Genomic DNA, 72,089 nt, shown 5'->3' on the forward strand with positions numbered 1-72,089 from the left:
TTTCAACTCTGCAACTGATAGATCTCCATTTTGTTTAGTTCTTATTCTGGAGTTTTGATCTTTTCTTTCATTTGGGCCATGTGTCTTCATCTCCTCATTTTGGCAGCCTCCCTGTGTTTGTTTCTGTGTATTAGTAGAGCTGCTTTGGCTCCCTGTCTTAGTAGCATGAGCTACTACAGAAAAGTGCACTGTTAAGTTAGTTGGGGCAGAGTCTTAGGTAATCTCCAGGGTAGAGAAGCCCATGTGAACCAGGTTGATGGAGTCTCCAGTGTGGTGTCACCACTCCATGGCTCTGTGGGGAGAGGAGGGGAGGCTCAGAAAGGGGACAGTGCTGCTGCCTGGCCTCTGGAGTTTTGTACAGGAGGAAGCTGTCCCTGGCACTTGCCCTGATGCCAGACGGTTCAGTGTCTCCCCATGTGCCTCTGAGGCCCTTCAAGCTGCTGCCACAGTGCTGGAGCCCAGAGGGAGTGAGTCTGCATAAGTCCTAACTCTGTTGTGGGCCCTTTAAGAGAAGACACCTGAGACTCTGCCCACAGTTTCTTCCACTGCCCCAGTCCTCACTGGTTTTTACAACCACAAGTTATAGGGACTTATCTTCCTGGCACTGCGACACTGGGCTGAGTGGTCTGGTGTGGGGCTGAGACCCCTCGCTCCCAAGGTATCCCTCCCAATTTTTATTCACCAACCATGGGTGCAGGACTGCCTATTCCACATCTCTGTGTTCTGCCCCTTCTTCTTGTCTGGATGAAGGACTTCTTTAATTCCTTGGTTGTTGGACTTCCATACAACTCGAGTTTCTGATGGTTCTGGGTGAGAGTTGTTTTGTAGTTTACTTGTAATTTTTGCTATGGTTGTACAAGGAGGTGAGCCGTGTTTATCTACACCTCCATCTTGACTGGAAGTCCCAAGAATAACATTTTAGTAGTTCTAACAGATGACCGTGAATACTGTCTTCCCTTATGAAAGGAAGCCAACCTTCTCCCACATTTTGGAATGTTAATATAGAGCTATTTTTTTTGTTTTTTAATTTTGACAGACGTGTGTGTTCTTCAGCGTTGAACTGTTCTACCTGCTCTTCAACACCTTCCATCCATTAAAGAAGTCAAAGTATTCAACTCAATCCTTGTCATCTTTGAGGTAAGATCAGCTGGGATCCTATTACTGGGCTAGTTTTGATAAACTATCACATCCTATTTTTAATACCTCAGTACTGACTGTTTTAAAGTAGTTTTCAACTTTTCTTTTTATACAATTGGGAATACTAAGAATTTGGAATGAGAGTGAGGAAGTGGAAGTTACTGTGACAATCAGTGAAATAATATTTGTGAAATGTCTTTGAAAATGTGATGTATTATTCTTTGATGTATAAAGAAGTTTTCCCGGAGGTCCCATTTTGTGCCCAGCGCCGTCATAGGCTCTGGGAATGGAACAGTGAGCAAGACAAAGCACAGGCACACCTCAGAAATATTGTGGTTTGGTTCCAGACCACCATAGTAAAGTGCATCCCATAACTTTTTGTTGGTGGGAAGGTCTTGCCTTCAGTTGTAAAAAATGCAACACCTTTGAAATACAATAAAGGGATGTGCAATACAGCAAGGTATACTTGGATCTTTCCTCAGAGCTTACATTTTAGCAGAGATGAATAAATCAGTAGATTTACTATTGTTTTTATTTTTATTATATTATTATCATTATTAAATAGAGCAACTTTGATTACTTGTGCCATGCATAACATTTGAATTGCGAACATAAAAAGTTTAAAGTTGGAAGGTGAAGACTTTGGTTTGTGTCCTGGCTCCGACTGCATAGTGCCTGAATACATCCACAAGCAAATCCTTTCATTTTAGCAAGAGCAGTTTCTCATTTGTGAATACGGAACAATTATAATACTTAAATCACAGGAGTATTTTAAATATCTTTAAAATCATGAGAGTATATTTTGTGCATCTTTAGTGCTGCCTAATAATTCACATATTTAGTCCTATCATTGTTAATATGCTGTCTTTTTATAGAGAAGCACTACGCACTACTGTCCTTGCTGAAGCTAATTAAAGATACCTCTTTTTTTCCTAGAAATATGTTTTTAAAAATGAATTAAATTAGAAACAGAATTGCCCACTGTTCCAAATAACATAGATTGTGTTGATGTGACAACATTTAAGCTATACGCATAGCCAGAGTAAAGACTAACTATTCACAGAACAGTTCTCCATTGTTCTGATTACAAGCTTACACATGGGGGTGATTCATGGTTTACTTGCTTTCCAAGTCACAGTTTCAAGCAGCATCGTTTGTCTTCCATCAGCAATTCTGCATAGCCCAAGAATCCGTGGGCCGATCTCTTGTATTTCACAGTTTTAGTCTTGCACAGTGCCATTCAGACTGTGGCAACTCCAATGGAAAGGACGCAAACAGCCTTAAGAATTAAAAAAAAAAAATTTTCATTTACACCTATTTCATTCTCACCGTTATCCAGCCCAGTGTGAGTCTTGCTCAGTACTGGGTACAGAGTAGCTTCCTCTATAAATTCTGTTCACTCAGTATTGTAGCACATGCGTGTTTATATTTTACACATCAAAAACCAATCCAATTCCAGGAGAACCCATGGAAATGTATTTTTATTACTCCCCAGTAAAAATAGACATAGAGAAATTAGAAGGCATTTTAGGAAATAAAATCCTCAGAATTTGGTGATGGATTAGATGTCCTGAGGAGGGACATAGCAAAAAATAGCTTCTGTCTTATGGCTTATGTGAATGAATTATTGAATTAAGGGATGTTGAAAGAGCAGTTTTGTGGGGAATGGAATGAGAGATCATAATTTCAGTGTTATACAGGTTGAATTTGAGCTGCTTTTGATATATATTTAGGGTTTACATAAAGGATCCAAAGCTCACTTGTGAGTTTATGTATAGGAAATAGTTGAAATTATGGGTATGGATAAGATCTCTTAGTGAGAGAGTATACAGTAAGATGAGGGAAGAGATACAGGAGCAAACTATTCTGTTGTATGGATATACCGCAATTTATTTACTCATCCATCAGTTAATAGACATTGGGTTCTTTCCACCTCCTGGCTTTTAAGAATAATGATGCTGTAAATATTTATGTTTTCTTTGGAGATATGTTTTTATTTCCCTTGAGTATGTAACTAGGAGTGTAGTTGCTAGACCATATGATAATTCTGGGGTTAACTTACTGCCCAGGTTCTTCCAGTGGGTTCTAATTTCTCTCTGAGTAAAGCCAAAATACTTGCAGTAATTCTAAGCTCCCACGTAATACGGTCTCATATGACCCCCTTGGTTTTACCTCTTACTCTAACTCCTCCCCTTGCTCCGTCCCTACTCATCTCTCTGTGGCTCCATGAAGATACCAGTCACACTCCGTCTACTTATCGGTTTCCGTTTCCTAGAACAGGCTTCCCAGTATATCAGTAAGGTTTGCTTCTTACCCCCTCATGTCTTTATTCCAATGTCTCCTCATTGAGGTAGTCAACACTCCCTGGCTCCCTTTCCCGCTTTTTCAGTGTCTATTTGTTTTTTTTGTCCATCACACTTATAACTGTTGAATGTACTGTGCAATTCGTTTTATATCTGTTTCCTCGACTAGAAAGCTCGCTCCGTGGAGCAGGGCTTTTTGGATTTCACTCAATGCTGTATCCTTGGGCCTAGTCCACATGGTAGGATTAAAGTACCATTCAGTGAACGAATGATTCAATGAGTGTGTGTGTGCAGCCTGGCAGCCACGTTAGAATAGGTAGAGGAGTGAGTGGGTGTGAGGACGAGTCACTGTGAGCAGATGACAGTTGCGGTAAGTTTGAGAACAAGAGAGGGGCTGGATACACATAAGTAAGTCTCTCTGTCTTCCCTCCTGTTACTGTGGATAAAGGGTTCATGCTCCTAACTAAGGCCAAGTCTCCACATGCACCCAGGGTCCTGTGGAGAGAAAAAGGTTTTCCCCTACCAACTTAGGTCCAAGTAGTAAGAGGCCTGAAAAGTGACTGATAATAGAGTAACGAGAGATAAGGCAAGATTTATTTTACCCACATACCTGGGAGTTGCTTAGTGAAGAATAACTCACTGAATAGCTAGAGCTAAAGGTTCAGGTCAGCATAACAGAGGCTGGGTTAGGGCTTCAAATGGGAGGCTATGGAAGCTTCTGTTGGGCTCTTTGATGCTAATGGAAATGGGCAGTCTATCTCCTCCCTGGCTGGATAATTCCCCACTTTGCTGGAGGGCTAGTGCGGCCACTGAATTCTTCCCGCTGCTAAGGGTCAGTACCCTTTCAAACAGGCAATTCCTTCAGAGGTAGGGTCAATGGCGCTGTATTTCCAGTTCTGCTTGTTTAGATAATGTTTCTTTTGCAGCTGCTGTCTGTTCAGGTGTTTTCGGTTTAAAATAATTGCCAGCCCACTTTGCTGGGCTGCTAATTTCTTCAGGCCCTTCCCCTCAACGTGATGCACAGAGCAAGGCACCACTCACCCAGAAGGTGTGTGATGTTCCCTTGGAGCGGGCAGAGCATGGCTGGCTCAGGGCCCTGCACCCGTCTCCACTCCATCCTGCATCGTCCTGTTACATACAAACATGCTAATTCTCCAGTTTTAAATAGAATAAACCCTCCCTGACCAGTGTGGCTGAGTTGGTTGGGTGTCATCCCCCAAAGCAAAAGGTCACAGGTCGATTCCCAGTTGGGGTACATGGATGGGTCACTGGTTTGGTCCCCGGATGGGGTGCCTCTCTGAAAGGTAGCCGATTGATGTTTCTCTCTTGTATCAATCTTTCTCTCCCTCTTTCTCCCACTCTCTCTAAATATAAATGAATATTTTTTTAATTAAAAAAATACATGTAAATAAATAAAATTAACCCTTACTTTTGATAAGAAATTTAAAGTGTGTACTGACTATTGGATGGTACCTAGGAATTACTGTGAATGCAGTCACAGGAGACCCTGGGCCACAGGCAAGGACAGCAGACCACACAGAGGCAGTAAACACAGAGGCTCTCTGCTCATCCCAGTTATGAAAAGTCCCAGCTTCTCCTGCAAGCCAGGATCAAGCCCACTCAGAGAGTAAGAGGAAAAGTGAGGGTTTAGACCAGGAACAGAAAACTCATTTCCATCAGGGGCCACATCAGCCTCGAGGTTGCCTTCAAAGGGCCGGATATAATTTTAGGGCTGTATAAATGTAACTACTCTTTAACTATGGGCAAGGAGCTCAGAGCGGCCAGTGGGGAGAAACAAGGTGTGGGCCCAGATAAAACAAGGTAGAGGGCTGGGATCGGCCCGTGGGCCTTGTGTTTGCCTCCTGTGGTTTAGACCAATGAAGGACCTGAAGAAGCTGAGGCAAAGGCCCAGAGAACCTGCCCTAAGACTCCCAGGGAGGCATCTCTGTGCACCCAGATGTAAAACCCAGCAAATCATGGCATTTCAGGAACTTCACTCTTGTACTTAGATAAAACATTTAAAACTGGGCTACATACACAAAAATACATTAAAAATATTTTGTCTCAAGAAAACTTTGACTTAATTTTGAACTCTCTAAGCAGTAGTTGTAGATTTAATCTATTGTAGTAACTCGTGGAATAGAAATGATCAGAGACTTGAAGAACTAGGTTAAATATTCAATCCTCAGTATTGACTATATGATATACCAGAAGCAAATAGCTTTTGGAATAAAAGAGTAAGCATAAATATAATCAACTAATTTGTCAGATTCATCAAATACCATATTGATGTTCTAAAATCCAATCCCCAGGGCAGCCTCAGATTGAGAACAAAAATGAGAACACCAGTACTTAACTTCTATAACCTACTTAATATCGACAGGCTTAGACTCTCGTAAACACAGCCATGAGATTGTCAATCCTGCACCTTTATTTGTCTTTGCTTGCACAAAGCTAATTTTCGATTAATTTTCTACTTAGTTCAAAATTAGCAAATGTGTTTCCATAAATGGATCTCACCCAGGCAAATTGAAAAGTTGATAAAAGATAAAACTCTGTTATGATTGTTGCTATTATGTTACTGTTCTTCTTGGTGATGGATTGCATTATAAAAGCCCCTAAATGTCAGTGCATTACTAATTCCCAGATATGTGACTGTCATAGAAAGGCAAAGTAACAAAAAAAGTGTCAAGTTGGAGTTCACAGACAATGAGAAGTTGCTCTAACTCACTAAGGCACCTTGGCCAAGTTTTCTAAACTGCCAGACTGACTGAAATAAAAATACCTGCTGGGGCAAATATGGGCAATCCAGGCATGGACCCTCTCTGTTGGAGACTGTGGCCTAGGGGTGAGACAGATACAGTCATGTGATAAATTTGGCTGCCTATTGTCCCTGGATCCTGGAAGAGAGCCTCTAAATCCTTGAGAAAGGAGTATCTTTGTTATTTATACCAATGAGGTGACTCCTGGTGACCCCCTACATGACTTCAGGATCAGGGCTGCCATGCTGGAAAGACCAACAGTGTGATTAGAGGGTTGACACTTTGAACCATGAGTTATAAGCCCACCTTTCTAACCTCTGAGAAAGGGAGCGTAGGGGGAGGCTTGAGACTGAGTTTGATCACATGGCCAAAGATACAATCAATCAACCCCATGGAATGAAGCCCCAGTAAAAACCCTGGACATCCGAAGCTCAAGTGAGCTCCCAGGTTTGTGTGCACAGCAGTGTGCCTGAAGGTTGGTGCAGCCTGCCGACAGTGAGCATTTTGGTTTGGGGCCCTCTCAGACCTCACTTGTGTGTCTGTTCATTTGTCTAATCCCACTTTGTATCTGTAATAATAAATTCTCATACACACACACACACACACACACACACATATATATATACATATACATATACATATATATGCTTTGCAAATTTAGTGAGTCTTTGTAGTAAGTTATAGACCCTAAGGAGGTGGTGAGAACACCCAGATTTGTAGGCAGTTGGTCAGAAGTGCCTGTAGCCTGGGATCCCTGGAGCTTGCAGCTGGTCTGAAGTAGTGAGGGAAGCCTTGTAGGGGAAGGACTATGCCCTCATCCTGGGCTCTCTGACCTCACTCTGGAGAGTTAGTGTCAGGAATGTGTGGCAGACACAAAAAGACTTGAGCACCGTGCAACGAGTGCGAGGAGGGGGCGGGCTCCGAGAGTGCGCAGTGGGCACGCAGAGAGGGGCAGGCAGCTCAGCCCCTTCTCTAAGCACAAAGGGAAACTCGTAGCGATTGTCACTGCAGATGACTCCGAGAGGGCTTATTTTGTAAAATTGGAAAGTAAAATGAAGAAAATGAAATCACCCAACCCAGGTTAAATCAAAGTTTATATTTTTGGCAAATTTTCTTCTACACATTTTTATATATTTGAGGTAATATATGTAATTGTTTTTATTTTGTTTACCATAAGCATTATCTCTTGACATTAAAGGCTTATCACATATTTTATGACACATTTTAATTTTAATGGCTGTATTCCACCCTGCCACACAGGTATAATGCAGTTTCTGTACAGTAGTCCCCAGTATTCACTGGGGTGGTGGGGGGAATACATTCCATGACCTTGGTGAATACCTGAAATGGTACATAGGCCCAAACTCTATATATACTGTTTTTTCCTATATATACATTCCTACTGATAGCATTTAATTTAAAAAGTTGGTCCAGTAATAGATTAACAATAATAAGTAGTAAAATAGAATAGTTACAACAAGTTTATACTGGAATAAAAGTTATGTGAATGTGCTCTCTCACTGTTTATGTTGTACTCACCTTTCCATTTTAAGGAAGCACTTCTTGGCCTTCTTGGCACATCTTCATTGCCAGCATCGTTCCTCTTGAGCTTTGGGGCCATTATTAAGTAAAAGAAGTCCCTTGAGCACAAGCACTGTGATACTGAGACCGTCGAGCGGATCACCAGGGCACCCACTCAGTGATTGGTGGGTGGGTCGAGCATGCAGCATGGAGATTCTGGACAAAGGGATGATTCAGTCCTGGGTGGGACAGAGTGGGACGATGTGAGAGCTCATCATCACACTCAGAACAGTGTGCAACTGCAAATGCGTGCATTGTTTATTTCTGACATTTTCCATTCAGTATTTTTGGACCACGGTTGACCATGGTAACTGACACCGTGGAAAGCAGAACTGTGGATACGGAGTACTGCTCTTCCTGGCTTTGGACACTCAGGTTGCTTCTGGTTTTTGATATGACAGATATTGCCAAGATGAATATCTTTATGTATAGATCTTTGTCCACACTTCTCATTATTTTCTTTGGAGAATTTTTTTTTGAAGTCTGATATTTACTTGTAACTCTTAGAAACTCCTCTCAATGACTGGACTCAGACAGGAAGTAGAAGTCCTCAGAGAGGACTGCCTCCATCTCTTGGCGATCTGTTCTGGTGTTTTCTTTGCCTCCCCTCCCCCAGTTCCTTTAACCGGAAGTTTAGCATACTCTGCAACCACTTCCTTATTTTCCTTAGAAGGCCTTTCTTCGGAGCAATACCCTGACATTGTTGCAAGAAGTGTGGTGTAGCACAACTCTGAACCATGGGCACCCATCCTCCTTACCTTCTTTGCTCAAGGCCTTTCTTGCAGCGTACTGGTGGACATCATCCTCTTTGGAGAGACTGAACAGTCTGTGAATTCTGCAAGTTCTTTGGGTTGCAGGTGATGAGGGACAGTAGTATCAGTGAATTCAGGAATAGCTTTCTCCCTTCTTTTTCAACCCTCCTGTTTTAAACTGCAAACCACCTTCCCATCCTCAGTACTCCCCTTGCTCGCCTTTCCCATTTCCTTTATTAAATGGCAGGTTTCACTTTTTAATACACTGTGGAAATGTTCCTTGATGCTGTTTCTTACTTGCATCTCCTCATCATAACCCCAAGAGAATGTAAGTTCCATGAGTGCAGAAACTTAGTTCTGTTTACTGCTTTATCCCACTCTGAGAACAGTGTCTGGCAATAATAGTCTCACAGTAAACGCTTGTTAAGTCAGTGCATGAATGAATCAAGAAAAACCATTATAAGCCTCTTATTTTTTTTAGAGTTCAGAAGGTAATTCCCAGAAGACCTAAAAAACTAAAAGGGGTAAAAATTGTTGTTGGAAATGGGCCTGAACATGAAGAAGGTATTGTGAAAAAGGGGTGCTTTTCTTTTATTTCTTCTAAGTATATTTTATTGATTATACTATTACAGTTGTCCCATTTTTTTCTCCCTTTATCCTGCTCTTCCATGTACCCCCTCCCCCCACATCCTCACCCTTAGTTCATGTCCATGGGTCATGCATGTAAGTTCTTTGACCTCTCCATTTCCTATACTATTCTTAACCGTTCCTGTCAATTTTGTACCTAGCAATTATGCTTCTTATTCCCTGTACATTTCCCTATATCTTCCCCCTTCCCCCTCCCCACAGGTAACACTCTACACAATCTCCATTTCTGTGATTCTGTTCCTGTTCTAGTTGTTGCTTAGTTTCTTTTTGTTTTTTTAGTTTCAGCTATGGATAGTTGTGAGTTTGTTGTCATTTTACTATTCATAGTTTTTATCTTTTTCTTTTTCTTAAACAAGTAAGTCCCTTTAACATTTCATATTATAAGGGCTTGATGATGATGAACTCCTTGACCTTATCTGGGAAGCACTTTATCTGCCCTTCCATTCTAAATGGAAGCTGTGATGGATAGAATCATCTTGGATGTAGGTCTTTGCCTTTCATGACTTGGAATACTTCTTTCCAGCCCCTTCTTGCCTGTAAGGTTTCTTTTGAGAAATCAGCTGATAGCCATATGGGAACTCTTTTGTAGGTAACTGTCTCCTTTTCTCTTGCTGCTTTTAAGACTCTCTCCTTATCTTTAATCTTGGCTAATGTAGTTATGGTGTGCCTTGGTGTGTTTCTCTTTGGATCCAATTTCTTTGGGACTCTGTGAGCTTCCTGTACTTCTTGGGTGTCTATTTCCTCTGCTGTATTGGGGAAGTTCTCCTTTATTATTTGTTCAAATAAGTTTTCAATGTCTTGCTCTTCCTCTTCTCCTTTGGTACCCCTATGATTCAGATGTTGGAATGTTTAAAGTTGTCCCAGAGGTTCCTCAGACAATCCTCAATTTTTTGAATTCTTGTTTCTTCCTTTTGTTCCAGCTGAATATTTATTTTCTCCTTTTGTTCCAGATCATCAATTTGAGTCCTAGTTTCCTTCCCTTCACTGTTGGTTCCCTGTATATTTTCCTTTATTTTTCTTTATATAGCATTCATTTCTTCCTTCATTTTGTGTCCAAACTCAGTCATTTCTGTGAGCATCCTGATTACCAATGTCTTGAATTCTGTATCTGATAAGTTGGCTCTCTCCTCATTGCTTAGTCCTTTTTCTGGAGTTTTGATCTGTTTTTTTTTTCATTTGGGCCATATTTCTTTGTCTCGGCACACCTGTTACGTTGTAAGGGGCAGAGTGTTAGGTATTTGCCAGAGCAGGGCAGCACAGTTTGCTGTATTGTGGCACTGTTTGTGGGAGAGGGGTCAGAGAGAGAACGTTGCCATTCTCACCCCACTTTCAGTCACTTTCCCTGCTGCCCACAAGCAAATTGGGCCCTTCTGGTGCTGATGCCCAAGTGGTGATTTTGTGTACATTCTAGGACCCTGTGGGTCATGCCAACAAACTCTCCTGAGAGGCTGGAAGTTTCTCGCGTCCCTGCAACCCCCATAGATTTTTAGAATCAGGGGTTTTGAAGCTTTAGCTTTCTAAGCTAGAACCCTGAGTTGCATGGTCTATCTTGCTCCCATTTTTCCTCCTGGCTTGTGGGCATGCAAATGTGGAACTGCCTGGTCCCACAGCTGCCACCTTGCCCCCCTCCAGGTCTTCCAGCTGCCACCTTGCCATGTGTCCTCTCTGCCCTGGCTTCCTGCCTCCACCAGTCCTATCAGTCTGAATGAATGTTCCTTCTTTAATTCCTTGGTCATCAGACTTCCATGTAGTTCTGGCAGTTCTGGTTGGTTTTGTTTTTAAATTTGTTGTTGTCCTTCTTTGGGTTGTGCAAGGAAGCAAAGCATATCTACTTATGCCTCCATCTTGACAATAAACCCTCTTAGGCTATTTGATTGCTTTTACCTTGTGCATGTATTGTTATGATAAAAATTTAAAAACTTCTAAATAAGCCAATGTAGCTGGAAAATTATAGAATGATAAAAATGTGGGAAGGCTAGCCAACGACAATTTACTTTATAGCAAATTGCTCAAAATCTGTCTGGAGAGCAAACTATTTTGAATTTGCTCATGGTACATACAGATGGTGCAAAACAATAAGCTTCATTTTGTTGTTGAGTATAATTTTAAATAGAATATCTTTTATCATGCTTTAAAGTGACTTCAATCTACTTACATGATTAAGCTTTATATTAATTATTACATTAAGCTCCTTATGTTTCACAGTAGGTAAAAAATGTAGAGGGATGTCATCATTCAAGGCTTCTATAAAATGAGATTTCTTGATTCATGAATGTGGGTGGAGACATAAGAGAAATAATTTTTCATACACAGATAACTGACAGATGTGAACACTTGCTAATTGAGGAGGGAGATAGGGATGAAAGTAACAAAAATAATTTTGTCTAATGCTACAAGTAACATAGACTCAAACAATTGCTTTTTCAGAGTCCTCAGGCTTGTTTCTCTCCAGTGTTTGCTGAGCTTTCAAGAAGGCTGAATCCAACCATGGCAAACTGCCATCTTTGTCAGAGCAAGAGCTGTTTACATGCAAGGCACATAATAAGTGCAATGTGAAGTAAAAAACAGTGTGAGTTCTATTACGGCTGATTAGTCCATTGTACGCTGTTACAACTAACATCTTCCTTGTGCTAAAAATAGTGGGAAGTCACGGGACCTCAAGCAGCAGGACCCATCAGGACTGTACCCTTTCACAAGATCACCAACAAAAGCTGCCTCTAACTCCCCAGAAAAATAAAAGGGCCTCTTATTCACTTCAGTGTCCTCCGAAACACGTAGTTTATCTGAGCTGTTGGGCAAACTGAACAGCAGAGAACACACAGCTCCTAAAAGATCTGTCCTCTCTGTAGCTTCCTTTCCTTGATCGGATGCTCCATGTGAACTTCATTGAAACAGTTGGCTGATGTTAAACTTGCACCCTTTACTGCTTCTTTATCATAGTAACAGCAGAATTAGTGCACATATCCATGCACTGGCCTCCAGGAGCCTAAATAAATAAATGGAATAAAGCTCTCTGTTTGAAGGGACAGAAGCAGAAGGGAGTGGTATGAATAAAGTCTGAGTCCCAGGTCATTTCATCATGAAGTCAATAGCTCTTCTGGTTGCAGGGGAGAAAACAAACTGTTTTCTATTCTATTGAAAGCGAATTTGCGTGGCAGTAATCCTAACTCCAGCGGCAATCTATTAAGAACTCAGCATTACCGATTCTGAGACTCAACTGATAAGCACATTCTGCTCCCTCCCTCCTCCATTAATCCTCTTAAAGACTGTGAGAAGTAATGAAAGGGGGCCATGGAAGAGCCCCCCCCCCCCATCCTTTCACTACAGCCACATAAACTGCTTGTGTAAATGTTTCATTAACAAACCGCTGGACCAGCATTTAATATCCTTTGCTTCTCTCCCCCTGCCCCCCCTTAGTCCAGTGCTTCTGCATACAGCATGACTAAATGTGTGATTTACACATGTTGAAGAGAAACATTCCCACACTTGAAAGCTGTTCTGCGACAAAGGGAGGGGAAGGGCTGAGAGAGAGGTGTTGAGCCTATTGTAGACGTTTTAATTTACAATTCTCCCTTTTTATGGGCTTTAAGAGATGAATGACTTCCACCCACTTATCAGTTTGTTTCATTTCTCAGCATTCTTTCTAAGTGCTGGTCGCTGTGTAAGTGCCCTTGGCCAGACCACGTGAGGCTGGTGCTTCTGAAGACAGATGCTCGAACATTCTAAGAGAAGCAAGAGGAATGTGTGTTCACTGTGCAGAGAACCCTCTTCTGAACAACAGAGAGGACAAAATAGATGATTTGCCGTGACTTCATACTCATATGTCAAAGGATGCCAGATATTTTGTGGAAATTGCATCCTGTATTTCTTTCTTTGTAGTCATCTAATTACAGTCTGATTTGCTGGGTTCTTCAGCTAATCTGGTAAATCCTAACAGGATGCCTGCATCATCTGATTTTTTAAAAATATGGCATTTTGCCATAAAAATAAACTTCCCTTTCAGACAAGCAAGTAGCTTATTTCCCTTTAGTATCCTATGGCACCTAGTAAATTAGTTAATATGCAGTAATAGGATATAATGTTGTAATTTGAAGATACAGGATCAATCATTTAAAAGCTTAGTTTAAGTTAAATCATGATACAATAAAACAGGTTATCACACCCAGAACAGTGCTACTGGGCCAAACCCCTAGAAAATATATACGCATTGTAGTCCAAGAGACTCCAAACTTTGAAAAATTAATACATAAGGAAACCAAATACAAACACAGCCCCTATTTTTATCTTTGCTCCAGGTGTCATTGATTTCATTTCAATTTACTGTGAGCACCCAGGCACAGCTGGGGTCACTGGTGTGGGAAAGAACTGCATTTGGGTCAGTGTGTGTAGTTGCGTCTCTAGCCACAACCACGGTCTGGTTTCAAAGTGAATAGATTCATTTAGATCAACAGTGCCTTGGGGGATAAATGCTTAAATGTATTCAACCTGAGAAGAACTGAAAACATCAATACCTTCATAAAGCCACTTTGATTTGTATTGACTATGGTTGTGCTGCTAATTCATACACATCATCGTTTACTTCGCCAAGCTTTTAACACGATTTTTGATTTATAGAAATCGTGATTCAGTTTCTACCAAGAAGTGGAAAGCTCAGACCTCCCCCAGAGCCTTACTTTCTCTCTGACATGACAAAATTGAAAGAGGAACTATCTTGTCACAGCAAACCCAAATTGCTGTTTAACTGTTGATGTGCATATTTTAACTGTTCATAGTAATGGGTAATAACAGCAAAAAAGATTGTCCAAATAAGGGCAATCCATTACCTAAGCACATTATTAATGTGTTCACAGGGAAATCATTGATGTACGCTGGGGCCAGGTCTACCAGCTAGATGCATTTCCCACTCAGAAAATCTGCATTAGGCAACAAGGACAGACAACTTCTCAGACATGGCCGTGCCCTGAGAAGTTTTATTTACAGGAACCATTCAGACACATTGCAAAGCTCCGTAAATAACATAATGAGTTCCCTGCACATAAGGCAACCAATATTTGGTAAATGTTACTTTTATTTGTTTGATGCTGCATCAGTTGGAGACTCTAAAAATTCTTTCTAACAATTCATTTATTTCTAAGCCACAAAAATCAATGGCTTTAAACCAAGTTTAATGGGCCGAAGTGACCAGAACTGGATCTTTCTTTTTTTTGTTGGGTAGTTCCCAAACTTAAATAAGGATGGAAGTATTTCGGATTTTCTTGGGCTAGTCTTATCCAAGACTAGCATGCAGGAGAATAAAAGTGTAGATTTTAAAAAGGAAGATACTTACTGCTCAAGAAGTTGCATGCAAATAATATTTACGCAGACACAGAATTCAAACTATAAAAAGACGAAATGCTAATGGGAGAGCTGGTGATACATTTTCTCCTGGATAAGGATGGACCTGAACACAGCCCATCTATGGCTCAAGAAAAATTCACAGTTCTGACGGAGATAAACTTAGAAAGCCTCGAGACAGCCCAGGCGCGTCAGCACCTCACAGTTAATTAAAGAATTGAGTGAAGGCATCAAGGCTTGCTCCCTTCTGCCTGAATAATTCACCGCCTGTATCCATTATTAAAACCTGTTACTTCGCCACAATGATTCCCAGCTCGAGATGGATTGGTCTCAGAACTAAGAGATAAATTGTAACAAGGCCTACAGCTATATTAATAAATTGAAATGAACATTTATTTGCTCATCTAATTAGAACTGCAGTTTTTCCAAATAGTGTAGTAATGCATTACCTTGACAGGCAGCTCTACCCACCTTTTGTGAGATAAAATGAGCGGGAGGGCTTTGCCCCAGATTTGGGGCTTCTCTGCATAAAAAGTTCTCTAGTTGCTGCTGTTCTTTTAAGCCTTTCATTCCACCAGTATGCTGTGCAGATCCTATCGCTCCAGGATTGATGGGAGCTTAGCTTTTGAGGTAGTTCGTCAGAGGACTGCAAAGAATGTGCATATAGGACGCGCATTCTTCTTTTGTCCTGTCTCTCTTTTTAAAGTGTTGCGAGAGAAAAGAAATAAAAAGAATTTAAAGCTTTTCCCCATCCTCTCCCCATCTCCATTTCAAAGCTCAGAGGCTCAAAGAAACTGTGCTTGTAGTTTGATTGCTGACTCCATCGCTAACTTGTGTACAGCCTCAGTTTCTTCCTCTGACAAAGAAAAATAGGGGTATCCAGTTTTGCAGGATCCCTAGGAGGTTTAGGGAGAATGTCTGTAAAACATTGAACCCATGCTAGGTGCCTAATTAATAAGTGTTATTATTATTCAGCAATCCTTGTCCTCTGTTTGCAAATTAGATTTAAAAATCATTGTATCACATTCACATGAAAGGGTCTTCATATAACACAGCTAGCTCTCAATTTCTGAAGAATACAAATAAGTATTGTGGTATTGTTTTGACATACATTGTTTTCATTAGGAATGGTTTGCATAGCCAAAGTCCTGTTTCCCCCGATAAGATTATAAAATCTCAGAAAGGAAGTCATGAATTCTTCCTTTCCTGGCAAAGGGTCTAGGACATAATAGATGCTCAGTAATTGTTTTTGAGTTGTTTGTTTGTTTGTTTTTTACCATATGTAAGTGTGGTTATTTTGTAAGTTCCTAAAAATGAGCACTTCTCTGTTGACCCCCAGGACACTGTAAAGCATCTCGAGGCTTGCAAAGTGGGGACTACCTCTGGGTTTTATACAGCAGTCAAATTCAAATTCATGCTGCCTCAGACTGTAACCACATGATCCTGTAAGAGGACGATACTCTTTCTTCTTAAAATTAGCAGAAGTGGTACTCACCACATTCTCCTTTTTAAGACCAATCCACCTCAAGCATTTTTTATTTCATAAAATGAAAAATTAAAAAATAAATAAATGTATGAGTTGCCAAAAAGAGCATCAGGTTCCTTAGTCTGCTCTTCACCTTGCAGATAATGTAGGACATTACTCATGGTTGGTTGGGATATGTGTGTGTGTGAGTGTGAGTGTGTGTGTGAGTGTGTGTGTGTGTGTGTGTGTGCGAGTGTGAGTGTGTGTTTCCTAGCAGGCTCTGGCAAGACTGTACCATGGTAACAGTGTCAACTTAGTCTGAGAGGAAAAGCACTTAATGTTTTTTTCTTTAATGTAGTCCAAAATTGCTGACTAGGAGAATCTTAACTAAGTTCAGAAATCCTTTCTGAAAGTAAAATTTAGGAAAAAGGGAAATAATTTGTAGGTTATTAAATATATTACTAAGAGATTTTATGGCTCCTGTGAAATGGCTTTGCTTCTAGGGCAAGAGTATACATTTTAAAAATTAGTATTAAGTTTTATATTATCTTCACAAATATTTTGTATTATCCTGTAGCAGGCTCTTAATCAATATAAAGCAAAGGGAAGCAGGATTCACTTTAGACAGGTCTTCAATAATTTCTTATGCTATGCACTTCATGCAGTGTTTAAAGACGATATACATTGGAACAAAGTTATTTTTATAGGTTTTAGTAACTTTTTTTCTATTTAAAACTAATGTCAATTTAAGGTTAAAAAAAGTCCAACAAATATAGATTCTAAAGTAAAAGGTAAAAAGACTCCTTCATTTTGTGTACTGGGACAACAAACCCACTATCTGGTGGTGAACATTATTGGTAGCTGCTTGTGTGTGCTTCCAGCATGTCCATGTGTGTGTTTGTGTTTCCTGATTTGCTCTGGATTGCATAGATTTTGTTTGTTTTTAGTATCAGTATACTGTATTTTATTTAACTCTTCCCCCATTGATGAATATTTGTGTTGCTTGCAAATTTTGGTATCATAAATAATGCTTTAATGGACATCTTTGTGGCAACATATTCGTTCACATAATGTTTGAATCAACTGACTCATAGAGCGTGAGATTTTTAAAGCAGATATTGCCATGTTTTCCAAAATGATTTTTAAAAGGTGTCTTTCACTAATGAATGGGGTGCTTCTATAGATAAAGGAAGACGATTAAAGTCTAGTCAAGTCCCAGTAAATTATTCCTTTTTAACAATTAGCTACAAACCACATTCATTTAATGTCAGTTGTGCTGTTTGGCAGATGCGGTATTCACTCACTGGTTAGAGAACTAGCAATGTGCCCTACTCAGACAGAGCGAACTGTGCTGGAGAGGGTCTCAGCTCAACCCATGCAGTAAGGCCTCCAGGAACGGAATTTCAGATGCCAATCAGAACTGATCCTTGAGACATTTCCACCTCCTAGATTTCTTCAAAAGATTTTATTTTAGGTTTCTTTTTCCTGACTGAAATTGCCAAAGAACACCCCAACACCATCACCCTTCGCTGTATTAGGAGAGCAGAACACAAACACAATCTATTGCCATCTTTTTAAAATTAGTTTCTTTTGACAATGAAAAGCCATGAAGAGTTTATGATTGGTATATGGAGTCTGTCGAGGCTGGAGAACAGAAGAGGAAAGCAAATGTTTGCTCCTGGGCTTCTAACATGTCACTTGGTGTGGAGGAGAAGCTGGATTTTCCCACCCTCCAGGGGAGCCAGTTTCAGCGCCTCCCACATCCCGTACTGATAGAACCAGGGGCTTTTAGCACGGGGCAGCCCAGATGAAAGACTTGGTTGTAGGGGGTGGCCACATAACTGAATTCTAATAAATTACGTGCAAAAATAACATGTGGAACATCTGGGTTACGCCTTTAACGGGAAGAGAGTGCCCTGTCCTTTTTCCTTCCCCTCCTGCCAGCCCGCATAGCGCTGCGGTTGAGTCATCTCGGATCCCTTGGACAAAGGCAACACTCTGGAGATTCAGAAGCAGAAAAACAGAAAGCGTGGAGCCAGGTCCCCAATGGCTTATCCTGCTAACACTCAGACGATACCAGGAGAGAGGACTGAGTTCCTGTCTCTATTTCACCCTGTTTTGGGGGTTTCTGTTNCGTGCAAAAATAACATGTGGAACATCTGGGTTACGCCTTTAACGGGAAGAGAGTGCCCTGTCCTTTTTCCTTCCCCTCCTGCCAGCCCGCATAGCGCTGCGGTTGAGTCATCTCGGATCCCTTGGACAAAGGCAACACTCTGGAGATTCAGAAGCAGAAAAACAGAAAGCGTGGAGCCAGGTCCCTAATGGCTTATCCTGCTAACACTCAGACGATACCAGGAGAGAGGACTGAGTTCCTGTCTCCATTTCACCCTGTTTTGGGGGTTTCTGTTCCAGCAGCCCAACATATACCCTACTGAATAAAAGGCTCCAAATGTCGGACGTCTCAAACAACTTACTGTATTTTGCCGTGTATAATACACACTTTCATTTGCCCATATTTTTGAGGGAAAGATAAGGATGTGCGTTAGACAAGGATAGCACCTGAAATACCTTGTATCTGTTCTTGTGTTTTGTAATTATTTGTTACATGAAATTTCTTGTACCATAATATGTTCAGAAATAAATGCTATTTTTTTTGATAATACAAAAGCAAGTATCTAAATATAATTAATTAATTAATTGAGTTAAAAAAATAAAATGAAAGATTTTTTTTTCTGAAAGCTTGGGTCAAAAATGTGGGTGTATAGTACACCCGGCAAAATACAGTAGATTGCACGTCTTCGTCAAAAACACTTCTCTAAAGCAACACTGACTCTCTTTCCACATCTATTTGTAGACAGTGTGTCTCCTGAATTAGTTCATTTCTCCCTTAGGGCTTTGCTGAAAGCAACAAGAAGTGTCTAGCACATGCCGACCCTCTTAGGAGGGTCAGTACTTTACTTAGGAGTCAGTAGACTGCCTTCCTAGAATCTGGAAAAAATGTTTTGCCCCACTTAGTATGGACCAACTAGCTTTAGCCACATGTGATATTGCCCTCCCTATCCCACCTGTTCCATTAAGCAAATTAAACATTTTAGGTTCTATTGCTTGAAGCATCCTCTCTTTCCCCACGGAATCACATTTGAATGTGCAAAGCAAAGACCTAAAAATAAGTGGCGTAAACTTAAATGTGGAAAAGGGGGGAGGAGTGCCTCACACAGAGAGAAGTTCAGAGGACCATCACTGTGGACTGCATGGTTCTCTTCACTTTTCCCTCATGGCTTACTGACAATGGCCAGTTGGTCCCAGCTATCACAGGAGAACGCACAAGAGCAAAGTGTGTGTCTCTCGGCTGCTTCCATCCCATTTTAAGTAGCTTTAAGTAACTTCCTCTTATATATCATTGGCCAGATGTGTGTTCTATAGCCATCTCTCACTGCAAAGAAGGCTGGGGCTGTGGCCGTTTCATCTGGGCACAGAGCCACTTCCAACAAATCAGGATTTGGGGTTCTTAAGAAAGTCAAAACAGAAGACAGTTTTATTTTACACAGGTCATGATCCATTCAAAAATTTTTACATTTTGATGGTTTATTTCAATGGGAGATTTTGTAGTGTTCCAATCCAAAAAAAGAACATATCCCCTTTGTACTTCCCTAAATAGAGATTAAGCTATTAAAAGACACCTAAATTAAGTACTTTCATCAAATCCTACATTTGGGCATCTTTACTAAGAAATACTAAAAATGAATATATTACCTAGATAGTATAACTTGTGATCATGTTTCGGAAATAACAGTGTCACATATGAAAGAGCCATTGATGTTCAACACTCTCTTTTCCAGGAGGCTTCTTCCCAGCCTGAAAGCAGGGGATTTTGTGTGCTTACAGAAGCACGTTGGAACTGCTTTCTGAAAAGAGAGAGGGGGAGAGGGAGAAAGGAAAGGAAAACATCAAACTAAGTGACTCAGCTGAGTTAGGGAGGTGAGATCATCACACTCTTTCTCCCTGAAACCTTAGGAGTTTTAGTGAAAATTTGAATAAATCATGCTGTGGCTGCTCTTAGGGATGTTCTATGGTCACTATCATTTTTCTCCCTCCAGGAATTCAATTTGTCCCTATTATTCCAAGGTCATGAATTGAGGAATCTCAGTGGCCATCAAGGCTCTGCCTTTGAAGCAAAGGGTCAGCGCCTTAGTACAAAAGGGAATCAATCCAGTGTGCTGGCTCACCAAAGGGTGGTTAATTCATTCAAAAAGGATGACCAGGGTTCTTATTCTAGATTCCCATCTGGACAATCAGAAGCCTCCCTTCTCCCAAACATGAACTTCATTAATGAATATTCAAGGGAAAGTATTACTTCATTGTCAGCTCTAATTGCTAGTTTTACCTTATTAGTAGAAGTTTTTCTGTGGTTGAGCCTGACATACATTTGTTTGCACACTGTTATTAGCCAAGACTCAGTGAAGTCTTGTAATTAACACCTCCACATTATCTCATGCAGTGAAAGCAAAGACAAAACCAGATGACTCACTTTGTTTTAGCTTTGCTCTTGTTTTCTGAGGTAGAAGCACGTAAGAAGTGTAAGCTCATCAGAATGCCACCTGGAGCCAACAGAAACCATAAAAGGCTTTTCAGGAAGCAGTGCATAGAAGTTCATTAAGTGAACAACAGTGCAATCAACACACTGATTTAAAACTCTACCTGGCACTAATAAATTGCACAGGCACATCTCCTGCATCGCACTTGGCAACAACGCCAGGTCACTGGGACGGATCCTTCGTTCCCAAGAAGCGAGGGAGATAACAGATTCTCTGTAAACGTAATGAAGTTAATGATTCACCGGACAATTAAATAGCTTTCAGGAAATCTTATCAGTTTACAGATAGAGACGACCCAGGTAATGACTGTATTTTAATCATTGGTATCATTTAAAACACAGTGTCTAAAAGCTGTCTCCCAGCAGCCTTTCACTGATATTGCCATGGAAAATGGGTGTGGAGGACAAGGAGACTTTGGAGAGTTCATATTTCAGTTTTATATTTGGAAAGAGATCTTTTTCTAACTGCCTCCATTAAAATTTTTCCTGACAAAAGAGATTTGAAAAACCAAGAAAGCAAGTTTTTTTTTCTTGAATTTATGAACTAAGCCTAATTGTTTTATTTTTATTTTTTAAATGCAAAAATAAAACACCAAACCTTAACAGACAGGTGCAGTCACCTGAAATTTTGCAAGTTAACTCTGCAACTTCTGCCACAGATTAAAAGAAAATTGCTTATTTCCAGTTTACCATTACTTCTTTTCTATAATAATATGAACAAAATGAAAAGCAGTTTCCATAGGAAAGAGGAATAATATATATATATGTCATAGCATAGCAACCTTTCAATTAGCAACTGTTCCTACAGCAGTGAAAAATCTGGCTATTAAATTAAAATTGCTATTTTACACAACTTTCCCTAGCTGAATTGTCAGACAGCAAATCTTATTTACAAATGGAAACAAGCTAAAACTTTTAATGGACTCCTGTCTAGATCAAATTTTCAATATTACAACAGCATACATCAGAAAGTGATCACAAACACCACGACGTTCGTGCTACTTGAAGCAATCTACAGATTGGCTGCAATCCCAGTTAGAATTCCAATGGCAGTCTTCACAGAAATAGAAAACATCATACCATTTGTGTGGAACTACAAAAGACCCTAAAATAGCTAAAGCAATCTTCAGAAAGAGCAAAGCTGCAAGCATCATATTTCCTGATTTAAAACTATATATTAGGGAGTTATAATAATCAAGACAGTATGGTTTGGGCATGAAAAGAGACAAAGAGATCAATGGAGGAGAATAGATGGCCCACCTACAAACCCACACATGTATGGTTAATTAATTTAGGATAAAAGAGCTAAGAAAATGCAATGGGGGGACAGTTGCTTCTAAAAATGATCTGGGGAGACTTCCAGTCAAGATGGTGGCATAGGCAAATATGACAAAAATGACAAACTATAGAACAGCCATCACTCAGGACCATCAGAAATCTAGTTGAATGGAAGTCTCACAAGTATAGAATTAAAGAAACTATGTCCATCCAGACTGGTAGGAGGGGGTGCAGATGTGGAACAGGCTGGTCCACACCCATGTGTAGTGGATAAAAAAGTTCAGGACAGATAAGTCAGACACGAGGAGTCCCAGCCCCACAACAGGCTCCCCAAACCAGGGTTCCAGCGCCAGGAAGATAAGTCCCCACAACTTCTGGCTGCAAAAGCAAGTGGGGGTTGAGTCAGTGGAAGAAACTGCTGCATCTGCAAGCATTTCCTCTGAAAGAACCCACACACTAACTCACACACGCAGACTCACTCGCTCTGAGCCCCAGCACCCCAGTAGCAGCTTAAAGGCACCAGTGGCATACAGTGAGGAACTGAGGTGTCTTGCATCAAGGTGGGCAGAGGCTATTGTCCCTTTTCTAAACTTTCCCTCCACTGAGCCAAGAACTAGCAAGCTGGTGCCATATCTGAGACCCCCTCAACCTGGCTAACACTGTTTGACCTGCCTTGGAGATTCCCAGAGACTTTGCCTCACCCATCTTAGGAATCCATTAAAGCTGGGCCCACCCAAGCTGCTTTCCATATGAATGGCTGGTCTTGGCTCATGCTGCACAAATTCCTAAATCCTCTCATACAAGCAACAGTTGGCCTCAGTGTGTCCCAGGGATGGCACTAGAAGCAGCCAGCCTGGATGCACAGCTTGGCTTAGCCTATGAATCTCCAAACCCAGCACAAGGAGCAGCCATCTCAGGTTGCGTTATAGCTCAGGCAGGTGGCCCCAGGCAAAACAGAGGTGGGGGCTGAGCTTGGCCTACATGACTCCAGAAATACCAGTGGACAGCTACAGACCACATCAGAGCACCACCACCTTGACCCCACAAAGCTGATCCACCATGGAGGGTGGAAGTTGGTGAGAAGAGTCACAGTCAATCTTTGTAGCTGATGGGCCTAGATAAATCCTTCCCATTGACCTGCCGACAACAACCAAATCTCCACCACGTGAAGAGGGTGTACACAGCCCACACAAAGGGCACAACTCAAGTAACCCAGCTTGGTGATAGAGGAGTCTATTCCACTGGACCCTACAGGACACCTACCACATTAGTCCACACTACCGAGACAAGGAGTCAAAGCAGCTCTACCTAATACATAGAAACAAACATAGGGAGGCTGCCAAAATGAGGAGACAAAGAAACATGGCCCAAATGAAAGAACAGACCAAAACTCCAGAATAAGAACTAAACAAAGTGGAGATAAGCAATCTATCATTGCAGAGTTCAAAACACTGCTTATAAGGATGCTCAAGGAACTTAGTGAGGACCTCAACAGCATAAAAAGGATCCACTCAGAAAGGAGGTATACACTATTTGAAATGAGGAACAATTTGTAGGGAAACAACAGTAGAGAGGATGAAGCCAAGAATCATATCAATAATTTGGAACATAGGAAGCAAAAAACAATGAATCAGAACAACAAGAAGAAAAAAGAATCTGAAAAAATAAGGATTGTGTCAGTAGCCTCTAGGACAACTTCAAGAGTTCCAACATTTACATCATATGGGTACCAGAAACAGAAGAAAAAGAGCGAGAAATTGGAAATCTCTTTGAAAAAAATAATATAAGAAAACTTCCCTAATTTAGTGAAAGAAATAGATGTGCAAGTCTAGGAAGCAGAAACCCAAACAAGATGGATGCAAAGAGGCCCACTCCAAGACACATCATCTTTAAAATGCCAAAGGTTAAAGATAAAGAAAGAATCTTAAAAACAGCAAGAGAAAAGAAGTTAGTTACCTACAAGGGAGTTCCCATAAGACTGTCAGCTGATTTCTCAAAAGAAACTTTGCAGCCTGGAGGGGATTGGCAAGAAATATTCAAAATTAGGAAAAGCAGAGACCTACAGCCAAGATTGCTCTACCCAGCAAAGCTATCATTTAGAATGGGCAGATGAAGAGCTTCCCAGACAAAAAAAAAAAAAAAAAAAATTAAAGGACTTCATCATCACCAAACCATTATTACATATAATGTTAAAGGGGCTTTTTAAAGAAAAAAGATGAAAACTATGAACAATGAAATGGCAAATATACATATCTATCAACAATTGAATCTAAAAAACAAACTAAGCAACAAGAACATAGGCAGGATACAGAGAACGTTTTGATAATTACCAATGGTAGGAGGTATAAGGGATAGGGTGAAAAGGTGAGAGGATTAATAAGTACAATAGGGCCTTGGCTGGTGTGGCTCAGTGGATTGAGTGCCAGCCTGTGAACCAAATGGGCTGCTGGTTCAATTCTCAGTCAGGACACCTGCCTGGGTTGCAGGCCAGGTCCCCAGTAGGGAGCACGCTAGAGGCAACCCCACACTGATATTTCTCTCCCTCTCTTTCTCCTTCCTTTCCCATCTCTCTACCTGCCCCTAAAAATAAATAAAATGTTTAAAAAAGAAAATAAGTACAAATAGGTAGTTACAAAATAGCCATGGCGATGGGAAGTACAGTATAGGAACTGAAGTAGCTGAAGAACTTATAGGGATAACCCATGGACATGAACAATGTTGTAGAGATTGCCCGAGGGAGTAAGGGATGCTGGGTGGAACAGGTAAAAGAAAGAAAAATCAGGACAACCGTAATAGCATAATTAAAGAAAATAAAACCAGATGATTAAATTTAAAAAAAGATCTTGTGCAAACAACCACCACATGCAAAAGAATGACACTAGACCACTGTCTTATACCACATACAAAATTTAATTCAAAAATGGATTAAAGAGTTGAATGTAAAACCTTGAACCAGATGAAACTCAGAAGAAAACATGGGTGGTGATTTTCTTGGCATCAGTCCTAGTGATGATTTTTTGGGGATGTGACACCAAAAACGAAGGAAACAAAACTCAAATGAACGGAGGGACTACATTTAACTAAAATCTTCTGCACAACAAGGAAAACCATCCACGAAATGAAAAGGCAACTTACTGAATAGGAGAAAATATTTGCAAATCATAGATCTGATCAGGAATTAATATTCAAAATATGTACATTCACAACTCATTAGCAAAAGCAAACAAGCAACAAACCAATGTTTACAATGGGCAGAGGGCCTGAATACACATTTTTCCAAATCCGACACGCAGGTGGCCAATAGGTACACAAACAGATGCTTAGTAGCACTAATCATCAACGAAATACAAATCAAACCCACTATGACCTAACAACTTACACCTGCTTGAGTGGTTATTCTCAAGAAACAGCAAGTGTCGGCAAGGATGTGAAGTGGCGAGGATGTGCGCTGCTGGGGATGTGAATTGGTGCAGCCACGCTGGAAAACAGTACGGAAGTTCCCCATAAAACTAAAAATAGAACTAGTGTGTGATCCAGCAATTGCATTGCTGGGTATTTATTTGAAGAAAATAAAAATAATCACTTTAAAATATATATGTATCCCCATGTTCATTGCAGCAGTAATTATCATAGCCAAGATATGGAAACAACTCACGTTTTTGTGGATGAACAGTTGATGAAACTGTGATCCACGGTGAAATATTATTCACCCATAGAAAGGAATGAAATCTTGCCATTTGTGACAACATAGATGGACTGTGAAGGTATTATAGTAAGTGAAACAAATCAGAGAGAGAAAGACAAATAGGTTATAATCTGCCTTATATGTGGAATCTTTTTTTTTAAAAGTCTTTTAGATGCAGAGAACAGATTAGTGGTTGCCATAGGTGGGTGGTGTGGGAGGTGAGCAAAGTGGGCAAATGAAGTCAAGAGGTACGAACTTCTAGTTATAAAAGAAATAAGGTGCAGGGAGGTAATAATACCACATTGCGTATTTACAAGTCACTAAGAGAATACATCTTTTTTTAAAGAGTATGCTTTTTTAAAAATGGTTTTATTTATATATCTTTAGAGGGAAGGAGAGAAGGAGAGAAATATTAATGCATTAGTGGCTTCTCATGAGTCCCTTGCTGGGAACTGACCTGCAACCCAGGCATGTGCCCTGACTGGGAATCGAACCACCATCATGTGGTTCGCAGGCCCGCACTCCATCCACTGAGCTACACCAGCTAGGGTGAGAATACATCTTAAAAGTCCTCATAAGGAAAAAAATTTAACTATGCATGTGGATGGATGTCAACTAGACTGATAGTGGTGACCCTTTTATAACACATACAAATATAGAGTCATTACGCTGCACACCTAATAATATTATCTGCAAACTATACCTCAGTTAGAAAAAATACCAGCTGTTGCCTGGCTCCTCTGGAAACTTCAGTGCTGGGCTTCTAACTGACCATGACGTGAGAAAGAGGGCTTTTCGTACAGGCATACCTCAAAGACACTGTGTGATTTGTTCAGACCACTATAATAAAGCAAATATCATGCTAGAACGAGTTACATGAAATTTTGGGTTTCCCAATGCATATAAAAGTTGTCTTTACACTATATCATTTACTGAGTATGTTATAGCATTATGTCTAAAAAATATATATTCCTTAATTTTAAAAATACTCCATTGCTAAGAAGTATTATTCATTATTTCAGCCTTTAGCAAGTTTTAATCTGTTTACTGGTAGAGTGACTTACCTCACTGTTGACGGCTGCTGGCTGATGGGGTAGTGGCTGCTGAAGGCTGCTGAGGTGGCCGTGGCACTTTCTTACAGTAAGACTTTCATTGTTCCCGCACCGATTGACTCTGCACTTCATAAACAGTTTCTGTGTAGCATGTGTTGCTCTTTGATGGCGTTTGACCCACGGTAAAACCTCTTTCAAATTGGAAGTGAGCCCTCTCAAACCCTGGCACTGCTTTAACAACTAAGTTTATATAATGTTCTAAATATTGTTGTCACTTCAACAATCTTCCCTGCATCTTCACCAGAGCAGAATCCATTTCCAAAAACCACTTTCTTTGCTCATGGATAAGGAGCAACCCCTTATCCATTGAGGTTTTATCATGAGATTGTGGCAATTGAGTCAGAACTTCAGACTCAGCTTCTAATGGTGATTCCGGTTCTCTTGCTATTTCCGCCACATCTGTAGTTACTTCTTCCACTGAAGTGTTGAACTCATCCAAGTCATCCATGAGGTTTGGAATCAATTTCTTCCAAACTTACATGAATGTTGATATCCTGACCTCTGCCCGTGAATCACAAATCTAACAGCATCTAGGGTGGTGAATTCTTTCCGTTTACTTTGCCCAGATCCATCAGAAGATTCGCTATTTATGGCAGCTATAGCCTTATGGAATGTATTTCTTCAACAATAAGACTTGCAAATTAAACTTCTTCATCCATGGGCTACACAATGGATGTTGTGTTCTCAGCACAAAAACATTAGTCTCATTGTACAACTTCATCACACCTTCAAGTAACCAGGTTCATTATTAATGAGCAGTCATATTTTGAAAGGAATCCTTTTCTAAGCAGTAGGTTTCATCAGTAGGATTGAAATATTCAGTAAACCATGCTGTAAACAGATGTGCTGTCATCCATAGTAGATGTAGCATAATTCTTACGGGCCCTAGAATCTTTAGAATAAGTGAGCATTAGCTTCAACTTGAAGCCAGTCGACAACTGCATTAGCCTCTAATGAGAGAGCCTACCTGTCCTTTGAAGCTTTAAAGACAGACATTGTCTTCTCCTCTCTAGCTATGGAAGTCCTAGATAGCATCTTCTTCCAATGTAAGGCTGTTTCATCAAACAACTGAAAATCTGTTGTTTATTGTAGCCACCTTCATTAATTACCTTGGCTAGTTCTTCTGGCTAACTTACTACAACTTCTACATCAACACCTGCTGCCTCCCCTTCCACTTTTAATGTTATAGACTTGACTTCTTTCCTTAAACCTCATGAACCGATCTCTGCTATCTTCAAACTTGTCTTCTACAGCTTCCTCCCCTCTCTCAGCCTTCATAGAATTGAAGAGAGCCTTGCTCTGGTTTAGGTTTTGGCTTAAGGGAAGTTGTTGCTGCTTTAATCTTTTCTTCAGACCAATACAACTTTCTCCATACCAGCAATGAGGTTGTTTCACTTTTTTTTTTAAATGTACTCACTGCATGCTCCAGTGAACACATTTGTGTGCTTGCTGGAGTAGTACTATTACAACCTTCAGGACCTCTCCCTTGGCATCCACAGCTTGGCTACCTGGTGCAAGAGGCCTAGTTTTCCATATGTTTCACTTTTCACTCACTTTCCTCACGAAGCTTAGTAACTACTAGGTTTTTCATTTCAAATGAGACATGAGTGAGTCTTCCTTTCACTCGAACACTTAGAGACCATTGTAAGGTAAGGCACTGACCTAATTTCAATATTGTTGTGTCTCAGGGAATTGGGAGGCCCAAGGAGAGGGAATGGCGAGTTGGTGAGACAGAACCCACAACATATATCAAATGTACTGTATTATAGGGCATGATTTGTGGCATCCCGAAACCATTCTAACAGTAACAGCCAAGGTCACAGGTCACCATAACACACAGAATAATAATGAAAAAGTTTGAAATATTGCTAGAATTATCAAAGTGTGAGACAGAGATACAAAGTGAGCAGATGCTACCGGGAAAATGGCACCAAGAGACTGGCTCAAATCATGCTTGTCACAAACCTTCCATTTGTAAAGAATGCAGTAGCTGCCAAGCACAATATAGCAAAGTATGATACACAAAAGAAGAAATGCCTATACCTGTATTTTATATCACCCCCCCCACCCCTGATTGTCCAAGCCACAACTCTGTGCGATACTGCTTTGTCATTTTATACGTGAACATGGGCTGATGTAAATGACTGAATCATGAATGTTACTGCATCCGTGATTTGGGAAAATTTATTAAACATGGCGACTTCACCGTTGACACCCCAGTGGCGCTATCTTATCGGCAATAGCTAACTAAGCCTCTGCTGAATCCAGGAGAGGTTTTGGCAGGTAGGGCTTTGGCTCTCTTTCTGTATTTCACCTCTGCCTGCAAATAACCAGCACGAAAACAATTTTACATTCATGCCACTGTGCCTGTTTAGGCAGTTGATGTCTTCTTTGCCCCACTGGTGCAATGTTGACCCTGAGGTTTAAGTGTCTGCCTATCTATTGCTCCAGAAGAGCACAGTCTAAAAATAGAAACACAGACTGTTCTGTCACCATCGAATGTGAAGGCTAATAATAGCATGGCTTCCTCGTTTGGCATCCACTGAAGGCTGCCCTAGCCAAAGAACGGCACACGCTGCAGTAACCAAATCACAGAATTTCTCCAGGGAACGGTACAGCTTTTCAGAACACGTTTTATATTCTGGGGTTGCTCAGGAAGGAAATAGTTCAGAAGTTCTTTTGACATAAGTGTGGTTTGTTTCCAATTGGAAGGTTGGGGGTTGGGCCCGAGAGGAGAGCCAGGAGGCCAGTTGCAAAAAAGGATGCAAAAATGTCCTGAAGGAGTTCCTGACAGGTGGTGAGAGGGCTGTGGCCCCGGAGCCGGAGGCCTGGCATGCAGTTTGTCCCTGTCAGGTTCCCAGTGTGATGTCAGCCTTGCCTTTCACACTCCTATTATGTTTATTTCTGTTGAACTTAAAGAGTGACCTTTTCAAAACTGCAGTGCATTGTTGACCCACATGCATTTTTGAGACCTAATTTCCCTGAATGCCTCCCTTGTTCCTGCAGAAGAGAACTCTGTTTGAGAAAACAGGAGGAGGCTGAGGATAAAGAGAATTGAAATGGAAATCTTTCAGGCATTGAATCCTGCCTGCTATTAATAATTTAGAAGTGTTTTTAATGACCTGATATGGAAGGAAGATTTTTTGACACCATAGGCATCTAAATATTAATTTCAGAGGAATTGGTTGTTACAAGCAGTTAACATCCATTTTGTTAGTTGACCTCCCGAAGAAGGTTAATGCACTAAAATCTGGTCATTAAGTATAGTAACAAATGTTTTTTCAGGGAGATTATTACTATCATAAACTCTAATCCATGGTTCACAGGCAGCAGCCTCTAGTGCAGTGCTCTGACTAATGAAGAATTAACTATTTTTGAGCAGTTAATAAAGATTTTTTTCCCCTCACCAATCAACATCCTCTACATGATCCTTGTAATTACTGAAAGCATTAAGCTCTGGGTGTGAGTGCCCACGTGTCAGGCCGGAATTCCACTCTGAGTAAATGACAAATGGCAAACCTAATCCCACCTCACTTAATTTTTTTTCCTAACATGTTCACTGAAATAAGAAATAATGGAATTCCTAAGTATTAGAAAAAGACAGTCCAGTATGAAGCACTTGCTAAATGAGTATTGATGAGGGCTTTAGCTATATTTCATTGGGATGGAAAGTTTCACACGCTGGTTTAGTTCTTACTTGAATCAAGAGGCTCTCTGGCTACAAACTGGGCCTTTTTGCTCAATCGTGTGTTTTAGTTTGTTTTTCCCTTATTAAGGAGCACAAAAATGCAGGCGGCAGAAACTTGTGGAGAAACACTAATACCTGCCTCAGGACAATAGGAGGGAAAAGGTATAACCCAACCTTTCTAAGGGGCCTCCGGGCAGTGTTTTGCTTTTCAATGGAAAGGTCGTCCAGAATTAATTAAAGTCTCTTTCCTGCTGAGGACCAAGCTTTTGGCTTTACTTTGATGGCTCAAAGAAACTTGCTCATACTGCTTTCTTAGAGACCCAGATTTAAAGCTGCACCGGAAAGCAACGGGGCAGCAGTTTAAGAAGCAATCCTTTGGAATCAAGAATCTGAACAGCAAAAACACAGAGGCCTTAGGTGCCTCTGAAGATGCATGCCAGAGTTGACAGCTTAAAATTTTTAAAAAATCGCATGCTTTTCCCTTGGACAACTGCCTCTCAGTCAAGCAGCCTTCACATTGACTTACATCCTTTCCCCTCTTTTCCATTTTTAACTTAAGCTACATCCTGTCATGAACTTATTCATAGACCCACGGGGCAGGCTTCCAGGTCCCCTCGCCCACCCTCCCTGAACAGTGAGGACGGAGAAAAACCATCCTTGTCCAAAATGAGAAGACAATGGTCTTATAGGAAAAAAAAAAGTGTTTTGGAAAGGTTTGCATTTCACATGAAAGACCAAGGCTGGTTTATCTATGCATGTTGTGATTTGTATGAATATTATTCTTTTGTTTGATACTTTGTTTGCTTAAAGATAACTGTATTAATTTTCTGCTTAATAGTAAAGGCACATGACTTAGCCTTTCTGAGCCTGTTTCCTCATCTGTAAGTGATATGATACCTACTTTAGGGAAGAGTTGTGAAAATGAGTGATAATAGATGCTTGGTACACAAAAAGGCTTAAGATATATACTTGCATAAATTTATCCAACACTATATCCATTGCTATTTGTATTGTACATTTTATAAAAGTAACTAAACTCTACAACACCCCCACAAAACCCTTTAAGGTCCAAAATTGGAATCAACGAAGTGACAATACACTAGCCTGACTTCTGAGAACTGGGACTTAGTTACTGGGTCCAACTCGTCTATCTCAGCCACATCACCGGACACAAAGCCCTCCCTGGCTACCTCCACCAGCAATAAACCTTCTAGCCTCCATGTTCTAATTTGCCTTGTACCTTTCCCGCAGCAGCCTTCGTTACCCAGTCTTTGCTTAAAGTTGGTTGTAGACACATCTCAAATCCGTATTCCCAGAACTTCGTGCAATACCTCAAATGTGAAGACTAAAAGGGGTTCATGAATTTCACTAACTCTTTTCTCTGGCAGCTTTTCTACCTAACCCATGGAAGGAAACTGAATGAAGGAAGGACTTCGGAGGTTATCTGTTCTCTCTTAATTCTTTTGCAGTGTATCCTTCCTCTCACTTTTCTTCGTTTCTGAACTGAGTCTCTCAAAGTAGGTCCTAACCCTTCCCCACCATTTCCTCAAGGTGGGTCACCTTGCAGTAAAGAAAAAAAATGCCAGAACGAAATTGTTTAGATGGCTGGATCGTTTCTAAGCTGGGGGTTTACAGATCAGGGTTTCCTGCACTTTGACAAGGATTCTAAAGTGGATACAGTAACCAGGAAGCTGAAGATTGCCACCCTGTAAAGATGCATCAACGTGTCTTTTGCAGTTTCCCCATATTTGTATTGCCATATCCCTCCTTGTTCATAACGATCACAGAAAAGCAACTTCACATCCCAGGATTACTAGTGATTTGCCATGTTAACCTTTGACACGCTCTTTAACTTCTCTGGACTTTAGTTTCCTCAACAATAGTAATAATTTAACCCTATTCTAATTAATTCATAGGCTTGCTGGGCAAATCACATAAGGTACGGTATGTAAAAGACTTAGTGAAGAGAAAAGTCCGATAGAAAAGAAATAGTACCACTAATAGAAATAGATATTAAGAGGATTAGCTAAGCCAGTATAACTTACTTTTCCTTAATGATTAATATGATCTGAATCAACTTATTAATCATGAGAAAAATTGGACTTGATTTTTAAAAAATACTATAACAAACATGAGGGAGCCACAGAAAGAAAGTTTGTTTCATTGTTGGAGCAGGTTAAAAATATTGCTACAGTCGCCCTCACAGTGCCCTGCGCTTCCTACCCTCACAATCCATATCCACAGGATTTGGAATAAAGAACACGTTTGAGACATTAGCACATGGTTTTCTGCTTTGATCAGTGGTGGTAACCACTGATAACCAAGGCTATCAATTCAAGACCCACCCCTTTGCCTCCACATCCACACTTGGTTATTGTTTAATGGTGAGCAAATGGTCTCAGTGACTCTTAACATATTCCTGAACATATGTACTTACATATGTAATTTCCATTCTGACCGCTGATTTCAGTCAAGGCAGTTCTGAAAGTGGAGTGAGCAAACTTAAGTATAGGGTTGACACGGCCCTGAGTACTGACTGGTACTCCCCTACTCCAAAGGAAGAGAAACATAAATGCTTGGAAATGCACAGTGGAGAGAATGATTGAAAATGGGCTCAGTGTCTTCATCCTCTGAGAATATGTGTGTGCATATGCGTGTTTGTAGTTTCTCTTTCATAAAATGTGTATGGGTCTGTTTTGATTCTGAAGCTTTGCTCTGTTGTGGGCAGGTTTCACAGAGGGGTTCCAGCTTGTAAAGGTTAACCGTGCAGAAATCAAGGCTTTGTGCATTTTTGCAAAGGTCACACTCATCAGCAGCTCCGGAAAGACTGCTGGGAAGGGCCATGGTAACTACCCCATGACTGAACCGTGGCTCTGGGTTTATTTCCTTAAGAACACTGCCACAGTCCCTGGTTGTGTCACCACGAGATAAAGAAGCTGCTCAGTCACTTGAAATTCAATTTGTACATTTCTCAAATCCAGCCCACCTCTTTCCTTCATGGTGTTTGGCAGCTGCTTGCTGGCACTCTGCATTTCAAATGCCTGAGCTGCAGGAAGCTGTTTAATAAATGGGATAGGTTTTGATTAATGTAACAAGCTGAGAATAGACCATGATGTAATGCATATCTCAGCAGGAATCACAGATCAAATTGGACGGTTTCAAGGGATCATGCCGGAGCACAGAGTTTTCTCCAAAGAAACGTATTTATATTTTTCTACTACCTTGAAGGGTCAAACTGTAGAATGTGCACATTTTGGGCCTGGCAGCCTGTCCTGTGAGTCCATGAACAGAGCAATTATAACTGACCATATAAGAAGCTCCAGAGAAAACTAGATACTTGATATTGACTTGGGTCCATGAAGGGTCACCTACACTTCACCAGAAGCCCTGGCATTTTTTTTCTTAAGAACAGCAGATGCTAAGAGAAATGATTGTAAAATTCTGGCCATATTTGTGAGCTCAGTTAAGTAAGTAATGCATTTAGTTTCATCTCATGATCAAAAAGCCTCATGTAGCCCTTTGTATAACCTTCTCTTTTCTCACTGGATAAAATAATTGGAGTTCATGTTGCTTGGTCCTGGAAAGAAAGATCAGTGAAAAAAAGTACCCTTACATGCCAAGTTCCCCTTACATGTGCTGGGTAACAGTGTATGATACAAAGAAAACGTGGGCTCATCTTTCTTAAGTGAGCAATAAAGGTTAAAAACAGAGTTCTCAAATGTCCTAAAAGGAACAGATAAAGGAAATAAATTCATTGCTCTTAATTACTGTTTAATGAATCCATACATTGTGAATTGCTTAAAATCGCTTTGGGTATTTATCCAAAGTACGTGCGCGCGTGCGCGCACATGCGCGTGTGTGTGTGTGTATGTGTGTGTGTGTGTTGCTGTGGTATGGTCTGGGTAAGGGTTGGGGGGCAATCATTCTCTCTTACTATAAACAGAACTAGACAGTGGGAAAAAACGCATATTTGTGTTTTGCCCCATAGGTAAAGTGGACTTTCCCGGGATGAGAACTTGTGTACTTTAATGAATGGTCTCACACTCTGGTTCCTGTAAAGCAGTTGACTTGTTTGGAGTTAGCCTGCCCGTGAGAGAGAGCCAAAATTAACACCCTTGGGCCTTCTGAATCATTTTTTCCTAGTGAACTTGCCTGTCTAATCAAATTGCTGTGAAATCATACTCTTCTGGAAACACCCTCACAAACACACCCAGAACTAATGCTTTACCAGCTTTCTGAGCATTCATTAGCCCAGTCAAGTGGACACATTGAATTGGCCATCCCTCACATTAACGGTTTCTGTTACCAAGAAACAAGAGCTGAATGCAGCAAACCACCAAGGAACAGAGTCCTCGTGAGGCCTGTCCACTGCTCATTCTTCTTCTTGGCTCAGTTTACTCTGAACCCCATGTCAGTGCTCTGGGCTTGGTTCTTCCGCTGCCTTTGTGTATTTTGTCCTTATCTCTTAGCAGCCTTTGCTCTTCCTTATATACTCGTCCATCCAGCACCCTTCACTTAAAAAAAAAAGGGTAGCCCTGGCTGGTGTAACTCAGTGGATTGAGTGCGGGCCTGTGAACCACACGATCACGGTTTGATTCCCAGTCAGGGCACATGCCTGGGTTGCAGGCCAGTTCCCAACAGGGGACTCACGAGAGGCAACCATACATTGATATTTCTCTCCTTCTCTCCTTCCCTTCCTCTCTAAAGATAAATAAATAAAATATTTTTTTAAAAAAGAATAAAGTCTTATGTTCACTGAGGTATTTAGTTATTCAGAATTTAGAATGTCTTTAAACTGTGTTGGTAATTTTCTTGATTATTATGTTCTTGATGCTCTGGTTACAAAGTTGCATCTGTTTGAATGACCTGACCCAGCTCTATTTAGCCGGTGGGCCTGACTCCTTTGAGTGCACACTTTTGTAGCACACGAAGTTTTTCAGGAACATACATAGTGCGTAACAGTGGAAATGCTTGTATGTATAAGGCGCCTGACCTGTGGACATTCTGTAAGGCAGGCCCAGCAAACGGTCTCATTTTAGCGTGGCTACGCCCCTACGCACATTGGTGCTCTCCACTCTCTCTGAGTCATCAGCAGGGAGGGCCACGTTTTTGCCCAGCGGATTATTCAGGGACTAATAAATTGAACTCATCTTTCTAGACACCAGAATCATGACCGCAGTAATCACCTGAGTCCAACCCACTCCAGGAAAGTCCCCTTACCCTGCTTCTAAAGTTGTTCCTTTAAACAGCTTTTCAAGGACAGCAAAGCTGAGATGTTGCAAAAAAATAAATTCATAACGCGAGACAAACTGCACATAGTTGACTCAACTGTTATCTCAATCCACACCATGTAGTTTGAGTGTTAATTTCAGTCTTTCACTTTTGAAATGGTGAAACTCTAAGTAAACCGTTGTTCAGGAGGAAAATCACCTGGTTTGTTAGCTGCACACTGACCCCCGCGGCCCTTCTGGCCCCGCCCACTCTGATCCCTGCGAGAAGGCCAACTGCACAGCGCCAGGACTCGCACGCTGATTGCGGAGGACTCTCCTTTCTCAGTTTAAAGTTAATTTTTAAGAGTCGGAGTGTCCACTGGCTCTATTAACAGACTCAGATGATCTGTTTCTATTTCAAAAGTACAGCAAAAGGCGGTCTCGGATTTGGACAGTCTGAAATTTCCATCGGTGAGATTAAAATAGCAACAATAAAGCTACAATGCACACGAGGCCCACAATAGACAAATTTGCATACATTTAATATTTTCTAACCCAAACCATCTGACAATTTAGCTGGATTTTTTGAAATTTTCATGCACAAAAGGTAGACAGGTGCTCATTTTTGCATACACAAAATCTGTTTGACTTGTTCATGACTACACGGTTGGTGCTAGCAAAAGAAATTGGAGCATTCAGATGGCCTGCCTGACCACTTGGGCCGACACAACAATCCCGAGCCACAACCCATCATTGTCGCAATACTCATGCATTGTGGACTCAGTCAAAGAAATGTGCATTCAGACTGGATGGCCTTTGTGTGTGCTGGTCTTTTCTTCTCCTTCCTCGGGGTCCCGCAGAGTTGACCCTAACCTCCTTTGAAGCCTGTGGTAACCCTAAGATCGGATCAGATGCACTGGAATGGGTTGGCAGGAAAGAAGAGAGCTCATTAAATGCTCACGTTTTCATACCATTTTCAGGGGATTATAATGATTGCTGAAAGAGCTCTAGCTCTCTACTCATAGATTTAAAAGTTAACATTTTAAAGCATCAACTTATTGTTGTAGTAACTTGGCCAGTGTCCTGGGAAGGAACAAAAAGGTTTTCCTGTGAAATAAATAATTAACATTGCATAATTGAATTATAAAATTATAAGTATTCCAAAAAGTGTTTAATATATCACTTTCTCTTTGACATCTTTTATTTTTGTACTCGAGTAAATGGCTGTATATTTTTATGCACCCTGTACTTGCTTCAACATAGCATAGTTTCTTTGCATTTTATTCATTTAAACATGAATAAAACTTGAGATGTAGTAACAGACCACGGAACTTGAGATGTTAAAATGAGTAAGATAGTTTTACACTACAGTAGAAGAGAAAGAGAACATGTTGGAAAATAAGTGATAATTTCAGGTTTTGCTCAGGACTATGAACAAAGCAATGGGAGAGACAGAGCAAGAGTGAGCATTTACTTTACACAGAGCGACCAAGCAAGGCTCTCCGAGTGGGTGCCGTCTGGGCAGAGCCTGAGAGAAGCCAGCCATGAAGAGGTCCAGGCATGAAGAACATCAAGTGCAAAGGGACTGAGGAAAGCACACATTTAACTTCCTAATTATTGATTGCATGCCCTCCCCGACATATGATAAGCAAAGGTATCTGTCATCTGGGAAGTAGCCACTAGGTATTAAAAATGATATAAATGATGATAAAATAATATCATCATTACTAACAGCTAACATCTGTTGCTCTTAGTCTACTCCAGAAACTAAATGCTTTGCCCAAATTAGTTTATTTATTTCTCACAACAGCCTTGCAAAGTAATGCAGAAAATGAGGCTCAAGGGGGACAGGTAAATTGCCCAGTATGACACTGGCTGATCTGAAGTTTGAAGTTAACTACTTACTCCACAGTGAACCACCTGTTACGGACTGAATTGTGTTTCAACTAAAATTCAGATCCTGAAACCCTAACCCCCAGTACTTCAGAACGTAACCAACTGTGCTGGGAGAGGTAATCAAATTAAATTGAGAACATTAGAGTGCGCCCGGACGCAACGTGACTGGTGTTCTTGTAAAAAGAGGGAATTTGGACACACAAATGCACAGAGGGGAGGAAGATCATGTGGAGACACAGGGAGGTGACCGTCATCTACAAGTCAGGGACAAAAGCCTCAGGAGAAACCAGTGCTGATGACACCTTGACCTTGACTTCTGGCCTCCAGGATTATGAGAACATAAATCTGTGGTACTTTGGTATGGCACCCCTAGAGAACTAACCCACCATCTAATTAGGCTAACAGAAAAGAAATGAAGAACATTTGTTTTACAGCAATTTTATGAAAGGGAAAAGACACTTGCTTTGAGTCCTGGTCATTTAATTCAGTGCATTTAACCTTACAATATTTAATTTTAAAGGGAAGTGTTGACAATGCTCTATTTTTTCCACATCTGTGATTAGAACATGGTGGAAATGATGCAAGAGGATGATTTGGCCTTCGGTAGGTCAGGGGGTTGTGCTGCCTACACAGCTGTCATTCATACTGTTCCTCTGAGTAGTCACCTCATGAAAATGCAACGGAGAACAAAAAACAACTCATAGTATAAGAATCAGCCCACTATGTAAAGATGCCCCGTGTATTCAATTCTCTTCTTCAAGGGTTATGATGACTCTAAGTCTGTGCCATGCCAGTCATTGGTGTCCAACTGTTGGCACACTGGAAGGGAGTTGTCTTGGGCCACACAGTAAATACACAAACACTATCGAAAACTGATGAGCAAAAAAAAAAAAAGATTTTAAGTAAATTTATGATTTTGTGTTGGGCCACATTCATGGCCATCCTGGGCTGCATGTGGCTTGCGGGCCATAACGTGGACACCCCTGGTCGCTTCTCAGCTCCAGAATTACCCTTTTTGCCTGCTCTTCAAAAATGGACCTGGGCCCGTTAAGTATTTCCCCTTTGCAGGCAGGCACGGTGAGCTTTGTCAATGGAGGGCACTGGAGAAACATTGTAGGAGGAAAGGGCTTGCCTCCCTGTTCAGAAGTCTTTGCTCCCCGAGCTCCTGAGCATGGGCATTGCCTGCAGATGTTTTCTCCAGCGTCCAGCACGCGGGGCTGCGGCAGGCCCTGCCCCCGCGGCACACACTCTTCCCCCAGGCGGCTTTTCTAGCGCCTGACTCCTGATGTGCTCACGGCTTCTGCAGTGTGAGGTCCTTGCAGCCTCTCCCGGCACCCCAAAACAACCAGGCCAGGTGGTTTTGCCCTGTTGTACTTCCAGTGATGTGCTTTCCCACGAACAGCTTTCCTTAGCATCCTGGGAGGATTTCCAGCCAGTTCCACTAGCAACTTTCCTTCCCTTTAGTGAGCCATGGCCAGGCCTTTTCCAACAAGATATACATCACAGCTCTGGGAGGCTCTTCCTTGGTTTTTCTATTTCATCCATAGGAGTAGTGACATTATATTATATTACATTATATTATATTTTTATTTTATTCCGTCATGCTTTTACATCTGTACTTCCTACCTTCTTTAGCGTTCTCTTTATTTTCCAGTATCCACTACTTTATCACTCTAATTCCCCTCTTAAATTAGTAAATCTTTATATTACACTTTCCTGTTCAAATCGCTGTGTGATTTCTCTCTCCTGATTGCACCCTGACTGATGCAGTATGTCAGGTTTTCTTGGGTATTCCAAGTTAGATTGTTGTAAGAGTGAAAAGCATATTGTAACGTTACTTTTTCCTTTGTGGGCAATAAGAAATCACCCTCCCTCTCACACTTGTGCTCCTGGAGAACATTACTAGCATAGGCCGGGGTTGCTGGCCTGGCTTCTCTGAGCTCTGTAGCGCACGGTTGATAGTCCCCGGTGGACCTCAGTGCGGTGTTCATGAACCCCGAGATGAGACCCCAATCCTGACAGTTCATTCACTTCTCCCCCTACCCACCTACCCCCATGTCGAACCACCCCCACATCCTATCCCAGCCAGAACAACCCTTTTTTGTCATTAAAAATTTCAAAGACTGTTATCTCCTAAACTATTTTATCAGTACAGTGATTAACTTGACTGTATCAGAAAGGATTTTTTCCTTTAGCTCCCAATCGGTGGTACCCATGGTTTATCATGAGTTCATGGTTTATATTTCAGGACCATACAGTTACAAGTCGTGTGTATTTATATATATATATATATATATATATATATATATATATATATCACTCATATGTACACATATACACACATATACATAGGAATTTGTCAGTGGCTCTCCTTGCTTCATGATTTTACATTGGTTGTCCTTTTCTGGCAGTATTTCTTTGATCTCCACATTTTTGATTGCTCTAAGACGCTGGAGCTGCTAGTTTGATTTCCCTCCTCCCGCAGATGTTCACAGCTGCATGGGCTGCACACACAGGTCCATTATCTGACTCTGAACCAGTCTGTTGATAGTTCCCTATGATATCAGCATAAGGTTGAACTGGAAATGCTGTGTCTCATTGCCAGATGCCACCAGTTTCTGCTATACTTGTACGCTAATTTTAACATGGAAAATCTTAGATCCGAAAGGTGCTTTCAGGTGATGTCGGTCTGCGCCTCACTTGGTCAAGCTCCTGTTCATGGTCAAGTATTGGGTGTGTTTCAGACTGGGTATATCAGTCCCTTCCATCTTTCGGTACAAATTTATCCCACTGAGTCCAGGAAAAATGACATAAATTTTCATTAAGGAAAACACTGTATTATGACAGCACTAAATGAATCATCTGCAATCACTTTCTAAAGGCTTGATTTATTTCCTGCACTTGGGAGGCACTATGTTGTAAAAATATTTTCACTAACAAGTATGAAATATTGCAATACATATTTTTAGACATACTGCATGTGGCTATGTAATGTTTCATTTCTGTGTATAACTACATGCACATGCATAACTACAGTGGGTCCTCCTGGTAATTTCTTGGTCACATTTACTTCTTTAGTTAAAAAAAAAAAAAAGGAAAACGAACTGGCCAAGCAGCCCAGATGAACATCAAATTCACCATAGCTGAAGATAGTATTTCCCTGGTGATTCATGCTCTCCCCTTCCTGCAGGAGCTTTCTCTACCAGTGACATGGTGACACAGTGAAATGTCACTGAAGTGAAGGCTATTTATTTCATTTAGCCTTGAGCAAACCTAGCAGCTGAACTGTGGATACGCAGAGTTCTTTTCCCTTCTAGAGGACATGGCTTTTATGAATGTGTAACTAGAGCTAAACTGAGTCCAGGGGGCCTCTGCATGGTAAGAGCTTGATTTGAAAACGTGTGTGACAGAGTGACCTGAATAACAAAATCCCGAGCCGAGTGTTTCTGAGCTGACTGCATGTGCACTCTGCAAGGAGATCGATGCTTTTCCTCATTGATCTTCCTCAGGTGCAGAGCCAGGGTCCTGCACAGTGTGAAGCTGGGTTCCCAGATTCATCCAGTCTGATTTCCTAGTCAGCATTAAAAGGCACAGTGCTTGACTGTAAACTGGAGGTTATAAAAGTATAACTGTATCAGATTTGTGTCTCCACTAAGCCCGCATGTTAAACAGAAGCAGAATCATGCATTCCTAGGGTGATGCAGGGGCCGAGCGGGGCAGGACACATTCTGTTGGTGTGCGGCTTCTGAGTAAGGGACAGGGATGCTGAAGATAAATCTGAGATGTGTCACCTATGTTTGCGTGACTCCCAAGATATTTGCAAATGCACTAGAGCTTCCTGTCTGGAAGACTCGGAGTGCAAAGTAAGCATATATAGAAATGATTTGCTTATTCATTCATGGACTGAGTGCAGTTCTCCCGATTTTGAAATGGCCTTAAGATTTATAATTGGACAAAGTGGCTTATTGGAAGGCTATAAAAATCAAGAGTCTAAAAATATAAGCACCAGGGGTCTATTTCCCTGTAAACAGGGTAATAGTTGCTAGCTCTAATGGCTGGTAGGTTTATTCTGCAGTTAACATATGTTCTTATCTTCCTCAAAGTCATTGATTTTATGTAATCCAGTTAAACACTAAAAGCCACCTGCAAAATGAAAATACCGATGAGAAGGTGACTTCAGCTCTGCCAAAATTTCAGCATGCTGTTAGGAAGGAGGGACAACGCTGATTCCTACATTAAAATTTCCTTCCCTGACTCCACTTTGTGGATGGAGAAGGAGTCACATCACGGCCAGAGCCTCAAATTGGCTTTTGAAAAAAAAACCTTATAAAAGAAGCCATTTCCTACCCAGCCTAGATAAAATGATTGCACAGCTGCTTGCCTTTCAGACAGGATTTGCACAACATCTGGGCTTGCCTGGGTGCTCACGTCACCATTCGAGGGCTGTCCTAGCTGTGTGTGCTGGGGAGCTGGGGCCTCTCACACACCCAGCCCAGACGCCACCTCCTCTCCAGAAACGTTGCCTAGGAGCAAAGGAAGGAGGGCCCCACGCCAAAGAGGTGTGGGTAGACCCATATCCAGGGTGAGCACTTTCCACTTCCAGACTTAACATGGAGATTGACCTGGTGGATCTATCCTCCTAGCTGAGAAATAAAAGCATGTTTCCAAGTTGCCTAATGAGTGGATATTTTTCTAGTAAAAGATGAACAGGTCCATCATTTTTTCAGTGACTGAAAGTAAAAAGTAGATGTTCTGTTCTAAACACCAAAATGTACCCCAAAGATGAGTCTTCCTCCTTTGAAGCATTCACACGTTTTAAAGATTAAATATTGTTTCTCAGTATAAACTTACATGAGACCAAAATGGCCTTACCCACTAAAACCCGACAGAGACACCTCGGTCTGCATCTCTGTTTCTGCAATGCTGTAGGTGAAATAGGCGTTTTACTTGAAGTCACTGGCAATAAAGTGCATTTTTCCATTTGCTATTAATTTGTTATTTACAAGCACCAGTGATATTTTCAATTAACAATGTTGTGGCATTAATTACATCAATATGTAAATGACACCATTCTAAGAATCATGAATTCTTTTTATAAAAGTAAGGTTCACATCCTATATACTCATTTTGAGATATTTGAAACTTCTATTGGAATTGATTTTCTTGAATGCAGAGAAACACATTCCCTCCCTTCTCATAGAGATGGCTTTCCTCTTGGAGAGTTCTCTTTAATAAAATCTTCACAGAAAGTTGTGTTTTTATAACTTGGTGCCTGGATTCAGTGAGAGCAAGTCTAAATAAACATTGTGAAGTAATTTGATAATGAATAAGTAGGAGGAGACACCATTGTTGAACCTCCAAGCTATGCTAATCAGTGGGGTGGTAGACTGGCCCTGCTGAATAATGGACCTGTTATGCTAGCCCAGCGGGGCTGTCTCCAGGGCCTCCGGGCAGCTTTGCCAGGCGAGGCTGAGTGCTGTTCTGAGTACACTTTGCATAGCCTCCAGGATCTAGTTCCAGCACGTTTATCTAAGGAAGTCACCATTTGGAAGAAAACCACATCCTGGACTCTTTCAAATACGAAACATCCCTGTGTGTTACATTCGTTTTTACTTGTTTTACCTAGGTAAACAGAAGGCAAATCTGGAAAAATAATTGCTAATTTTATCCCTTGGAAATATATTCTTTATTGATTGATTGATTTGAGAGAGGCAAAAAGAGGGAGAGAGAGAAAGAAACTTCAGTTTGCATCCACTTAACACACTCATCGTTTTCTTCTTGTACGTGTGCCCCGATGGGACATCAAACCCAGAACCCTGAGGCATAAGGACAACACTCTAGCCAACGGAGCTACCTGGCCAGGGTGGAGATATATATTTTATAAAGCCTGAACATGCTAATATATTATATACAACATAAAGTTAAGGGCGTTTGAGCAGTGGAAATAGAAAGCATTTGTAGTTATTCAACCCTGAATACTTAGGACATTTCATTTCTTTTTACAGCAACAGTATTCAGTCAATAAGAGATCAAATGCTGTGGGTTACTGGATAGAGGAAAATCAAACCCTCCAAACTTTCAGCACTCGATGTTCCCCGAATATTCGCACTCAGCTTTCCCTCATTCAATGAGCTGACCCACCACTGAGTCTATAAATTGAAACAAAAGCAAAAAGGTTTCTTTTTTTTTTTCTTTCAAAATAGATGGCACCAAACTGAAATCCACTTAAGTCTGGGCTCTTTACACATTTTTTTTTAGGACACAGAATTCTGCAGAATAAATACATGTCATTAACCTGGCAATGTTTCAATAACAATCCAATCAGAATTTTTCTGGGTAGGTGAGTTGGAACCAGAATTATTAATTGATAATGGGATGCGGTTGAGAGGAGATGATGTAGAAGATAAAGGAAGCTAGATAAACTGGGTATTTTGTAATTCATGACCTGCATTCACTTAACAGTTTTACAGAATTGTACCTATATTATTTCATTTTACCTAAAAATGTAGTGTTAGGCAATATTACAAATCCAGCCTACAGACACTCTATAAAATGGGTATTCACACTTATCCCCTCACTAAAGGTGAGGAACTTAGCCACAAAACTTAGAGCTAACAAGCAACGAAGTTAGGACTAGGCCCAAGGAATATAAACCTAGAGTTTATCCTCTTAACTACCTCTTGCCTCTTTCTTAAGGGATGCTAAATAAGGAACTTGTTCCGTAAAGGATGCAAATTGAGGAATCCCAAGGAACTTGAAGCGAACTGACAGGACATAGTAGTCAAGGCATCCACACCAGCCATTTTTGCAATTTTTTTTATTATACAGCCTATTAGACAAAATATTCTGGTATAGATGAATGCTAATTCCTTCATTCGTAACCAAATGTTCATCAGAGAGGTGACACTGGCGTGTCACTGCTTTTAAGTTTCAATCATTATTTTTCTTTTTCTTTACATCTTAAAGAAAAGGTTTCTACCAATTGTGGGGTCTTAATCAAGCCAAGATGGTATTTCAATAACAACTCTGCAATGTTCTCCAAACAGAGAGCTTGGCCCTTAGGTTAATTTTTACTAGTACATTCCAGGATTGCCTTCTTCATAATCTAAATATATGTAAGATTCTGGGGAGCAAGAACCATTGTAACATTCTCAAATCTGAGTGAGTGAAGATGGGAAACACCACTTCCTTCACCACAAAGTAAAATCATTCATTCAGCAAGTGTTTATTAAGCATTCACTAAGGAGTGCAATTGTAAAAGTGTTCTGTACACCCTATCACAATCCCAGCTGACTTCTTGTAGAAATTGGCAAGCTGACCATAAAATTCATATGGAAATTCAAAGGACTGAGAATAGACAAAACAATCTTGGGGGAAAAAAAAACCTAAATTGGAGGACTCATACTCATTAATGTCAAAACCTGACTACAAATGTGCAGTTATCAAGACAATGTGGTACTGGCATAGGAAAAGGCATATACATCAATGGAAAAGAATTGAGATCCAGAAATAAACCCTCACAGTTACAGTCATTCGATTTCCTACATGGTGCCACGATATTTCAATGGGGCAAGAATAGTCTTTTCAAAAAGTCGTGATGGGACAACTTGATATCCACATGTAAAATGTAAGTTTGGACCCCTGTATCACATCCATAAAAATTTACTCCAAGTACAATAAGGACATAAGATAATAAAAACAGATAATGTGGGCCTGTCAAAATTTAAAACTTTTGTGCATCAGGTTCCATAAAGAAAATGTAATGACAATTCACAGAACAGGAGAAGATACTTGCAAGTCATGTATCTCATAAGGGAACTTATATACATAGCATATATAAAGAACTCTTCCAACTCAGTAAGAAAAAACAGTGTCTCGTTTAAAATGAGCAAAAGAAATGAATACACATTGCTCCAAAGAAGATATGCAAGTGGTCAGGAAACATATAAAAGGATATTTGACATGATTTTTCATTCGGGAAATGCAAATCAAAACCACAAAGCTAGACCATTTAACACCAGTTACGATGGCAAGAATGTTTAAAAACTGTTTTGGTAAAGATGAAGAGAAATTAGAACTGCCCTCACTGCTGTTGACAACGTGAAATGGTGAATAGCCTAGCAGTGTCTCCAATGGGTAAGTACGCAGTTGCCATTCGATCCAGACATTCCACGCATGGGTATATTCCTATGACAACCGGAAACAGTGTTCCCAAAACAACCATACACACATGTTCATAGCTACATTATTCATAACGGCCAAAAAGTGAAATAAGCCAAACACCCATCAATTAATAAATAAATGTGATTTATCTATACAATGGAATATTATTCAGAAAAAATAAAGAAATGAAGTAGTAATACATGCTATAACATAGATAAACCCAGAAAGGACCATATACTATGTGATTCCATTTCTGTAAAGTGTCCAGAATAAGCAAATATATAGAGACAAAGGTATATTAGTCATTACCCAGTGGGAGAGCAAAGATTAGTGGCTAAGAAAAGCAGGATTACTTTGGGGGGCAATGACAATCTTCCAAAATTGATTATGGCGATGGTTACCCTGTGACTATACTAAAAGCCATTGAATGGCGCACTTCAAATGGGTTAAATATGTAATGCATGAGTTATATCTCAATAAATTTATTTTTAAAATAGTGAGGCATACAAATAAAGTTCCTGTCCTAATGGTGCTTACCTTATAGAAGGAAGAACGTTTCAGGTGGTGATAAGTGCTATTGAATATATATTTATATATTTGTAAATATATAAATATGTATATGATATACAAATATATAAATATGTATATGATATACACATATGTGTGTATCACCATATATATGTATATTCTCAATACACACATATATGTGTGTGTATATATATATGAGTTTAGAGACTGTATATATAGCCTCTCTGACTAACCTCCTGTGTGTGTGTATATATCTATAGACATATAGATATATATATATAGTCACAAAGACTAACAAGGGGAGGTCATGGTAAGATAGTATGTTATAAAGGGTGGCCAGTGAAGTCCTTTATAATGAGCTGAACTGAAGAATCCTATATGGCGTGTGGACAGTTGTAAAGCCCTTTGTATTTTATTTTGAATGAGATGGGAAACCATTAGAGGGGTCAGAACAAAGGATACGATTTGTATCAGAACTGACAGATACGATTTCTGTTGAAAAGGATCATGTCGTCTGCTGTGTGAAGAATAGGTTATAGGTGGACAAGAGAAGAAACAGAAAGCTCAGTTAAGCTATTTCAGTAATCCAGGCAAAATCAAACTGTGACTTAGATCAAAATGGTGGTAGTAGAAATTATCAAAAGGGTTGAGGTATATTTTGGTGGAGGAAGAGAGAGAGAGAGAGGGAGAGGAATGAGAGAGTGCAAGAGACAAAGATACTCTGAAGATGGAGCTGACCTGATTTTGGATGTGAGAGGAACGAGGAGACATGGATGACTCCAAAGTCTGTTAGACCTGAACCATCCAAAATATGGCATCATCATTTACTTAAATGCTTCCTTTGCTTGGGGTGGATGAGCAAGTGCAGAGGAAAAGATTGGATTGAAATGATAATTTACAGCGAAACATCATGTCATAATCAAAACGACGAATCAAACAGACCCAATACCAGTATCCCACACTTAAAGAAAATTCTATTCCAAAAGAAAACTCAATCACTACAAGACTTTTTTTAAAAAGTCATGTTAATATTAGAGCATTTAGATTTTTAATATTTGTAATTCATGTTTTACAAATTATGAAAGTAATGCATGGGTTGTTTTTTAATTCAAGCAATATGAGAACTGTAAAACAGAACATGTTTCACTCTCCCTCCACCTTCACCAGGTTAGTTTTTTGTTCTTTTTCACCTTTTTGTGGGCATATATTCAAGTGTTAAATGAGATATTAAAGGATATTTAATAATGCAAATAAAAGGGCTTTGAAAATGTTGCACTTTACAAATGTACTAAAAACATGAGTATTTACAAAAAGTCCCAATTTACAATTGTCCCACAACTCGTAGGAAAAAAAAAATAGAATAAGCCCATGTAAAAAATATAAAACATACAGGAATATATTCCAATGCCCAAGTTCCCATCATAAATTAAAATGCAAATTTTGGAGGCAGTTAATTCAGTTTTTAAAGTTTAGCCCTGGCTGGTGTGGCTCAGTGGATTGAGTGCTGGCCTGTGAACCAAAGGGTCGCTGGTTCAATTCCTAGGCAGGGCCCATGCTTGGGTTGCAGGTCAGGTCCGCAGTGGGAAGTGCGTGAGAGGCAACCACACACTGATGTTTCTCTCCTTTGCTTTCTAACTCCCTCCCCTCTCTAGAAAAATACATAAAATCTTTATAAAAAATTTTTAAAAATAAACTTTGGATAACTTTTAACCTAATGATAAATTTTGTTCTTTTTGCTATTTTCTGGTTAGTTATCAGTATGTTTGTTCCCAACAGACTTTATTTTTCAGTGCACTATTAGGTCCATAGCAAAACTGAATGGAAAATACAGGGAGTTACCACCTACCCCCTTCCCCCACACACAACCTCCCTCATTCTTGATAATACTCCATCAGAGGGGTCTGTTTGTTACCAGTGATTAATCTACAGTGACACATCACTGGTACCCAGAGGTCGTAGTTTACACTACATTTTCTTCTTGGTTTTGTACATGCTATGGGTTTTTGACAAGCGAATTGACATACACCCATGATCACACTCTGCGGAACATTTTCACAGCATGAAGAATCCTCTGTGCTCTGTCTATCCCCCTGTTACTCTCCCCGAATCGCTGACAACCACCGATCCTTTTACTGTCTCTCTAGTTTTGCCTTTTCCAGAATGTCTTTTAGTTAATATCCTACAGTGTGCAGTCTTTTCAGGTTGGCTTCTTTTAGTCGGTGATATGCATTCAAGTATTTTCATGGCTTCACAGCTCATTTCTTTTGAGCGCTGAGTGACATTCCATTCTCTGGATGCACCACAGTTTACTCAGTCACCTCCGGCAGGGGTGGCCAACCCGTGGTCCACGGGCTGCATGGAGCCCGGAGAGCTGTGAATGCGGCCCAACACGAAATTGTATGTTTACTTAAAACATTGCAAGATATTTTTGTGATTACATGTCACAATGTATTTAACGTGTGGCCCAAGACAACTCTTCGTCTTCCAGTGTGGCACAGAGATGCCAAAAGTTTGCACACCTGTTTGGTGATTTTAGATAACACTGCTATAAACATCTGTGTTCAGGTTTGTGTGTGGACATAGATTTTCAGTTTATTTGGGTAAATATCAAGGAATGCTGTAAAGGAGGAAAGCGTTTTTCTCAATCCTTTTAGAGTGCCTGGATGAGCCCCAAACTACATGTACTAAGACAGATAAATGGGAGAAATGCATACATATTTATTTAATATGAAGTTTTATGTGGTGTGGGAGCCTTTATAGGTAAATGAAGACCCAAAAGAAATGGTTGAACCTGAGTGTTTTATGCTGGTTTTGGTGAAGAATGGAAAGTCATGGGAAGATATGTTAAGGCAAAGAGTATGAGCTAAGGATACTGGGGAAACTTAGCAAGCCCTGTTCGTTCAGATTCCACCCTGTCTCTCCATCTTCAGAGATAAGGACAATCCTTTCCTCCTGGTGCAGGCAGGACACCTCTTACATGAGCATTTTAGGCCCCACTTTAGGGAAAGATCGGAAAGTACTTCCTGCACATGCCATTTCTCAGATGCCTTCAGCTTGAGATATTTAATATGCCACGTTGTCACATGTTGAGGTAGTGTGTCCTGAATTCTATCAGAGCTCTTACTGGATTGTGTGGTACGAGTATGTTTAGCTTTGTGAGAAACTGCCAAACTCCGTTATGGACTGAATGTGTCCTCCCCAAATTCTACCTCCATCCAGTCCCCCAATGTGATGTATTAAGGAGGACTTTGGGAAGTAATTAGGATTAGAGAGGGCATATGGGTGGAACTTTCGTGAGCGGGATTAGTGCCCTTATAAGAACCATTAAGAGAGCTTGCTACTCCGCTTTGCCATGCGAGGATACAAGGAATCGCAGACAGCCTGCAGCCCAGAAAAGGGTTCTCACTGGAACCTAACCATGCCGGCGCCTGATCTTGGACTTCTAGCCTCCAGAACTAAATGAGAAGTAAATTTCTGTTGTTTACAACTTACTCTGTCTAGCAGCTCAAACGGACTAAGACACATCTTTCACAGTAGCCATGCCACTTTGGTTTCCCGCTCACAAGGTATGAGATGCGCTCCACTCCCTCATCAGCGTACGGTGTTGTCTGTGTTTGGATTTGCAAAGTCTCATGGTGCCTAGTATGTCCTGTTGCTGTTTCAATGTGCAATGTTCTGATGACATATTATGTTGAACTTCTTTTCACATGTGTGTTTGCTATCTGTATATCTTCTTCAGTGAGGTACCCTTTCAGGTCTTTTGTCCATTTTTCTATTGGGTTGTTCATTGTCTTAGTTTTGAGTATTAAGTGTTCTTATATTTTTTTGGATAACCGTCTTTTGTTGGATATGCCTTCTGCAAATATGTTCTCCCAGGTTCTGGCTTATCTTATTCTCTTAAGCTTCTTGATTTTTTTAAGTTCAAGGTCCTTGGTTCATTGAAGTGACATACCAATGTGAAAGTTTTTAAATTTCTGCCATAAAATCCCATTTTCTTCCTTAATAGTAATTGAAGTCTTGCTAGCTCCATGTTCCACACAGTCTCCCAAACTTAATTCCTTAAATTGCCCAGAGTCATTTTGCACTGCCTTCTCTAAAAATCTGGAGAAGTGGATTTCCCTCATAAGAATGACTCTGTTATATGGCGCCATTTGAGCCTTGAATGTTTGATGTAAACAGTGAGGAAACCTCTTCACTTGTATCCACTTCTATTCTTTTTTAAATTTCCTTTTCCTTAGCCAGTTTCTCATTTGCTTCAATAGTTCTCCTATTCCCTGCAGAGCCATACTATAAAAACCACCTTAATTTTACAACCAAAGGGTACAATGAACTGGGTATGATTGTTTTCACATAGGATACTGTGCTGAAGCCAACAGTAAAGAAAATTCAGTTGCTCATTTGTAGAATCATTTGTAGGCATTTAAAACCTTACTTATTAACAAATGATTTAAGGAAGTCCTTTGTGAGGACATTTATTTAGATTTTTCAAATAGTTTGAAAATGTCCAAGTCAGTCTAAAGCTCGGTATCAAAGCTCTGTGTTTTCCAAGCACGTTTGCTGAAATGATCCCACGTACAAAATGACAAGAACTTCTGCTCATTTAGGATGTTCATGGAAATCAAAGAACAGTGCAAACTACTGTTGTCCAGGAAGCACTCTTGCCTTTGAAAGGCTCACCTCCCAAAGGCCTGCCTCTCTGAGAAAGGCAGGAAGCCAACCCAGCCCTCACGATGGAGCTCAGGTGTGACACACACTCAGCACAAGGTAGAAGACACTGTTTAAGTAAAAATGACTAAAGCCAAGTGAATTCATTCTTCAAATTTCTAAGAGTAAGTGGCTCATTTGACAGGTATTTATAATTCCTTACTCAGTGCAAATCAGCTCATACAGCAGAAAAAAACATGGAGATGGATGGACACATAAAAGACACCGGAAGCTAAATGATATGAGGAAACCAAAAGTAATTCTATGAGTTCTTAGGAGAGAATACTATCCATTCTGTAGGTACGATCAGACAGGCATTAAGGAGGAGATGCAACATGAGCCGGGTTTAATGAAGGCGAGGATACGGCACTTGGGGAGAGCAGGAAAGGGTAATTCAAATGGAAGGCCACCTTAAGAAAACCTGCAGACATGAAGTCTATGTCCTTTGGTCCTGTTTGGGAATAGAAGATCAGGTCAGTTTGGCTCAAACTTAAAAAGAAAAATTATATATGTAATTTATATATATATATTTATTTATATAATATGAGAAAAGAGATATTGGAAAGAGCATCAGGAGTATTCTATTAGTTATCTTTTATAGCATAACTAATAACCCCAAACTTAAAAGCTTCAGGGAAAAAATTATTATTATTTTATAGTCCTGTGGGTCAGGAATCCTGGTGTAACTTAGCTGAGTGATTCAGGCTCTGGGTCTCTCGTGAGGCTGCATTGCACATATCTATGGGTCTGAGCTGCGGTCACCTGAGGCTTGTCCAGGGCTGGAGGTTCCATTTCTAAACTCCTGTTGCTGACAGCCAGAGGCCTCAGTCCACCTCTACATGGGCCTCTCCATGCAGGTGGCTTCCCCCAGACCAAGTAATGAGAGAGAGACCAAGAAAGACCCCAACGGAAGCTATTATGTGTTCTATAACCTGATCTTGGGATGACTGCCGTCACTTCTACCAAAGTCCATCTGTCACATGGACCAACCCTTTAAATCTGTGAATGAGACTGGCCAGGGTGTGGATATCAGGCTGTGGGGAGTCACTGGGGGCCATTTTTAGTCTGGCCATCACAACTACCATTCTACTTCCACACACCTCCAAGTGGCTTCATTCATACATTATGGAAGAATTTGAGAGCAGTAAAGCGCCTAAACAGGCAAACAGAAATGTATGCCTCCCGAGATACACTCAGAGACATGCACACTCGGGCATCAGATAATTGGTTGCATGAAAAAATGCCAGGCTGAACAGCTGGAAGGACACTGCAGGTCCAGATGAGATCAAATGAAGTGCAGCTGGCGTGGCGGCGGCGGGCTGAGAAAGCAGGCCCAGACGATCAAGGCACTGGCATAAGGGCTGAGTCAACAGAACTTGGTGTCTCTCTCCAAAACAGTTCAATCAGCAGTCTGCTTGATGGTGTCTCATGTGCCTGCTCTGTAAATATGAGCATGTGAAAGACACATTATTTAATATTTAGGTGGTTGGCAAACAGAGAAACAGTATCTTATAAAGACCTGTACGAAAAGAGTATCATTTCAAGGACAAGCAACTACAAAGTCATTTGCTTTTTAAAAAATATTTCCTAGGAGGTCATCCAGTTTCATGAAAGAAAAAAAAGGGAAAGGATAGAATATGATGTGATCTTTTCAAGCCCTTCACTCATCAGCAGCACATTTCTCCTTACCTGCCCAGAAAGCCAATAAGCCAGTAAACCCCCAGGCCAGGACTGGCATCCACTCTAGCCCTTGGATGTGAGTCAGACCAATATCAGGTTGTGGAGACACTGCAGGTTGTTTGGAAATGTTAAGTAGGTCAAATCATCCTGTGAAACATAGGCTGCCAGCTTCTTCATTAGTAAAAATACCATTTATTTAATTATTCATGTATTTGACATCTGTTTCTGGAGTTCAAGACAGTTTGGCAGAGATTTTGAATCCTTCCAAAATGACTCAGAGGTTTTGTCCCCTGGGGACCCACAGTCTGAACGAAAGAGACACAAAAGGCTGACACGGGGCAGCAGTGTTACATGCTGTACGACACAAACCTCACAATAACACAGTTTAAACTGCCCATCAACATTTTTTTTTGATCTCTCAGTGGCAGCAAAGTTCAGGAGTGGTAACAAAGAAAAAAATACAGTAAGACATAGCTGTCAGCTGGAACCAGTATTTCCGGGCTTGCATCCAACTGCCAAGCTGGCGGCCCATGGCAATATATATGGTTTAGGTGTTCTAAAAGCAGGCTCCCAAAACTTGAAATATCACAGCTCCCCCCTTTTGAATCATGTTAAAAACCAGTTAAAATCACAGCAGCTCCCTGGGTGAAGAAAGCACTATGACTATTTTAACTGGGATCAGTGAATGTCAGCCACTAAACCAAAGGTAGGCTGAAATACCAAAGTGTGCCAGAGGTAAGCAGAAAGGTGGAGCACCGTGAGGGGCTTTGGAGGTCAAGGGCAGGTCAATGCTACTCTGCATGCTGCCTGAGCAGGACTTTGGTGATCAGGCTGGTGAGTACAGGCAGCTTCTCCGTGAACAAGCAGAGCTGCAATGGAGCAGCAGAAGAGTAGAGGCACAAGCGGCGGAGGGGGTTATGAATAGGAGAACGATCATCTCCAGAGACTTGAAAGAAAGGGGTAGGGCTGAGTTCCTGACTACAGGAGCATTCTATTGGCAAATTCTGGAGGTGGCATAACCTAAGATGGACAAGCTGAGGATCCTAGTGGTAGCAGGACTTAAATAGTCCCGTGGGACTTGGAAGGGTCAGTAGCGTGATTTCATGGGTGTCCAGAAGAGGTGCAAAGACACCAGCAGTACTCCCTGTTCTTAGCAGGTCTAGATTAAGAAAAGAAATCAGCACTACAACCAGGTGATGATTTCTTTCATCCAGAACAAGTACCCCTCATGGACATTCCCAAGGCATCTCAGGTTCACCCATCTCCCAGCACAGTATTGTAACTAGCTGCTTACTTGTTTGTGTCCACGCCTAGACTGTAATCTCCTTGAAGTTCCCATTATGTCTGTTTTCACGGACGAGCACAGTGCTTAGCAGATAAGTATCATGAAATGTTTACTAAATGAGACATTGATTGAATGATTTGTGGTTGATTTTTATGGGATTGTAGGATGTAGTGTGTGAATAGAAGGACATTACATTGGGAAGACAAAGTGAACCTACAGTGAATATTTAAAATATATTCCTTGTCTACACCACCATCCTTTCCTTTGAGGAATTCCTGGTTTCCATGAAGAAATTCACCACTTTTGAGCCACGGAACCTGGCAGATCCCACCTATCATTAAAGGCTGCCCATCTGACAACTGTTCTTTCCCTACTTCCCTTGCAGCTAGAGCATGGGCATGTGACCTAAGTTTCACCAATCAGATGCACCTACCTACCATCCCCCGCCCCGACCCCCACCAGCATGATTTTTGAATAGGGAGCTTGTAACTATAAGAAGCAGAGACAGAAAAAAATCCATAGTGGCTTTGTGATAGTTGCAGAATTTTGTGTTTGGGATAGCAGTGGGGATGATGGTGGTTGCAGCAGAAGACAGTGCCCATGGTAACAACATCAGTGGTGGGAACTGCCACTTCTAGCACGTGGTATCCTCATCCAGCCAGTTCCTTGTCATGAATTTTAGAATTAGTTCTGGCAGCGTAAGCTTCTCAGCCTGGGTCTCTAGCTCTCCCAGCAAATCTGGGAGCTGCCCAAAATCCTTTTTTAGAAATTCCTCTTTTACTTGAATCAACCAGAGTCATTCTCTGTAACTTGCAATGTGGAACCCTGACTGTTACAGGGCAAAATCCTGGGGGACCAGTTAGAAGTTTCCAATATTATCTGCAGGCAGCAGGGAGCCATTTCCAATTTTCAAGGGGACTGTGACAATGACAGAAGCGCTCTAAGAAGATCAAACTGTCAGCAGCAGGTAGCATGAACTGGAGGAAGATGAGTCTGGAAGAAGAGAGACCAGGTAGGCAGCTTTTGCACCTATACGGGTGAGAAGAAGCTCAGTAATGAGCTGAACTAGGAGATTTGTAACTACTCAGGTGGTACAGGCAATAGAAATAGGGCCGTTTCTGGTTTGAGAAAAAATTATGCTCTGATGGAAAATTCATTGTTTAGATGATATCTTTCCAAGTTAATCGATTCTAGTGTTTCATTGTCCTCGAGCTATTTTACAAATCTGTAACTTGTAGACAACTAGTAGCAATGAGAAATAATTCTTGTCTACAGACGCAACCTGCCAGCGCAGGCCCAACTGACTTTCTTCGCAACTCTGGAAGAGGTCAGCTTTGCTTCCCTTTGCGTGTTCATTTCAATATTTCTGATCTATAAATGTAACCTTAAAAAAATTCTTCCTTGAAGTGGTTGAAACAGCTCACTAGTTTCCTTGTTAATGAAGAAAATAAAGTCTTTAACTTGTGTTCATATTTACATCTGTATGAGATGCAGATTTAATCTTTTTTATAAAAAATTTTTACAGCCTTCATTTCTTTCTTTGTAAATGGCTTCTTGAAATAAAGCTCCAGATGCATGTAAATGACTGTTATTTCTGTTTTCCTAAGTTATATTTAGCGCTAGAGGTAAATTTCTAGTAAATAACAGAATTTGCCTTAAAGAGGCCATTCACCAAGTGCAAAGGTTAATGTGTTTGAAAGCAAAGTTCAAATAAAATGACAAAGGCCTGGTGCAATCTCTCCCTTCCAGAGGACCCTAACAGTTCCAGTTCCAGACCATTTCTCTTTTCCAGTCATTTTTTGACCTACTCTTGAAAATAGCAAGCACTTTTCCTTATTTCAGAAAGAGCAACTGCATGCCAGGTGGCAGAAAAAGAATCCCACTTGCTTCCATTTTATCAGGACTTACCAAAAAGAAAGGATGCTGACATTTTAAGAATAAAAACAGGCAAATACTTGTTTTTCACAAAGATGGCCCATTCGTATGTGAAGTGTTTGCCACGCAACATCCTAAGTGCATGGGCACCTCGTGGAAATACATCGGGGTGAACCATTGCGTATCTAGTAGAGTTCCACGTCGACCACAATTGGCATGAATAGATGGGCGTTTACAGTGCCAGTATTAGGGCTGCACGCCAAATTCCCTTCAGCGGGCTCCAAGGAAATGACCCAATTCTCTGGTGACAGAATTCTGTTATATGAAATTTTGCTTAAAATAAGTGGGCCATCAGCTGAAAGCAAGAAGCCGTTGAATCTATTTCCTTGGAATGAAATTTGATTTGTATTACAATCACAAAATGTAGTCTAACAGTGCAAAGATACCCTTCCATGGGTTCATATATACTGATTATTTTTAACATAGATATGTCCCAGAAGCTACATTCAAAAATGTGCTTGCACAATATGTCACAATATGTTGTTTAACAAAAATATAGGAAAAAAGTTGCATCTGCCACGAATGAATGTCATTAATGCATCAGCTGCAAGAAGTTCACAGGCTTCTGACTTGGCAGTTGGCTGAAGAGAACCACTTAAGCCATTCCTCACTATTAGATGTCGCTTGTTGCTCTTGGCTGCTGCACAAAGCTGCTTTCGAAAGCAGGTGACAAAATGAATTCTGTGAAGGCTCAAGTATACGACCTTATTTGAGGTCATTTGTAACTTCACAGATTGCTGGTTAAAAAAAAAATGTAAGAACATTCATAGCCTGGTGTAGTTTTCTTAACCCACCTGAATAGGGTGGTTCTCAGAGAGACCCTTGCATCCATAAAGCAAGGGCTTTGGAGCCAGACTGCCGGGGTGCAAATTATGGCTGCTGCACCATTTCCTAGCTGTTTGACCCTGAGCTAATCACGTAAACCTCTGTGTAAATCCCGGAGTCCATATGGGGAGCGAATATGTAAAGTGCTTAGACTGAAGTCTGGTCTACAGAAATGCTATGTAAGTGGGTTTTTNGACAAAATGAATTCTGTGAAGGCTCAAGTATACGACCTTATTTGAGGTCATTTGTAACTTCACAGATTGCTGGTTAAAAAAAAATGTAAGAGCATTCATAGCCTGGTGTAGTTTTCTTAACCCACCTGAATAGGGTGGTTCTCAGAGAGACCCTTGCCATCCATAAAGCAAGGGCTTTGGAGCCAGACTGCCGGGGTGCAAATTATGGCTGCTGTACCATTTCCTAGCTGTTTGACCCTGAGCTAATTACGTAAACCTCTGTGTAAATCCTGGAGTCCATATGGGGAGCGAATATGTAAAGTGCTTAGACTGAAGTCTGGTCTACAGAAATGCTATGTAAGTGGGTTTTTTAATATTATTATTATCTTTATTTTTAGTGAAAATTTTTCCATTACCATTAGTCCCCTTATATCTCCCCATCCCAGTGCCCAGCACCACACTGTTGTCTGTGTCCATGAGTCCCCATTTAGTGGTTGAAAAACATCCCTAAAACTATCAATGGTTCTAGCTATTTCCCAATAGGTAGAAGGGAGAGAGCATTCCTCAATATTGCCAAGAGCTAGAGAAGCCCACGATGACTGACTACTTACTTCTCTATCCTAATGTTTTCTCTCTCCCGTCCACACTTCCCACATTTCTGGGAAACACAGCCAGTAACAAGAACAATTTGTTTGCAGATCCTCCCCTGAGGTGTGACAGGGACGGCACCCGGTCTGAAGCCCACTCTTCATAGAAAATGTCCCGACACTTCCTCAATTCAGCGGCAATGATTCAAGTTGCTTTTGATCATTTTTTCTGCAAATTTCCGTGAACCTCATCCCAAATTATAAGCCTAATAAATGTGGGTACCCTCTCCTTTTATCCCTCTTGCAAAATAATTAAGAAAGCTGACAGAGGTCCTTACATCTTTAGGCTTGTCTTCGAGAATCAGTTCTAGAAGAGGTGGACAGACTTCCTTCTCTGGGAACAGTCTGCATTCTGTTGGAGTCTCCTGCCAACCCCACGCGCATGCTCTGTAGGGAAGTGGGGGTTGCCTCACAGGATTCCATTACCCTAAAGAGGGGAGCCTGGGGGGCCTTGGGAAGCATTCACCCAGAGCATGAGTGAATCATCACTTCATATAACTTGCAACACAAACCTTGTTTAACATTGAAGTCATTACAGGAATAAAAGAAAGAGAGAGAAAGACCTTGAGACTAAGACTTAAGTAAGCAAGCTATGGTGAGGAGAGCCTAAAGGTCAAAATTGTAATATTAAATAAATCTTACAAGATTTTATAAACCCTAATTTATTGTCTATGTGCAACTGGCATTTTAGCTCTTGGTTTAATACCAGGCACTTCAAAGTGTTCTTGTAGAAGAATGGTTGATAACCCTCTTACACAGTATAATTGGAATTCTGCATGTTAGAACATTTGGTTTCTGAAAGATTTTTGTAAATGTTAATAGCTGTCTTTTAAAATGGTGTAAGTGTGAAATGCTATGAAAAGCAAAGGTTTAAATGTCACTCTGTCTATAATTTTCACATTGTAAAAACTAAATAAGTTTTTAAAAATGGAAAACCTAAAAGCCTGCTCTGAGTTTGAAGATATCGAGTCATTCGTTCTTCCTCTCTGAAATGGACATGACATTTAACCAAATAAGCCAAATTTAGAAGAAAAGGTAATGTTTTTTCTAAAATTTACTATTGAACTGAAAAGCAATTATATTTACAGTGCTCCCCACTTTTCCCCATAGTGCATGAGATTATGATTAAAGACCTGTCTCTAAAGTCTGCACCTGAGGAGCCATGCAGGTACACAAGGTCATTACCATCTGCGAGTTGTTCTGGACTCCAGGCCTCTGACTAAGGCTGGGCTGTGGCTCTCAGGGGGCTGGGGAAGTCGGGTCATTTCTCCCCAGGGTGACAACGATTTGGCCATATGAAAATCCAAAATACTTCCCCTCCTTTTTTCTTCCTTTTCTTTTCTGTCTGGTTAGCTTTCTCTTTCTTTTAAATACTTACTACACAAGAGAGAAAGTTTTCTTCCAGTAACTCTATGGGGAATCTGAATTCTGCCTCACCTCCAGTACTTAACAGCCTGAGTATCTTATAAAAAAATGAAAACCACCCAGAGTAGGGTGTGGACCCATTTTGGCCTAAATAGTGTTTAGTGCACAAGTGTAGTTCTCAAAAGTGGTGTTGCTTCTGTGGGTGCCACTAGGAATTGGTTGCTCTTCATAAAGTACCTAAAGTTGCAGAGGAATCCATTTTTTAAAATGCGAATGAGAGGGCATTCAAGAATTTTCCTGTAATACATCACACTCATTACTGAACTGCCTTATGATTTGCTGATCTGAAGTCAAAGGAGCCTGGTCACAGCTCACACGCCAGGAAGCACACACAGCTCACACTCTCATTTTTCTCTGCTCCTGTCAGCACAGACCCTACGTCTCGGCATCCTTTGTCTCCTGCAGCCAACAGAGAAGAGCTGGCTGAGTGCTGCTACTTTAATGTACACCGAGGCTATGATAGAATCATTTGTAGCTTTTATTGATTGTCCCTCAGCCTTGAACTCTGTGAACAGAATCCAGTTTTAGTCTGAGCCTGTATTAGAGGCAGATTCAGGAGGTATGGCATTGGCCAAATCCGATATTCTCCATTGGGATAAATTAGGGATGGACATAGTCTGATCTTCTTTCATCTTAATTTTGACCTCCATAACGTGCCTTAATAATTGGTAACACTCTGACTGTAGACTGTAAACTGGGTGCTCTGTCTCCTTCTCCAGAGAAGAGGAAAAATAAGCATCCTTCCATATGCAAGTGAGACTTGTTGGTATTGCTTATATCCTAGGAGAAGCCTTAGTAGATAATTAACCCTGTTATTTAATTATGACAGAAGAGCAGTGATTCTCAAATTTTAGCCAACATCTGAATCAGCTGCCGCGCTTGTTACAACACAGATTTTTGTGGGGCCTCGCCCCAGAGTTTCTGCTTCAGTAGGTCTATGATAGGGCTGAGAATTTACCTTTCTAACAAGTTCCCAGACGATGTTGTTGGTGCTGGTTCGAAATCCACACTTTGGAAATAGTGTGTTTTTCATAATCGAGTTATAGCTGAAATGTAATTGGGTTATAGCTAAGTACCTACCCTAAATAGCAAACTTATGAAGTCACCAAATGCATGTTCTAGATCCTTCTTTTCCTGGTTTACTAGAAAGATAAATGACAGAAAATGAGGCGTTCGCTAAATGATTTACAAAGATTATTTCTAATGGCATAGGTCACAGAATGATAAAATTGCTTGAACTTTTCCAGCTAAATTATTTGGGCCCTTGATTATCCATTTAGCCCTTTTTCTTTTCCTGGAAAACAAAAATAATAATTATAACTTCCATTTGTTAATTTACTCTTATAACGGGACTGGCTCTGTATAAAATGGTTCCTTCCCACTGGTTTACCTCATTCGACCCTCGGTGCAATCAGTGAGCAGGCTTTGTCGTTCCCATCTGACGGATCTGAGGGCAGGGCTGAGGGAGATAAAAGAGGACCTTTGGAAACACTGTTTTAGATGCGCTCCAAGTTCACCTTGGACTAAACCAGACTGCAGAGAACTCTGTCACCAGCTGACTGATCTCTTTTTGTCCGCTGTGCTTTGGCATTAGGCAATCAGCCACATCGAGAGGCCTCATAAGAAACAACCCTGTAACTCATTTGCTGCCTTCCTGTAGGGAAGTTGTCAAGGACATTGTTTGCTGTATTACAAATGTCTTCTTTGTGAGGACCTGCTGGAGAAACTTCTCTTGGGTCAGGAGGAGTTGTATTTCCCCTGGACACTAGTCACCATGTTTCCTAAACTCTTTAAGAAATCTGAATAGTGCATTGGATACACAGACACATAAATCGTGTGTTATACCTAGACGTGGTCTCCTTTAACAAATATTTTCATTTCCCAACATCTTCATAATAATGTTTACTTTTTTGAACGCTCTCAACAATGACAATTTGAGGAAACGATAGTAAACGTTGTGTCAGCTTAGTTGAGCACACTTCCTGCAGGAAGATGCCCCCGTTTCCAGTGACGTGGAAAACAATGGAAGGAAGCAGGAGTAATTCTGGGGGGAGAGACAAATGGCTTAGGCCTTTCCAGGGCTAAGTAGGATTTGTGCACACCTAAGGTGTGTGAAAAGACTTTGGAAACCATAATTACGCTCTTTTTTTTAATATTTTATTTATTTATCTTTAGAGGGGGAGGGAAGGAGAGAGGAAGAGAAACATTAATGTATGGTTGCTTCTTGTGCATCCCCTCCTGGGAACTGGCCCCTGCTGGGAACTGGCCGGCAACCCAGGCATGTGCCCTGACTGGGAATCGAACCGCGATCGTCTGGTTCGCAGGCCCGCGCTCAGTGCACTGAGCTACACCAGCCAGGGCTCATAATTACGCTCTTAGCATTTGCCTTCTCCCCTTTCTCCTCTCATTCTTATTCCCCTTTAATATTTCCTTTGCATACCTGTCACCGTCCTTCACAAAGATTGTGTGCGTGTTAGGTGAGGTAGTTCCTTGATTATTTTGTCAAGACATAATAAGCTTTGGGTTTGGGATGAGGTGGTAGAAGAGGGAGGGCTCTGACGGACCCTGCGCAGAGCTGCACACCGCAGAGTGAGAAAAATAGAATCCTAGTATGTGCAGCCAACACAGTTTCTAAACTATTAGGCAAGCTGATCTGGCTTTCCTTTAAAATACACGAGAAAGGCTTCTAGAAGCTTGTTGCACTTAGAGCAAAGCCAATAAAGAAAAGAAGACTCTCCCCACAATTTACTAATTAGTTAGAAAGGGTGAAATAGCAGCTTAACAGTGCACTCTGGCAGGTATTACTACCTCACCCAGCTGAGCATCCCCAGTGGTGGGATGAACAGCATCATGCGTAAAGCACATAATACCACTTACCTCGTATTCCTGCAAATAAAGAGACACACACACACACACACACACACACACACACACACACATATATATATATATATATATATATATATATATATATCCTGAATCTAATTATATGAAACATCAGGTAAACCCAGACTGAGGGCTATTCAACAATATAAATGACCTATACTCTTCAAAATGATGTTATGAAAGACAAAGGTTAGGGACACATTCCAGATTAAAGAAGAATGAAAGTTGTGAAAATGAAATGCAAGATCCTGAATTAGATTCTGAACCAGGGGAGAAATTACTGTAAAGGACATCACTGTGACCACTGGCAAAATCTGAATAAAACCTTGAAGATTAGAAAATGGTATTGTATTAATATTTAACTTCCTCATGATCATTGTACCATTGTTATATGTGTAACTATTCCTCTTCTCAGGAAATACACACTGAAATATTAGAGGGTAAAGAGACACTGTGTCTAAAACTTACTCTCAAGTAAGTTTGTATGATTGCTTTGTTTGGATTCAAACAAAGCAATCATACAATCATTATATGCAGAATATGGATATGTGTGGCTTTGACCCATGTTCACTATGCAGTTCAGTAAATACATACATATATATGTATATAAAGAGAGAATTATCTATCTTTAGACATATATTAGTGTGTATATATATATATGTATATATATATATATACACACACACATACACACACACACAAAGAGAATATTAAAGTAACATGAAGCAACATGTTAAAAACTAGTGAATTTGGATAAAGGGTATCCTTTGTACTATTATTATTACAATTTTTCTATTTGAAATTATCACACAATTGTAAGGTTTTTTATATAAAAAGTGAATAGTTACAAAATGTTCTTTTCCTAAGCATTAGTGGACGAAGCGTATTTGTGATGTGGCAAAGCACATAGTTGCAAAACAAGGTCATTCGCAGCACAAGCATAGTCATCTTTAAAGCATGATGCCTGGTGAAAACCACTTCCTTTCATGCACAGACTTGGCTGAATCCTTTCTAAAACATTTCTGAAGTGCTACAGTTTATTATTCACACCACAGAGTTCTCATGTGGTAGCCATGTTATGCGCACCATCTTCAACACATGCCTAGACCTCAAAAAGCCCTTCCCCCACCTTCTAAAAGCATCGGAACACACCAGAGCATCGCCATTACCAGCTGGAGTCCTGCGTTGTTTCTCTGACGAGGGGAGCGCTGCCATAATCCAACGGGCCCATGTGGATGCGTGGCCAGCTTCAGCTCTGATTTCTATTGTGGAGCTGGATAGAAAAGAACATTTGTTCCCTTCCATCCCTGAGTGTTTTCACAGTGACATTTCTCATCTGTGACTTTGGGGTGGGGTGTGCATGTGTGTGTTTACTGCTTGCTTTTCCCTCAAAGAGATCATTCAGTGACCTTGAAATCTGCACTGGCATTTTGCTGGCAGGAAGGGAAACTCGCTCTTCTCATTTGCAAAATGAATAACAATTTGATCATCCTTAAACTTCTAAAAGGTTAATTATGCTCTCTCTCCATGAGTACTGAATAAAAACCTGTTTTATCTCTGCCCAAATGAAACCCACAGGGCTCTCCCTCGCTCTGACTCTACCAGGAGACCCAGTCCTCCGGCTGTCAATTAACCACTATCAGCTCCCAGATCTGTGTGAGCTGCAGTCGATTTTCTCATCCCCAAACTAGACAGTCCTCATTTGCTGGAGCTGTGTGGGGACTTTAAAAACTTCTCAGCAGGAAAGTGTTATCTGGCTGCGGGCATGATGGAAAGAGGAGGGATGTAAAAGGAGTGAGCTAAAAGAAAGAAAGAAGAGGTGTTGGATTACTGAGACTTCAGTTCACTTCAAAGATCAACACAAAAACAAAACTGCAAAACAGAAATGCGTGCACCAAGTTCATAAAAATCACCACCATTAAAGTTAAAAGCAAAGTTAAGAGGTTTAGGCTCTACCGCTCCCCAAAGCACTGGACCTTGCTGGCCTGCCAGTTGTCGAGGAGGCACAGGTCCCTCCACGTGACTGTGAAATGTCTGTGTGTCCACATGCGTGGGGTAGTTGGCAGACCTTGTTCGGGAAGGTTTAACATCTGCCACTCCCCCCCCTGAAAAAATTCTAAGCTACTACTATTTCTTGGCCATGAACAGACTGTTTTAGTCATAAGCCAGAAACCATATCTTAAAAAGGAAGTCTAAGAGATTTACATTTTATTTTTATTACAAGAAAACCTTGTCTTTCAAAGGAAAGTAATGGTGGAAAATCAGGGGAGGTGGGGCAGGAAATCCCTGCCTTCTGCCCCATACTCACGGCTCCTTATTTTTTAGCTGAAAACTTGCAACTGAACAATTTTACGTAAGCCAACCAAACACTATGATATGTAAAAATTAAAATAGAAAAAAAAGGTGGAACAAGCACCACGCATTTTATTCTAAAGGAAATGTGTTACTATGGACAACAGTTCAGATGTTTTAAGAGTAATATGCTTACCCGTTGCCATTCAGGGCCCAGTCTCCTGACTGGACTGAAGTGGGTTACTGTGTGTGTGTAAAGAAGGCCTCTGTGTAGCCTTGCCCCACGTTCATGCTGAAGCAGAGTAAATACTCATAGGGACAAGGTACTGTGTCTTTCACTAATACAGCAACCCCTCTGTAGAAAGATTGAGTTCAGACGACAACTTTCTGACGATTTCATGAAAACCCAAATTATTTTCAGCAAGAAGCACTCAGGCAAAGTTTACAGCTTTTGTTGTCCTTCTTCCTGGATTTTTTGGTGGTAAAATAGACATGGCATAAATTTACCATTTTAACCATTTCCAAGCATACAATTCGGTGGCATTAGGTGCATTTATAATGTTATGCAACCATCACCACTATCCATCTCCAGCATTTTTCATCATAAACGAACTACATCCATTAAATACCTCCCAGTTCCCTTCTTCCGGCCATGCTGAGGTCTGAGGTCTTTGTGTCCCTTCAAAATTCATGTGTTGAAATCCTAATGCCCAGTGTGATGGTTTTAGGAGGTGAGGCCTTTGGGAAGTGCTTAGGTCATGGGCAGGGGGGGCAGTGTTGGTGCCTCCAGGAGGCAAGTGATCAGTGTTTCTCTCTCACATCAGTGTCTCTCTCTGTCTCTGTCTCTGTCTCTCTCCGCTCCTCTTCCTCTCCCCCGCCTTCCCTTCCTGTCTCTCTAAAATCAATAAACATATCCTTGAGTGAGGATTTAAAGAGAGAGGCCTCACCGAGCTCCTTATCCCCTTTTGCCATGTGCAGTTACAAATGAGAAGTCTGTGACCCCGAAGAGAATAGGGCCCTCGCCCTACCGTGTTATCACCCTGATCTTAGATTTCCAGCCCAAAGATCTGGGAAAAATAAGTTTCTGAGGTTTATAAAGCTATACTGTCTGTGATATTTTATTACAGCAATCTGAACAGACTAAGATACCCCAGACCCTGGACACCTCTCTTCTACTTTCTATTAGCCTTTCTCTAAAGCTAAGGGGAATCATACAGTGTTTGTCCTCTTGTGTATAGCGTATTTCACTTAGCATAATGTTTTCAAGGTTATCCGTGTTATCTAGTACATGTCAGAATTCCATTTCTTTTTTAAGGCTGAGTAATATTCCATGGTCTGCATATACCACATTTTGTTGATCCATTTATCTATCAATGGGCATTTGGGTTGTTACTCTACCTTTTATGAATAATGCTGCTGTGAACATCAGTATATAATTATCTGTTCAAGACTCTACTTTCAGTTCTTTTGGATACATACCTAGAAGCAGAATTGCAGACTATATAGTTCTTATAAATGAGGGCTGTATTATCCAGGCCGTAATATATGAGGTAAGAAATGGAACCAAAACTCTACCTAGCAAAAACAGTGGGCCTTAGTTGCCTGAGTTCCACCTCAAGATCTTTTCAATGGTTTTCTTTCAATTATTTTAATATTGGCAGGAAGAATTTGAAACTGCAGAAAATGGAGGTATAAATGAGAAATTTCTTCTGGCAAAAAATGTAGAGTTTGAGTCCAAACCAAAGCATCATGGGTAATGACTGTCCCTCTGAGTGTTGGCGTAAGAAGCTTACATTTCTTAAGAATAATTGTCATGTGGGAGGGAGAGTTGACTGGAGAGTTCCACTCCTGCTTCCCATGAGTCTCCTCTTTCCCTGCAGCACACGGAATGTTTCCTACTGCCCATCCACAGTGTCCTCTGACCAACTGCTCCCCTCTCTACGTTCTCTCTTCCCTCCAGCCCAAGGTGCCCTTCCTGAACCAGACGGCCTCACTGTTCTGCTCCCAGTCAACACTCGTTTCTCTAGGAATATGCCAGTGACCCAAGCAGGGCCAATCGTGACTAGCAAATGGATGAGTAGCCTATAATGCAGGTTTTGGATTGCAACATGAGCTGAACTAGTTGGGCTCCTCTCTTAGGAAATGAGAATTAGGGAACAGAAACTGAATCACGTATCAGCTAAAGTGGAGGGCAGCGATTGTGCTAAGAACACTGTGAGACGGTCTTGTTGGGAGGGACCATTGTAAGTCAAATCATTTGTAGGCTGAAGTTCAGAGAGAAAGTCAGATATTAGAAAAAAGTGGGTCAGATACACAGAAAGAAGAAACACTGGACAAGAAGGAGAATAAATATATTAATACATAGTTTATGAGGGTGATAACAGAGTTGCTGTGACATCAGCCTTTGTGCCTATGTCTTGCCGTCTTGCCATTGCAAGGGCTCCCCAACGTTTCCCTGCTAATGGCGACTTCCATTGAGTTAACTAGAGCGGGTCTCTCTTCCTTACAGTTCAACAAGTCTGACCAGAAGTTTCTCTCCTGTTACTTTTTTTTCTATATCCACCTCCTTCCGATGTCTCTCTATATTCTTCTAAGCCCCCCTACTCTTTCCTCTTTTTCTTCCCCCCCATTTATGCTTCAGGCATACTGCTCGGATCTATCCCTATACAATACTAGAAAACTGAAGAGAAGTGATATAGTGGGTTTTATTAATAGTGACTTTATTGAGATGTAATTCACATAAAATTCTGTAATTCGCATAAAATTCAATATTTTCAAATGTACACGTGAGTGGTTTTTAGTATTGTCACAGAGTATATCACCATCCCTTCTAATTTTAGTACGTTTTCATCACCCCAAAAGGAATCCCATTCCCATCAACAGTTTCCCCTCCCCCATTTCCTCCACCCCTAGTCCTAATCTACCAAGCTACTTCCTGTCTCTGTGGATTTGCCTATTCCAAACGTTTGATATAAATACAGTATGTACATAATACAACAAATACAATATATGACTACCTTCTTTCACTTAGCATAATTTTTTGAGATATGTCCATGTTGAGATATATATATATATATCAGTATTTAATTTCACTTTATCATCAAGCAATATTCTGTTGTATGGATATAGCATATTTTGTTTATTTACTCATTGGTTAGTGGACATGGATTATTCCCGGGTTTGGGCTGTAATGGGTAATGCTGCTGTGAACGCTGTGTACCAGTCGTTGTCTGAGCCTGTTTCCAGTTCTCTTGGGCATTTGTCAAGTGTAATCGCTGGGTCTGGGAGGTCATGACGTGTATTCAGTTGTCCTTTTGTTCCCTTTTCCTTTCCGTGATGCCGTAAGACCTTCATCATATCATTTTCTGTTCTTCATATTTTCTTTGTGTGCTATCGTTTTTAGCACACCTTTGCATTCTTCTCTGATCCTCACTTTTACTTTTGCCAATTATTTAAGTTAATTTTTTTTCAAAAACTCATCCTTAAATTGCTTTACTGTATTCCCTTTTTCCTTTCTTCCTTCTCTCTCCCCATCTCTGACAATGCTTGAGCAAAGCATGCTGAATTCACCTACAGCAAAGGCAGGCTCCTGTGAAGAAATACAATCCCAAGAAATAGTTCTACAGACAAAGAACTTCAGAAACAGAGACAGAAGGACAAGGGTGCCTAGACATATGATTATAAAAGCCTATATTTGAAAGGTCATTGTGGTCATAGTTTTATTCATGGATTTGTCAAGTCAGACCAAAAAAGCCTGACATTGACCGCAGTCTCTTCCACCCGTCCATCTGAGCTGCAAATAGAATGTGACTCCCAGATAATTGCTGTGGTGCTGCTATAGGGGATGTCACCCTCAGCGGCACTAGCCCTTTGCCTCGGGCACTGTATGGACAGTGACAGGCGAATCACCCTGATGAGATGAAGAACTCTGAGTAGATTGAGGGAGGCCTTTGACTTGTCCCACCCCGCTGGTTCCCAGTAGAACACGCCTGTGTCTTATCCTCATTGTAAACTCGAGGCTAAAGCTGAGAAGCACCAATTTTGCTCAGGCAGACGAGTCAGTATTTTCCAAGTTTTTGACAGCTGACCAATTAAAAACCAGATGACACCATTAACAAGCTCCAAATACGCCAGGATGTAGAGCAATAGAAGGCACCAAAGCACCTACTACTGTACATGGCCATTCTCAGTGTGAGCTTGATAATTACAATGATGAAGATGATGCTGATGACCGCAGGGATGCTGGGCAGGATTCAAATCATTAACTGGAAGGCAGGAAATCCTCTCTCTTACCAATATTTCCAGTGAGCCTCCTTCCATTTACCCCATTTTAGTACTTTTGTCTTCAAAATTCTGAAATTTTATTTAATTCCAATTAACGATTTGAATCCTGCCCAATATCCCTAAAAGCCCACATCAGCATCTTTCCCAGCATCGTTATCATTGAATGTTTTTCACACTCATCCTGCGCACAGTCATATACTAGATGAAGAATGGGGCAGGTTTCACGTGTAGCTTTAAAAGAGTAGTTTCATCCATTTTTAGTCAAACCATGTTGTTTCGACCGTAAGATGTTTGTGAACAAGCCCTTTTTGGAGCCTTTTGGTCTGCGGTGAATGGGTATGCTGGGTGTGTTACAAATCCATTCTCCCGAAACTAAGACTATCATGTTGTAGAAGCCACTGGCAATTTTTCAGGATCAGGAATGACAGAGAGAGGCCTGAGCCTAAAATTGCCTGGCATAGTCCTTTCCTTACAATTCTGATAAATAATAGTCCATGTTGTCAGGCTATAGGACCTTTACAAATATGGTAGATGTGAAGTGCAAGAGTTTTTATTTTAATGTTTGTGCCCTTAATTAGCCAATATACCAAACCTTTTTCCAAATAAAGGGCTGGAGCCAACCTCAATGAGGACATTTGATTAGTCAGTGCCTCCTCTTCTTTATGATCAGACTTCGGGGAGAAAGGTGGGGAATGAGTGCAGGGACTGCTGAACTTGAGAACCGAGTTGCTATACAATGCACATTCGAGAAGTTTCAGACAGCACAGCATGGTGCAGATTGCTACCACGGCCATCACTTACAGGAACCACACCAATCTCAGAAGAGGTGGCAGCAGTGACACCACCAACCCTGTGATTTGAACCATCCACAGGAAAACATAGTTGATGGACCAGCAACAGGGGTGAGCTAGCACCACCCAGACACCCAGCAGTACACACCACATGAGACCCACCGACAGGCAGTTATGGGGGTTCTCAGTTGCACTTCTCAAATGTGATAGCTAGCCCACATAAAAAATTATAATAGAAACTTGGGACATCTTGAGTCCACGATGGGAAGTGACACTGTTCTTCACAAAAACTGGCATTTTGTTCTAAGCAGGTAAGAAATCACCAGAAATGAAAACTTTAGTGTCTGTATAAATAGCTAATGATTCTGGTCACCAGTTCTGACATGTGGGTTTATTCCCCACACCAAGGAATTCTCATATACTAGGTGGGTGTCCTATCATTGAACTCAATTCTAACACTGTCTACCTGGAAACTGCACAGGTTAAGGGCTCAGTCCTACAAGACTACCCCCATTACCATTTCAGCCATCAGTCACAAGTCCAGTGTGTCACTTGTGCTTCTGACCAACAAGCTATAGACAAGAGGTTCCAGTGACCCCCTCCCCAGGTTCGTTAACTGCTGGAGCAGTTCAGAGGATCATTTTACTTAGTAGATTACAAGTTTAACATAAAAGGATATAACTCAGCAACAGCCAAGTTGAAGAGAGACATGGGGCAAAGTCTGGGGAAAAGGCCCAGAGCTTCCATACCCTAAGTCTGGGTATGCTGCTCTCCCTGAATCTCCATGTGTTCACCAACCTGGAAGCTTTTCGGACCCTGTCTGTTTGGAGGCTTCATTACATGGGCACAGTTTAAATCCCTGGCCTTTGGTGGCTGAACTCAGTTTCTGGCCCCTTTCCCTCCCCAGGAGTCTGTGGTTTATTTACTTGTTATGCTTTTCCCCACTAACGTGCAAACTCATGAAAACAGGGAGTTAACAGGGCTAACACTACGAGGAAAAGCCAGGCAGGGGGAACAGCCTGAGAGAAATCCTGAGGCAGCAGAGAGCTTGGTATGCGGAGCAACTGACAGCAGTGTGGTTTTAGGATTTATCTGGAACCACAGATGCTTCCACCTCTGAAAACTGAAGCAAGGGATTGGACAGAAGAATGAATACACCATTAGGAGAAAGAGTCCTGGTGTGCAAAATAGCACGGATATGCAAAGAAGGGGGAGGGACTGGAAAGAAGGGACAAGCCTACTTTCACTGCTCTTCAAGGTACACAGGGCGTCATGCATTGAGAAACATATTCTCAGTGAATTTCATGGATTATCACTTGTCCTTCATTTTCTTGATAAGATCAAACAAAAAACACGTGCCTCCTCAAAATTCAGTTAGAGAAAGCTGGTCAGGACAGAAGTCGATTTAGCATGAATCAGCAAAGTCCAACTGCTCACTACCTTTCACAATGTGCTATCGCCAGGAACTGGTTAAGCTTAAATGTTGTGGTTTACAATAAAATTTAACAACCTGGCTGGTGTAGCTCAGGGGATTGAGCACGAGCCTGCGAACCACACGATGGCAGTTCGATTCCCAGTCAGGGCACATGCCTGGGGTGCAGGCCAGTTCCCAGCAGGGGACTCATGAGAGGCAACCATACATTGATATTTCTCTCCTTCCCTTTCCCTCTAAAGATAAATAAATAAAATCTTTAAAAGAAATTAACAAAACCATGACACAAGTGAATTACAATCCTTTTACTTAACACGTTAGACTCTGGGCGCACTGTTCACTGGACCAGTGTTACTGAGCATCTCAGTTAAAGTAGAGAAACTTCCCCTGCTCACCAACAGTGTGTGCTTATCTCACACGTTTCCACATTCTCACAGGTTTTCACATGAGGTCAGGGACCTCAACACTGGCTTCCTTACTTAAATCACAGCCAAAATGCCTCACCGACTTTTCTGCAGGGGAAACTTCAATACAATTATGATGCAGTCTGAATGCAAAGTACTGCGAGATTTCTAGCATCCCCTTCCCACCACATGCACTGCCGTCTACACCACACCTAGTCAATAGCACATCCTGTTCCACTTAGTTTTCATTGAAATGACAAGTTTCTTCTCAACCTCACATTTTATTGATTCACATAAAGTTTAATTAAATTTTATAATTACCATAGCAAGTACAACTTGCATACACAGGTCCAGGAACAAATGCCACCAGCTTCATGAGGCACACAACTGGTGGGAGAAGGAGGGTACAGACCATGTTGTAACTAGCATTTGGCCTTAAATTAGCCAAGTTCTTTGTGGCTGCCCCTCTTGACATTAGCAGCCAAGCACCAGGTACATGCTGCCCTCTCATCCAGAGGACACAGATCCCATAAACATTTTCTCTTGCCTTTCAATCAATTCACCACGTATGTCTTGGATCCACTTGTGCAGAGGTTTACAATAGATTCAGCAGGAAGAATTAAAAAACAAGTGGAAGAGCAGGTAAAAAAAAGACTATTGACCTCAAAAAGCCTGTAATATTATTGTACAAATCATTTCACCGTAGTTGTTAGCTGCCATTCCTTGACTATGTACTTGGTTGCAGACATTATGCAAAGTACTTTGCAGACATCATCTCACTCAGTCCCCACAGGACTTCTTTGAGGCAGACGCAAACATCGTCGACCCTGTTCACAGGTAGGTTAACTGAGGCTGAGAGCGCCCCTTCAGGAGTGGCGAAGCCATCACTTGACTGTGTGCTCAACTTGCTGCCACTTTGCATCACTGGCCTTTGCTGCTGACAGCCATCTGAAGCTTCAGATCAGCCTCCTGCTCTTGGATGCCAATAAACCTTTCTCCTTATTTTTTTTTTTTTACTATTAGCATGGTTTCTTAAATCATACTCTCCACCAGAAGCTGCCAGTAAAATGAGTAAGACCTAAAAACTGTGACGTTCATCAAGAACTCACCGAGTGTCCAGCATTGTGCTAGAACCTCAAACACAGGGTCAGTCTCAGGCGTCCCTGTTCTAGGGGTGTGACCACCCAACG

Source organism: Sturnira hondurensis, unplaced genomic scaffold (assembly GCF_014824575.4).
Source record: "Sturnira hondurensis isolate 20B ecotype Veracruz unplaced genomic scaffold, ASM1482457v3 Scaffold0001509, whole genome shotgun sequence".
In the NCBI taxonomy this organism is placed as follows: Eukaryota; Metazoa; Chordata; class Mammalia; order Chiroptera; family Phyllostomidae; genus Sturnira; species Sturnira hondurensis.